The sequence below is a fragment of the Diceros bicornis genome, chromosome 9 (genome assembly GCF_020826845.1).
Source record: "Diceros bicornis minor isolate mBicDic1 chromosome 9, mDicBic1.mat.cur, whole genome shotgun sequence".
NCBI classification, from domain to species: Eukaryota; Metazoa; Chordata; class Mammalia; order Perissodactyla; family Rhinocerotidae; genus Diceros; species Diceros bicornis.
Window position 1 is genome coordinate 67,385,633 of NC_080748.1, and position 72,089 is coordinate 67,457,721.

Sequence of the window (72,089 nt, forward strand, 5' to 3'; positions counted from 1 at the left end):
CATTGTTTCTAGTATTACATATTAACCATGTATCCATGACATTTGGCTCCTTATATTCCTTATTTTGACAAATATGAGGGAATTGTTTATGTTACGGATAAACTTGCAATTTTATAAATACATGGAGGCAATTACAAATGAAGATAATGAACTGTTATAAAAAGCAGGGAAAAATCATAATCCAAAGATTGGCAGTACTTTAAGAACTTGCAAATTATTTAACAAACTGGTAGTAATTTTATTAACATGATATGAAATTTCCTAAAACTGCTAAATATGGAAAAACAAAAATGGATCGTTAAAACTTCCCTGAAAAAAAATCTTGTATATATAGGAGACCATCTTCCTTTTTAGTAAACCTGTCTAATACAAACTGTCACAAACGTCTTACACTAATATTTTCCAATCCTAATTATTAATAGTTACTATTTAATTATTTGTTAGACTATAAATGACTGTAATTCTTGGAAACTGGAAAAGGAGTTATCATTTTCCCCATTTGACAGATTATGAAACTTACAGATTGGCAAATTCAATTACTTTGGAAAGTTCTATATTAAGTATCAGAATAAACTGTTGAATGTGTGTTTGACTTTAATTACCATGTTTAACCACTATGATGTGCTGTCTTTCATTTATATTTACATTTTCTTTAGAAAATGAAACTGGTTTTAAGGAAACCAGTAAATAAACATAGATAGAGCTCAAATGCTTCAAATGATACAGCTTATGAAAAAATGAGTCTCTAATCATGTAAGTCTGCTGTTTTGCTTTTTATTTCGGGGAGATAAAGATCAACAATTCACAGGAGTGTGACTGATTCAAATGTAACACAGAAAAAAGGGAATGATTCTATTGGAAATCCATGATATATTGCATTGTTTTGTAAACAATGAACAATCTCTCTTCCATTAAATACTTTGTAAAAAGTCATATGTAATTAAAACCAAGGAAGAATCTGAGCTTTATCAAACTCAATAAGAGGATTTAAGCTTGATCTTTCCCTCATCTTTCTCCCCGTGGCATTTTTAAATTTCATGGAACCATCTTTTACACAAATGTGTTTTCTAGTATGATAGCTTTCAGATGCGTGGCAGTTTCTGTTGGTGGAGCAAAAAACACTGGACAAAATAAGACGCATGTCACTGCAATTATGAATAACAGCATGCAGATGTATATTTTGAAGACAAAGATTTTACTCCATTGGAATGGAATTTTCCAGAACACATGTAATGAAGGATCATTGCCCTCATTTCTTTGCATTGCTGAGTATGCCTAGTTGAGAGAGTGAATGCCAAGAACTAATGATATTTTGAAGGGCTATTGTGTGTCGTTCGAGCTGCATAGCTTTCACAAAACAAATTTAAATTAAAAAAAAACTTGTTGTACTTTCATTTTGGAAAGTCTACCAGAACCATGATTTTATCAGGTAGATTTGGCTAAAATCAGTTGCAGGGATATATATGTGATACATATTTGTGATATACATGTGTATGTGTGTCACTTGGCATACTTCTCTTTCTCCACCAGAATATATACCTTTTTTGGAAAGTATTGGATTTTCTGTTTTATTGAATGGCCACATAGTAACACCTATGAAACTATGCATACATTTATATTAATTGGATAAACTATAGGAAAAAAAATTTGATACCTTGGGTCTACTTCTTACTTTTTCCAATTTTATTCATTTCCATGAATTTATCAAAAAAAGGAAAATGATTTAAAGTTACTATTAAACGTATTTAAAAATACTTTTTAAAATGATCAGTATCCTAGTTAATTGTAAATAATATTAAAGACTGCTTTCTATAAAATTTGAAAGTAGGTTGAAAGTGGGGGAATGATTAACTTTGAGATTATTCTGATATCAAATTTGCTGTCTATTTCATTCAATAAGATGAGGATCGAGCCATGAGTGGTAGCAAAACAATTTTTCTCTTTGGTTTAACTGTCCATCCTTGTTACCTGATTGGTTTGCTTGCCAGCACTAATTGACAAGGATGGCACTGGAAACATTATGCAAATTCCATCTGGCTGCTCTTTGTAAACTAAATTGATAGCTATATAATATTGTTTAAGTGTGCAATTCCCCCAATGGAAATATGTCATAATTTATTCAGACTTCAGAAGCATAGAAATATTGCACCAAGCATTTTTGCATGGAAAAGGCTCCACATAAGACCTTTCATTTGCTTCTAAAAGCAACACTTTCTATGGTGGTCTAAAAGCAGTTTTGACCAAAATGTTATATTTGGTGTCATCTCATGTGCACGTTTGTTTTGTATTGTCCTGACAACCTTAGTGATGTTTATACAAACCAAAAAAATCCAAATTTTCCAATTCTGTGGAAGGCACTTTAATTCTGCTAGGCATGTTTGCTGGAATATAGCTACGATAAATCAGTGACAATGGCCATAGTGTCTTATTAACAATCTTTCCATGTATAATTGCTGTGATCTCATTTAAAATGCCAATTTTTTCAAGTGGTTTTGTATAATTTTGAAAAGTGTGCTTTATTGTTTTCTAGAATATTCTGTTTACAGAAAATATTTTAAACCAGAATTATAAGATTAGGTAAATCAAGTTAAAGTTTTTAAATTTTCTTCTAGTTTTATATAGCTTTTTCCCCTTATTTTATCTCTAAATATTTTCCTTCCCCATCTTTTCTTTTTTAAGGACCTCTGAAGGGACTAGACAAAATTAGAGCAGGAAGTTAATTTCTTTGCTAATTTTTTTCTACTAATCATACATTGTTTTGCCAATACTCTTGCTTCTACTTTCACTAACTCCGTATATCTTCACTCACACTCTATTTCTATTTTTTCTAAACTCAAATGTTTTTTCTAAACTCAAATGAAATATCACTTCTAGACTTGAAGATTAATGGAAATAATAAGCATAAAACAATAGTAATAATAATATTTATTATATGGGCTAGGTGCACATTTATTGTTTCAAATGCAAAATTTCATTGAGTCCTGACCTCAACCATATGAATTAGGTATCATTATTAACCTCATTAGTACAGATGAATAAACTGATATTTAGTACAGCTAAATAACATGTCCATGGTTATACAGATAGTAATGCAGACACTTGGCTGTAAATCTGTAATGTTAACCAACACTGTCACCTGCACTTATCACCTTATACTATAACACTTTTGTGAATATATTGTCCAGCTGAAATCTTGAGGTTCTGTAGTGGGTGCATAATAAATAACAGGTGAATTAATTATAGATTAAGGAGTTACATATTTTTCCATATATAGCATGCATGTATGTAATGATCTGTTAGACAGAATGGCTCTATCTGTGTAAGGGACTTAGTAAATGCTACTGGTAAAGATGCTATTTGCGTAGCTTGTCTGACACTGAATTTATCACACCTCCATCATGGGCTCATACCCATGTCCAAGACAAAGAATGCTGAAACAAAAATATGAATAAATGCTACAAGAACTTGCAACAAAATTTTAGAAGTTGCATCAGCAGATTTTTCAATACTTATATAACAATGACTTCAATTTTGATGAGGAAAGACATTCACAGCCTTATTTCATTATCAGTAACTTAAAAGAAGTTTCATAGCTACAGGTGCTCTTGAGACAGACATCCCCCCTGGGCTACAAATGCAGGAGCTTTATCATGGCAAATTTCAAAGAATGAGCGAGAGGAGAGCATCACGTTAGAAACAATGTTCTGGAAACTGACAGAACTATTTGGAGAAAAATTTGAGGAAGCTAAGAATTCTGTTAGAGAGAGTTGCTGAAAGTTGAGAGAACTGGCTTTTTTTCTCTTTACAATTATTGTAATCTGTTTCCCTCATACTTGATAATATACAAATTGTAGAACAAATGGGCAATTTTTATTGATAAAAGTGATGCATCTACCACATAGATATCGGAAGAGTTAAAAATTTAAGTTACATACTTTGGACTAAGAGAAGCCAAGAAATAAAATTTGAGACTCAAACAAAAGTTAAAATGTTGACAAATATTTATAGCCCTTACGATTCTTCAAAAACTTATTTTAATTAAAAAAGTATAGAATATTTCTAAACATTTTATGTTCTTTATTTATACAACAAAATTATCTACCTCACAATAGTTTATGTGAGTTGTTTTGAGACCTCTCTAGTTATCTGGCCGATCAACTAATTAGTAATTCTCTAGAGTTTCTCAGTGAAAGGGTTATGTTTCTTCATTGTTCATATGAATTTCTACGATTTAGACTTAGGAGACTTCTATGGCATCAACCAAGACCAACCTTTATTTCCAGACAGTGAAATGTCTAGAGAAAAGCCTTTGAGAATTATTTTTCACTTGTTTTCAGTTTAAATAAGCTAACACAAGATACTTGTATGCAACATAAATTACTTTATTTGAGTTAGAATACATAAAATATTTTACAAGTAAATATCCAAGTAATCTTACAAATGAATTTGGAAACTTTGAAGGTGTTTCAAGAGCATGAGATGAGCAACAACATTCTTTAAATTTGATGCTATTTTTATTTATAGCATTTCTCACATATGGAAGCTAAAGAAAAGGGCAATAAATTGCAAAGATCCTAAATCATGAACCCAGTAAATGGCAGATCCTTGAATCAAACTCATTTTCTGACTCAAGCATCCATCATGTTTCTCAGATGGTTCTCTTTGTTAATCTGCTTTTGTTATTACCTATTTATATAATTCAGGAGAAATCACTTAAAATTGTAGTTTATGCCCATGTAGAAAAGACAAAGTTGCATTTGATGATTTCCTTTTTTTTTTTTTTTTTATGAGGAAGATCAGCCCTGAGCTAACATCTGTGCCAATCCTCCTCTTTTTGCTGAGGAAGACCGGCTCTGAGCTAACATCTATTGCCAATCCTCCTCCTTCCCCCACCCCCCGCCAAAGCCCCAGTAGATAGTTGTATGTTATAGTTGCACATCCTTCTAGTTGCTGTATGTGGGATGCGGCCTCAGCATGGCCGGAGACGCGGTGCGTCAGTGCCCGCCCAGGATCCGAACCCGGGCCGCCAGTAGCGGAGCGCGTGCACTTAACCGCTAAGCCACGGGACCAGCCCCTGATGATTTCTAATGTACTTTCAAACTCTAGAAGAAAATTAAAATGACACTGATTTCTTCATATTTCTCTTTGTTTACAGGAATGAGCAAAACCATATTAAAACCTAAGATTTACCAAATAAGTGGTAGACGTATATTATGTTCATTTATGGGATAAAAAGTCCTAACAAGATCAATGAAATAGACAGTCCAATAGGAAGTAAAGGGACTTTGAGGCACAAAGCAAAACATTTTAGAGCTCAGGAGTACAGTTCTGTTACTAGACTAGAGGATAAGTAATCAGCCGAAAAAAGGAATTCATGTACTTTTCTGTAAAAACATCTTTCTCAGTAAGAGTTTATTTATTCGCTTTCTACACTTAGAATTATTTTTAATATCTCTATCTTAAACACTTTACTAGAGGTAATATTTATAGACTGGTTTTCATTTTAAAAATGCTCTCATGCATTTTGTCTAATTTCATTCTTATTCTAATACTCGGAGTTAAATTGAACAAGGTTCAACCCCATTTGGCAGGTGCTGCATCTGATATGCTGAAAGAGAATGTATGTAAAATATTCACTGCTGTTTAGTGAAAGATCTTTAGGTAAAAAGTATATCTTACAGCTACTGGCAGAATCCTCTCAAAAAATGAAAATGTTACAATATAATTTTTTCTTGTTGAGTGATGGCTCAGTATTTGATGATTATGACTAACAATGCATTTTTACAATTCAAATCAGATATTGTATAGTTAGCTTTGTGCACAGAGTTGAAAATCTTTTCTTAAATGTAATTAAATGGAGCATTAACTTCTATTTTTAATATGTAATACTTTTATAGTAACTATCTTTTAAGTTTTATGTTTATGAATGTTATGCTAATACATTTAAGAGTATAGAATTCTTACACTTATCCATATAAGATGTAATGACTTTGTAGAACAAGACTCGCTGCCTAGGGCTGGAATAAGCTAAATTTAAAACAACAGTCTTGATTTAACAAATTGAACCCTAAACTGGTTAATATAAGTTTAAAAGATGATTAACAAACTCAGGGGGTAGCTGAAATTTAGGAAATAACTGGCTCCATATGGTATTATATTAAGACCTTTGACAGTTTGGTCTGATAGATAATTCTCTTGGTGAAGGAATTATTCATTCATTATTTTCAGTGGAAGGATCATTCACTATTATTTTTCAGTACCGTCATGCTGTCCCTACTTTTCATTTACACCATGTCAGCGAATGATACAGCTAGAGCTTTTTCCTCTCTCATTCTATCAGCCAAAATGTTATCAAATGGAATGAGTAAGAGGCTGGGTAAGGATGCCTGGGGCTTTTCATTTAAGGTCACTGGCAGGGCTGAGTGTTGTTACATTGCCATGTTGTGCTATGCAGGGATTTATTTATAATCTAGAGCATACACATCCACAAACAGCTTAAATCCCTGCTGTGGTCCCAATAAACATTTAACATATTCTGCTCCATTTACAACAGAACTATAATCAGGGCTGTAGATGCTCGATCACCAGTGCTGCATAGTTAAGGGAATATGGAGATATTGACTCTATCACAGGTGAAAAACATAATTAAGGGTGTTTGCAGAAGAGTGATCCCTTGCCACTCTTAATGAAGCAATGATACATTGTACTTAAGCTCTGGAGAAAGGATATCCGTGTTCAAATGTTGGTGCTGCGACTGACTGTTTCAGCTTGGGCATGTCAATAACCTGAGTGTCATGTCTCTCACTTGCAAAAAGAATGATTCCAACAAGATTATTTCTAAAATCCACTCAAATTCTAAAATTCAATAACTCCTTATATCTTCAAATTTAATATTATAAAATGAGTTACTTGTATCTAATTATCCCTTCAATGTTCAATGTACTTTAATAAATACTGCAGAACACCATATGATGAAATTAAAAATACAATTTATCTTCTTTGATCAAGTTTAAGATCAGGAAATACAACCAAAGCTTTTAGTTTCAAATGATCATCTTAATTTCTTCTGCAGCTGTTTTTGGAAGCAGTAAGGCTGAAAATACCATCGTTGTCATTCATTATCATTTATGCATCAAAATTTCTGGTATTCACTTATATACAAAGAAAAAATTAGTAAGTAGATAACCAGGGTTATTATTTTTAAAATGCCAGAAAACATTTGTGGCATCATAGAGAGTTTTAGTATAAATGCCTGTATTTGCTCTTAGGCAGCCTGGCCAAAGAAAGTACCAGGCTCTGTCACTACTGATATAACAAATATGTACAATAGTCTTAAGATCTATAATGTTGCAAGCATATGTGGGATTTGAATAAATAAATGGATGGTAAATAATGGACATTTTAAAATAGGTAACAGTCAATAATTAGCATTGACTCATATAATGCATCTTGATGAATATGTTTATTTTTTTTCATTTTTTCAAGATTTTAATAAACAAAAGATTTGACCCAAATTTCTTTTGCTCATATAAGTATGAATTGAATCTGCTGGAACTAAATGAGCATAGGACTTTAGGACTATATCCTTTGCCAAAGCTCTACAATGTTCCAAATCAATTTATTACCAAAGCAAGGACTAGGAAATTTGAATTACATTTTCATCTCTCCTGTTAACCTTTTGAATGACTTATAATTTTGATTCAATTATATAAGTGGCATAAAAGCTTGAATATGGAAAATTCAGGCTCTCAATTAATTAAACAAATAACTTCAGAAAGTCAGAACACATACAAAATATATTTTTTCTAAGTTATCAATTTTTTGTTCATCTTTCAGAGAACATTTCTGTGGCATTTTCCCGCTCTTATGTGAATTTTGGATTGCATGCAGATTCTTACAGAATGCTAATTGAGCACAAGTTCATTTGGATGTATTTTCACTTCAAAACTCTTCTAAAAACTCATTTCTAGCATTAAAATAGTGAGAAATTTGTAGTCACAGCTGTCAGGGAGTTGGTGATGTCAGAGTTGTGAATTCAAAGGCCTGTTACCGCCATGCAGTAATGTATAGTATAAGTAACTCAAGCAGTCAGGCATCAGAAACTAGGGATGGGTGAGTTCTGTGATAAAAATATTGTCTATGCTCCCCTTAACTCCCCAGCCTCCCTTCACTCTATTTGAGCTGGGTTTCCAAATGCCAGCATTTGCTTCTTTTGCCTGAGGGTCTTCTCTGGCTATGTTCAGCATACACACAGCCAACCAGACGTGCTAAGATTAAGGTTACTAAGGAAAAGCTCTCAACCAATGAATGACGGGAGTCATTCCAGCTCTCTTGTCCTGTGGGAGGGATAACTCTGAGGTACTTGTTTTACACTTGCTGTCAGAATTCACCAGCTAGACTAAGCTCTAATTACCCTCAGCAGTAGCTTGCTTGATAATGCACTGAGGTTGGCTCTCTTCCCTCTTCTGTCTCACTTCCTCATTCCTTGCCAGAGTTTCCTGGATCGCCACTCAAATAAGCTACTTGCATTCGAATATTCCCCTCAGGATACACTTCTAAGAGAACTGAAAAAGAAAATATCTGTATAAATGTGTTCAAATTAAAATAAATAAACAAAAACCTTAAGGGCAAGAAAAAAAATACACATATCTCCTTATTGTCATTTTACAGCACTTCCTACATCTTTACTGAAACACCTTACTCATGACCTACACACATGGTTCAGGTAGCAGTCTTCAATTTCATTCTTTTTTTTTTTTTCTTGTGAGGAAGATCAGCCCTGAGCTAACATCCATGCCAATCCTCCTCTTTTTTGCTGAGGAAGACCGGCTCTGAGCCAACATCCACTGCCAATCCTCCTCCTTTTGTCCCCAAAGCCCCAGTAGATAGCTGCATGTCATAGCTGCACATCCTTCCAGTTGCTGCACATGGGACGCTGCCTCAGCATGACCGGGGAAGCGGCGCGTCTGTGCGCGCCCAGGATCCGAACCTGGGCTGCATACCCAACCGCTAAGCCACAGGGCTGGCCCCTTTAATTTAATTCTTAACTGCAGTCTCAGAAGAGGCTGAAGTAAATCAGCCAAGATGCATTCAAATTGGAGTCATTTTTATGCTAGTATATACCCAATTTCACGTTTTTCCACCTCTATGACTGAATGCCTAGGAATGGAGCAATTAATGAAACTGCTATGAATTTTAGTTTATAAACCCTAAGACCAAAAAATATTTCCTCTAATTATTTTCTATAAATAAAATCAATCTTGATTTTAAGCATTTATCTCCAACAGGAGAATAGAATATTTAATCTGCACCATTATTATTAGTCTCCTTTAGCCATCAGGGCAGAATCTGGTTTCTTGGATGCAAAGTGTCTGAGGATCCCCTCCAGCTGTCAGTTTAATAGTTACTGGTAATATCCCCTTTATTCCAGCCCTGTGTTCCCCTCAGGTCTACTGTTGTTCCATATTTGGATTACCAAACTGTTTGGCAGAGCTCAGAACTCTAGAACCCTCCCATTTATCACAGACACTTTGAGGTTCTGAAGATATTCAGAGAATGGCTGAAAATCAGAGAAGAATCTTAACGAGTTCTGGAGTGTTTCTGGGGAATTTCCTTTCGGTCTGAGGAAATCTCAAACTGTCTCACAGACTTTCTCTTTCTTCTTCCTCTCCCTCCTCTTCTTTTTTCTTTTTTTGTGAGGAAGATCAGCCCTGAGCTAACATCCATGCTAATCCTCCTCATTTGCTGAGGAAGACCGGCTCTGAGCTAACATTTATTGCCAATCCTCCTCCTTTTTTTTTTTTTTTGCCCCCAAAGTCCCAGTAGATAGTTGTTTGTCATAGTTGCACATCCTTCTAGTTGCTGTACGTGGGACACGGCCTCAGCATGGCTGGAGAAGCGGTGTGTCGGTGCGCGCCCGGGATCCGAACCCGGGCCACCAGTAGCGGAGCGCGCACACTCAACTGCTAAGCCACTGGGCTGGCCCTCCTCTTCTTCATCCTCATCCTCCACCCAGCCTCCCTCTCCTCCCATCTCCCATAGCCCTTGCTTCCATCACTATATTCCCTCTCATTTCAGGCTCCCTTCTCCTCAAAAACTTTATAATTAGGAAAAAAAGACAGAAGAGAAAGTACCTTAATGTACTTTTTTTTTGCATTCCATGTGCCCACAAACTTGCCCAAAAGTTAAGAAGCATAGAGCTTGCCAGTAGGTTTACCAACAGATAAAAAAGGATATCAAAGAAGAAAATCTTATTTCACATCTCAATATTCTTCTTCATTGTATAGTTAACGGAACCCAATCTACACTAGAAATTTGCTCTTGAATTTAATACTGTGTAGCACTGGTAACTAAAGTGGAGTTATTATGATAGCATACTGGTATGTTGCAATTAATAATAATAAGAATTGCTATTTCTATTTAGTTTTCATCTTGTCATTTTTATTGTCTTTAAAAAAATCTATATGGTGATATACATTATATACTGGAATGGTATTCTGAGAGAACACGCTCAAATTCTTTCTAGAAAATTTTTACTAGAAAACACTAAGAAGTAAAGCCAAATCTTCAGAAGCCACAAAAGCTTATTTTTTCTACCATATTTTATCTTAGGTCTTAAGAATACTAAACACAAGATCATAAACTGAGCCTCACTACTTACAGGCAGACATCTTTGATATTTCAATTTTCTGTAAGTAGATCTTCAAAATGTACCCTGAACTGTCACCAAGATACCTCAGTTATTCTACGGTGATGAGCAGTTACAGCCAGAACGTAATTATCACCAGAATGTGCTGATGCTTTTGTTCACAATAGTTTTTTTTTATTATTCCTTTTTTTTGGTTAATGTTTTGCTGAGTGCATCCATGGGTTAGTCTTTCAGAAATACATATCCTGAGGCACTGCATGTCTAAAATGTATTTTGTTTTCCCACTAGTTGTTTGTTCAGGCTAAATATAGAATTCTAGGTTCAAAATTCTTTTACCTCTTCACTTTTCTAAAGTAAACTTGACTTTCTTTTCTGTCTTTTTTAATGTCTGGAGTTTTTAAAAAAAAAATATTTCTATCCTTACTGGATGGGATTTTTATTTTTATTTGTTACTTTCATTTTTATCCTTAATAAAAGCATATGATTTAGTTTGGTTTACCTTAAAAGTAGGACCTAAGACAGAAATTGAGATACAGCTAGATTATTTGGATGATGATATTGTGAAGCAAGAGGAAGAAAGCAGAGAGCAGGAGACAGAGCAGGGCAGGCAATATAGAGTGCGTTATTGAGATGGCTGGTATAGCCATTGGGTAGTCAATTCCATCAGGACCTCTGAGAGGAATACAGGCTACCTCTTACAACTGTTCATCTGAAGAACAGGGGGTTGGGATATTTACCTACTGCTCCCACCCAGATTGAGGACTGTCCCTAAGTGTTTTAATTCCCCTGAATTTTCAAGATTCTTTTATATGGACAATAAGAGCTCCTAGAACTTTCAAGAAAATACTGAGGTGGAGAAGAGAAGAGACGTGCATTCTGGAGGTGGGAGGACTTGGTCAGCACACTAACAACTGCAACTGGAATCATAGGTGAAGGTTTGACAAAGAGAACAAAAAAATGTCTTCTTAAGTATTTGGTTGAAAAAGTAACACGAAATGGTTATTGGGGTTTAACTGGCTCCCATTTCAAGTGTTGCTGGGCTCAGGAAAATAGCATTAACAAATACCCGGTTGCTGGCAGCAACACGTATTTGTCCTCTTAGATTCTTCTCCTTATTTACTTTACCCTCATTTTAAATTTTTCATTAATACTTGTGGGCCCATTCTCCAGAATATACCTGAGTCTGACCATTGTAGTCATCATAATCCTAAAGCCCTAGTCAAAGTCAGTATCATTTTTCACCTACACTCCCATAACTGTTTTCCTCAGATCTCCCAGCCTCCACTCTAGCCTCCATGTCCATTCTCCACATAACAGCCAAAGTGATATTTTCAAGGGGTATATTTTTAAAGAAACTCTCTCCTGCTTAAATTTCTCCCATGTCTTCCCACTGTAATCAGAATAAAATCCTATCTAGTCCCTTCCCTGATCTGGCTCTTGCTTACTGCTCCAAATCTAATCTTCCTACACCAGCTAACCCTCATCGACTATGCTGCAGGCACTGGATCTTTCTAAATGTGTCAAGCTCATTCTACCTTTGTCTCCACTACCATTTTTTTGAGACTGTGATTCCTTCAAATATTCCAAGGGTGGCCCCTTTAGGATTCAGGTCTCAATTCAAATGTGCCCTCTGCCGTCAGGCCTATCCTGACTTTTAGGTTCAAAGACCACTCCCATACGGTGTCTATCATATTTTCCTATTTAATATTTTTCCCTGCACGAAACACATCTGATAATAGCTCACTTATAGAAGTGTTTACATAAATTTACAGTGCTCTCTCTCACAGAATACAAAGAACACTCCCTTGTTTATATTTTATTCCAGTGCCTGGCCTCTATTAGGCAATGAATATGTTTTAACTAACTGATAACGTTTATATCAGTTTAAATTCCATGATCAATTACTATGATCATTCACTTGCTTAAAACCCTCAACCACCTTACCCTCCTTCCATTCACTGTTCTTCATACTTACTCGTCTAAAACATTATCCTATAACTCTCCAAGTTGGTATAAGAACTATTGTGCTCTAAGATATTTGGAGAAAAATACCTCCATGTTGACTGGTCTCGGTTTAAATTAATGAGCACTACTGTTGTGTGGACCTTAGTAATGCCTAGAAAAAGTGCTATATTCCTTGACCTTTACCCCCCCCGTCCCCCCACCATCTCCTAGGTGACTGATTGCAATCTTAGACTTCTGCCCTTCAAACACCACATCCTATCTTTCATTGTTGGCCTCACTTCCTTTATTCACTGAAAAAGAGAAATAGTTGAAAGGGAGTCTCCATAAGTTTCTACCACCATTCCTATTATTAAAAGATAAACTGAGGCATATTGAAAATTTTAAGAGTTTATTTGAACAAAAATTGATTCAAATCCAGCAGCATCCAATCTAGCAGATAGAAAGGAGCTCCGAGGAGCTGTACAAAATGAAAGACTTTCATAGGCAGAGGGCAGCAGGAACAAGGAAGTTATGCTAGGCAAGAAGCAGGTTGGTTATTTTAAGGTTACTTTTCCTTTGGGAGATGGCAGGGGTCTATGAGGCAGATGACCTAACTAGTGGTGATCAGGTGATTTTTTTTTTTTTTTGGTGAGGAAGATTAGCCCTGAGCTAACATCTGTTGCCAATCCTCCTCTTTTTGCTGAGGAAGATTGGCCCTAGGCCAACATCCATGCCAATCCTCCTCTATTTCGTATCTGGGATGCCTGCCACAGCATGGCTTGAGAAGCAGTGCATAGGTCCATGCCTGGGATCTGAACCCACGAACCCCAGGCTGCTGAAGCGGGGCGCACGAGCTGACCACTATGCCACCGGGCCAGCCTGAAGTGATTCTTGATTGACTGGTATAAGATTCCATTTCTGAGAGAGCAGAAACTGTAATTAAATTAAGTCTAGGTTTGGTGACATGGGGCTTAGCATAAACAATTCCTTTGGGGGCCTATTGTCTTATTGTTAATACTACACATGTGTCTTATTTGTGGCCATAGACAGTACTTTCTCTCTTGTTGTAAAGATGAGTCACCTCAGCTCCCAGCTAAGGCCAACCTCTCTATGTGGTCACTGGATGCTGTTGTGGAAAAAATTAAGCACAAAATTTCTTGCCAACCCAGAAAACCTCTCCACAAAGGAAGGGAAAGGAGACAGTTTTATTATTGAAAAAGCATTAAACTAGAATGTGATGTACATCAAAAGCAGTTCACTAAAGACAGAAAGAAATCTCACCCTTTTATATAAGCCAAGCAGATAGAAGCCCTTACATACATGTTCTCAAGACAAACTATTCCTCGAGTAAGAGGACTTGGCGGCACCATTGTTACACATAGTGCATCCTAAATTCACTCGGTAGTTGTGACCATCTGTGTTAGCCAGTTGGCTTTATCTAAAGGAAAGATAAACTCCTCATATCTTTATGACAGAAGGTAGTTTTGCAACTTGGAGTGAGGCACCCACTGAAATTAGGCTCCTACCTTCCTTCAGAAAGTGGGAGATAAGGGCTTTATATTCCTTGATGGCTGCATTTCAAAAGGATGCCTCCCAGGTCCTTGAGAAAAACAATCCTGGGCTGTAAAACCAACTAGAGGTTTATTTTGCTTTTAAAATGATTTGCATACATATCAAAGGGCCAGAGAATGAATTACAATTACCTAAAGAAAATGTTCTAAGAAAAGGGAAGGGAGGGGGAGTCTCTTTCCCTCTTTGCACAGGGAAAATTATTATTTTTTATTTAAATTTGTATTTACCCTTTCAGTGCCACCCGTTTCTTTCTTCTGTATCATCAAATATTTCTATTCTTCTGGATTGTTCCCATAAACATGCAAATGTGCTGTAATTTCTCTCACTCAAACAAAAGATAAAAAATAAAAAACAATTCACTATTGACCCCACTTTCTATTCATTTATAGCCCCAGGTATTCTCTTTACACGAGACTCCTTGAAAGAAATTTCTATATAAGCTGTGACCAGTTTCTCTTTGTGAGCTTCCTTGAACCCACTCCACTTACGATGATGTCCATGTTCCTGAATATTCATCTTTCTTTACCTATCAACAGCATTGAAGCTATGAATATATGTGTGTGTATATATATATACACACACATAATCATATTTATACATATAATCTTATTTCACATGATATATATTACACATAATCACATTTCTCTTGTCATTTGAATTTCTCTTCTCATTGGAACTCATTCCTTCACCTGGCTTCCAGTTTGCCACACTGAATTTGTTTTCCTTCTATCTCTTGCCAATATTCTTCAGTAAGCTCTGCTAGATTCCCCTCATCTAAATATTCCAACATCTTAACACTGGAATCTGTTCAGTCCTTGAACTGAGTCTCTTTCTATCTATATTTACGCATTTGGTGATGTCATACAGTTTCATCATTTCCCTGGTTTTAAATGTTATACACATACATACACTAATTATTCACAAATTTCTATTTCTAGCCTAGATCTCTCCTTTAGACAACAGACTCACGAATCCCAATGAATATCAAACAAGCATCAAAAATTCAATACACCCAGAACTGATCTCCCGATATTCCACACACATCTGCTCTCTGCAGTCTTCCACATGTTTGTCAATGGTAGACCTGATCTTCCGATAGCCCAGATTCCAAATCTGAGGCTACTGTAACAGCTCCCCAACATCTCCTCTTCTCCTTTCCCTGCTTTACTCTTCTCCTTCATTTTTATGGCCATATAATATGGTGTACATTTTCGTGTTTATGTTGATTACTTTCAACCTCCTTCGGTGGAAAGTAAGCTTCACGAAAAAATATGTTTTCTTTATCATTATATTCGTATCATCCGGTACAATGAGTGCTCAATAAATATCTGTTGAATTAATGAATAAAAAATGAATAAATATTTTCTACATTAGCTAACTTTTACTTTTAATTGCCTGCGTCGATTCTAGACTATGAGGGAGTAATGAAGAAACATGTTGAGCTACTAAGATGGATATCTGAGGTTAAGAAACCTAATTTAGTTAGTTCAAAAGTCAACTTGTAGAGCATTACCAGTGAAATTCACTCAATTAAAAATGTCCATGCCTGTTCTTGTAATTTTAGCTCTGAGTCAGATTATAACAATAACTGATCAAAAGGAATTTTGATATATAAAATTCAATTTCATCAGTGAACATACACCAAGCTTACTTAGAGATATTTATATCCTCTTTCTAGCAGATCGTTTGCAATATTTCATAAATGATGTGTTCTCACCAGCGTTTTTCTTTTTTTTCCCCCTCTGCTTGCTAACTTCTTTTCTAGTATACCTTCAGGTAATCTTACTGGCTCTGACAATTAATTTTATTTCCCAATTCTACCTTCCTTTGTGATAAAAAGAATTGAGCTTTCCCTGGAGTGAACTGTGAGTGCCGTAGGGAATACATATCCTTCCTGCCGACATGGGTTTACTCTGAGGTACTCTACACTGATTTCACATCATGTAGACACAATTGGGTGATGACTCTAAAAATCTATTTATGTTCTCTGTGCCAAACAAAGGGGGCATAATCTTTGATATCTAAATAGAGAAAAGAATATTTATGAATCAATGTGTTTTTCTTTGGCTTGTACATCAATCATTTGCTTGAGCTCTCTAAAGTCATACTTCTCTTGATTATAAGCACCTAATAGGTATATTTTTAAGTATGTTTTAAAATTCATATCACTCTAAAAAACCTAGTCTTTCATTTTGCAGTGCAATAGTTTTGCTGATGTTATAACAACTATATTAATACGAATGTATCAATCCAATAGTAACAATAAAAATTGAGTTGTGCTTTTGATTAGTTGTATGAGCTGAGTCCAGTAATTTGTATGTATCTGATTTAGCTTTTAAAAGAATATGATGTAATATTACACTAATCTTATTCCCATTTTGCAAATCAATAAACCAAGCTATGGAGAGTAAATACATTGTTGAAACTTAAACCAGAACTAAGTAGAAGAATAGGGGTTTACAATTTGAGTGATCTGACTTCCATTTGCAGTATAGCCAGTGTACCCTACTGCACAGAGCTTGAGGATGGAGGCAAACACCAGGTCACTGGCACAGAGGCACAGTTTGTGCCTTGCAGCTCTAGACACCGCCTTCCTATGGACTGAAATGTGAAAGGTGTGCACTGAAGTTGTGTGGTAATGCAGCCCTAAATACAACCAGAGTGAACAAACTCTCTACTTGTTCTTCCATGTGGTAGATATGATTCGTAAGCCATTATTAACTGGCATAACAGCATTGCTCATAATGCTTATCATTATTCATTAGATGAATATATCATCTAAATAAATTATATACTTTACAAACCTAGATTTACTAACTAGAATTAAGACATTTAGTCAATAAGTTTATGTTTATGGTTGTACCATAATTTATCTATATATTTGCCTTGTCTATGCATATTTTATTTGCCTTGATACAATCCTAGTTTTGAAATAGGTTTGGGGGAAATGCAGCACCCAAAGAGATACAGAGACACTTTTATTGGTGTAATAGATACTCTAGATTCTTACATATTAGAGATTTAAGAAAGGACAGTGGAGCCATTAGGGGAAAAATACTGCAGATGTAAATACAGATTAATGGATTTGTTTCATTGGAAAATATTCTGTTCTATAATTAATAAGCTGTGACAAGGATAAACACCACATAAATTTTACATGTTACTTTGATATATATTAATGGAACAAAAGCCAAATAAGTGTGAGAACCAAAATACCCATAATTAAATAATATAATATTTTCAAACATGAATTGTTCTAAAAGAAGTGATACTCTAGTTAGAAAGTTAATAAAATCTTTTAAAATATAATATTGAAAAATAAGCATAGAAATAAAAATAAATATGGTTTTGAACACTGGAAGCTGGATTTAAAAAATCTGAATTCCATTGTGAATTCAAAAATTAGATTGTGATTCTTTTTGTCTCATTATGCACTACAATCACAATTGTTCCATTGTATATCCTAGAAATAACTCCAATTATGTGGTTATTTGTCTGAGAATTATATACGTTAGCTCCACTTAAATAGAAGATAATACTTGATCAGAAAAACTCACGATTTTTAATTTAAAAATTTGTTTTGAAGTCTACCTCTGTCAGCTTTGAATCCACAGTTTAAAATGGGAACATCCATAAATATGGATTACATAATAAACTATGATCATTTTGAAAAATACGTCCCAGTCTGTGGTGATGTCAGTTACGATATCTCTCTGAAGGATCATGTTGGAAGCCCTCTAGTTTTTTACTAAATTTGTGTAGACAGCTGCAAGCATGCTGAAGATTCTGCCCGGATGAAATCATTCTCCTCTGCAAGATACACAGCCTCTGTATGTTAGTAATAAGTAGGTTTGTATCATAGGGAATTGAGAATCATTAAGTTAACCATTTCTCTGCGAATGACATATGTACTTTTTCTGGCCTCTGGCATAATTCTTTAATTAGTAGACCCATCCTGAAAATAGAATAATCCATTCTTCTGGTTAGAGACTGAAGAGAAAGGAAATGAATAGATTTCATTATATACAATTTTATCCTGGTGCTTAACACATGCTCAAATGCAGTCAATCATTTTGCTGAATGAATAATTAATCATGATAAATAAAAACCGTTCATATTGAATGTAAAATGATCAAGCTTTAATGCACTGATATTTTTAAAATCATCTAAGTTTTAATAAAAGTATAGCCTATATTTTATGTTTCATCATTTTCTCTTTAATGTCTACCATATTTTCTGGTCTTAGAGAGAAGAGGTGCTAGAAATATTTGGTGAATGAATGAATGCACACAAATTCTTATTCAATGCATAATAAATATTATGTTGGAAATGGTATTTCAAAGAAAATATTTAATGGTAATTTAAGTTTAAAATAATAAATACAAGTTTAGCCAATGATGATATTTTCTACATAGATTTTTATAAAGGAACAGTTAAAGTGATCTTAACTTTGAATAATAAAAATTAAATTGTCAACATTGTAATATTTGGTGGCAAACATGTAATGTGATATCTATAAAGTCTTTTCTCAACCATTTTTAACGATTTAATAGAGTGAGATTAGATATAATGCTTAAATGTTTACAAGCATCAGAATGATGAAATGATTGAAAATTTGACAAATACTAATTACATACTGGTGCAAATTCTTTTAAGGGAGTAGAAGCAATGTTGGTATCTCAAGGCAGTCATTAAGTGCTTCACAGTCTCATGAAATTTCTGAACAGATATTATTAAAATGCATGTCACATCACATTCTTTAGAGGAGGAATAATTTTCATTTTTTAAAAAAATAACGTTTTCCTCACTTTGTCTGTATGGATTTTTACAAATATTAACTCAGTCTGATAAAACCAGACTGCCTGGTCTGGTTTTACAAAACAGGCTGCCTATTTTATCTAAATACAACATATAGCTTTGGTGACTTAAACTGAATCTTTATAAGATGTACTCAGATTGATGTGTTACCAGGATATTTTTCCCAGTAAAGAAGATTGACTTTAAAATACAAGTAGAACTTGAAAGTTTTAATTCTAATGTTGTATGACTTTCTTGTTTAGCTTTCAATTTTTCTTTATTTCATACTTATATATACATATATACATATGTGCTTACATATATATAAAATGAGCATGTATATTGATAAAGAAAATACAAACACATATTTTTTCAAATTGATTAGAGCTTCCTTATAATAAAGGATCATGGCTTACTTATTTGCAATCTTTACTGATAGCTCATTGTCATGCAAACAAAATTTTCTGTAATTCTAAGATCTAGTTGATTGTAAGCTATAATATTGATTTAATAACACTACATCATTAAATATATTCGGTGATTTTAAAAACAAGAGTTTGTCAAAATATCTGCATGTCAAAGTAAGAACATATGAATGCAATTGAACCCAGAGATGTTTGATGTTGATGGCTCTTTCTAAATTGTAGTTGCTCAATAATTAACTTGCTGTCTGTGACAAAAACACAGAGGATGTTTTTTCTAATTTTATCCCTGATTAGCTGTGTGACTGTAAGTAAATGATGATCCTTGCTTTTCTAATCCATAAAATAAAAGTACCAATAGGGTTTTATTTTGTATTGATCTTCTTTATTATTATTGTCTTGTTATAGCAGGCCACTCAAATATAAAAATTCTATACCAATTTATCTGCCTGAAAGTACATCTCTATGAGGGAAAAAAGGCAGAAAACAGAATTTTTTTTTTGGATTGAATAAATGACAAAGAAAACAAAAATGATCAATGTGAGAAAAATAAATCATGTGTTCCAAGACTTACAAATTTTTAAAATATTAACATTGATTAAAAAATAAAGTCTAATTTTATGTTTCTAAGAAGAAGCAAAACTAAAACAAAATGTGTTAATATTTTTAATAAAGAAAACAAATGAGCATATACCACATATTCTATATAAATTTAGCATATGCACACCAGGAGATGTCTATCTGAATATTCATGGTAGCCTTGTTTGTAACAGGAAAAAAAAAAAAAGCAATCACCCAAACCTTCATTAACAACAGAATGAATAAACATATTCTGGTGCAGTTAAGTAAGTTACGGAACTCACAGTAAAGTAACATTTACATAACTTTTAAAAACATACAAAATTTAAGAAAGTACTCTTTTGGGAAATATACGTAATACTACTACCAAATGGGAGAAAAATCTGAAAACAAAATCCCTGTGAAATAAGAGATATAGGCCCTTGGGGAGGAGTACTCGCCAAGAAATATTCTACCTTTTAACTCTATTTTTTTACTTACTTAATTGTATCTAGTATGTAGAAGAAATGTAACTTTTGATTTAGTCATAAGGCAAATTATTTTTTCTTGTCATCCTTTAAAGGATTTGCAGAATTAGTGGTAAATTTCTATTTGTAGTAAATATCTCCTCCTTCTCTCCTCTCTCATAGAAATTTTTGTTTGAAAACTTGTCAAGTTCCATGAGTTTTCTGTTTGCTCTTAGATAATAACATTATTGAGGAAATTTTAGGTTGCAACGCGGTCTCAGTATGAAAATTAAATTCTGCATGCTCCAATCTTCAGAAGTAGCTAAGTCTTCCCCTCTTCCTCCTTCTGCTAAGGTCTATTGACGGCAGCCCCCTTGTATCTGGAAAAGGTTTGTGGTCAGTTTGGCTCTCTCTCTGGGCTTAACTCAATCCCAATTTGATATTTGTTTTTGTTTCCCTCCAGAGTAGGATGAAAGTCATTTCTTTTCAGGGGACTAACTACTTCTTACCTGGATGTGTGGCTTCATTGTTTCTAGGTCTCAAAGACTGTATAAAGTGCCACTTTCTTGAGTGGGGAGAACTTTTAAGTGTTTTTATTTATTTTTTTCTTTTTCTTACTTTTGGGGAGACGCCTCTTATTGGAGATTTGTTACTTTAATGCCATAACATGAGTAAAGCATCTTTTCATTTACAATATCCCCTCAGCTTTTGGTTCACAAGTGTCTACCCTATAAGAACTACACTTTGGAGTGACTTACCCTCTAGCACTTCTGTAGTACCAGATTCCTTTAAAAAGGACCCTAAGTAGACACTTCTTCAAGTTCCAAATCTGTTTTCGGGATTCACTTATCCTAGATCTATTTGGAAGGTGCTGTGAGTACTTCCAGTTTCTCTCTCTCTTTCTCTGCATCTGTCTTTTCTCCTACTGAAGCGGCTTGCCTATTCTTCCATTGCCCAATATTTTTCCTAGCATAAGTCCAAAATTAGCCTAGTGTCCCCCAAATACAGGGATCATGTACTAAGTGTTCTTAGCAATTCTTTGAAGGACCTCTCGCTTTAAACACAACTCTCCCACCTTGGAGTAGGAATTAGGAGCACAGCAGGGCTTTCTCCAAAGAAATCCTCTAGAATTTAATTCTCTACATTCTGCCTTCCTTTTGAAGTTCTTGATCTTTCTTGAGAATTCCAAGAATCAGAAGATTAGTTTTCATCAATTTTATCTATAAATTTCACATATAAGGATAATTTTCACACTCACTTTGGTAATTGATATCTATTATGTTCATGCTACATTGAAAAGAGAGGCAAATGGGTATCATTTTAAGATCCTACTGCATGTAACATATTTTGATGTTATATTAGTTTTATACTCCTGTAGTAATAAATTATAACAAATTTAGTGGCTTATAAACAACACTGGGTTATTATTTTACAGTGCTTATAGGTCAAGTCCAACATGGGTCTCAGCTGACTAAAATCAAGGTGTGGGTGGGGCTGAGTTCCTCTCTGGAGGCTCTAAGAGAGAATCCATTTCCTTGCTCATTCAGGTGGTTGAAAGAATCCAGTTCCTCTGGTTGTGGAATTGAGCTCCTTGTGGGCTGTAAACTGCTGGTCCTTCGCAGTCAACAAATGCTGCCTGTGCCCTCTATCTCCCTTCTTCAGTCTGCAAAGCCAGCAAAGGTGGGTTGGATCTCTCCCTTGTTTTGATCTCTCCTCTTTCTTTCTTCTGTTGAATCTCTGACACACTCTCTACCTTCCTTTCCACTCTTAAGGGCCCCTGTGACTACAATGGGCCCACCTGATAATCCAGCATAATCTCCTTAATTTAAGGTTAGCTGATTAGCAAATTTAATCCCATCTGCAACTTTAATTCTTTTTTCCCATGTGATGTTAACATATTCACAGGTGTAATGCTGGGCATTAAGATGTGCACATCTTTGGTGAGCCATTAGTCTAACTATCACAGATGTGTATGGAATATTTCATAAACAATTTCTTTGAAGACGCTAACAACATGACAGGTAAATACAAACATAAACCAAGAGTGTTAATAATATCAGCCAGTCAAGAATTCAAGTAAAAATGCATTTCCTGGAATAGAGGCTCATTTTGCAGAAGTAAAAGGGACAATTCATAATAAGACTTCAATAGTTCAACTTTTAAGTAATGAATCACTTGCCATCTCAGTAATATATAACTGTCCAAACTATAAGGAATTGACAAAAAACCAATTTAGATAGAGAAGTTAACTAAATGTTTCAACCTAGTCAGATCAGACAAACAAAGGTATGAAGACACTGAGAATTTGAAAAGTACAGTATTTGTCTGAGGATGATCTACAACTGAAATATTATTCACTGTCGAGAATCACTTGTGAGTTTGTTAGGGGATTTTCCTAAGATGGTTCAATTGAATTCAAATTGTATGATTAATTAAGGAAAGAGGTTGAAAGAGTGAATTTCCATTGAGGAACATCAAAATTTGGTCCTTGGGAATCAGTTGTTCAACTAATCCAGACTATCCCTTATCACAAATTAAACAACAAAGAGTAGCATTTAAGACAATGTTGTGAATTTACGTCCATTGCTCAAATCCTGGCTCTGGTACTTACCGCCTCTAATTTTTCTCAGGCCACTTAGTTTCCCTTGTCTCAGTTTCCTCACAAATAACCATTGTTGTAAAGATTAAACTAGTTAACACATGTGAACTTCTTGAAAGATTGCTGGGCTTGTGGAAAGCCTTCAGTCAAGTTCAGTAATTAGGTCTAAGCTAATTAGTGGGAGAAAGAGAATAGCACTAGAAATTGAGGGAATTTTTTTCACTCAAATTATATCTGGGTCCCATATCCCACCATTTATTGCTTAGGTGTGTTATAATTATACAATATTTAGGTCTTACTGTATCAGAAATGCTGTGCAATATTCTTTACTCTATGCCGAGTCAAGATTTAGACAGAGTGGGCCTCCATAGGATGGAAGAGAAAACATCGTCTTTTGTCATACTTCTTGAATGAACCCATTCTGAGGGACTAATTCTTTCCCTTCTCTTGGAGAAAATTCAAATAATTTTTCATTATTTTTGTGGTTACTCACCACCACCACAACAAAAATTCCTCAGTCACTTTCAGTCTCACAAAAGATTTATGTAATCAATAATTAAATGATCGGGTGTAATAGTGAAACTAAATTTTATTTAAAGATTTTCCATTTCACTGACTTGGGCCTACTTCAGGCTGGAGATCTAAGAGGCAAAGGAATGTTAGGGACCCTTTTTCTCTTTCCCTACCTGCTTTTTACTTTTCTCCCTTGCTTATTGAGCATGAAGTATGACTTCCCCAGGGAAACAATGAGAGAAGAGGTTAAAAAGGAAGTTTAAAAGGCAGAAACATTTTTACTCACCTGGTTGCATAATGATTTAATTTTGGCCCCCTTGGGGCTTGGAATCTGGGCAGAGATCACTCTCTAGTAGGGTACATTTTAAGTTGCTGAACTTAAAACACGCCTACTCAGAGAATATTGAAATTCTGTTTTCTTGACGGACGTAACGCATTTTCTCAAGCTGACTGTTTATGATTTTCTCGGTGCCTGGGCATCCAGAGATCCACCCTTGTTGTTGGCATCATGTGAATCCTCCAGACAGTGCTTCTAAGCAGCATTTTAAATGGCATCAGCCTAGCTCCCTCTTTGCACAGCACACATCTGGTACGTGAGAAACTATCCAAAATCACACAAATGTGGCTAGCTCCCAGTGAAGTCTTTTCTCTCTCCCAGGTTTGCCATCTCAGGCAGATACAAAAACCTCAGGCTACTCAGACATGATTTGGACATTGTTTACTGTTCCCAAACTCCAGAGGGATTTGTTGGCATGGTGAGAGATGCCCTATCTGCCCAAGGAAAATGACAGGTAACGTCTCATTTTTCCTTCCAAATGTATTTTCTTCTCTCCTCTCTAACTTCAATCCTTTTATACTCTCAGGTGGGAGGTAGGCTGAGGGTAGAAATAATTATGAAAGTAACACCTAAAAATAAATAAATAAAGTTTGATCACTTCTTTCTTAACTCCCTAAAGGATACTTAGTATTTCATTTTAGAATATGGGAATACTTGCCACATATCATTACCTCCATCCTTTGAAGTCTTGGTATGGATTGAAAGTTTGTGTCCCCCCAAAATTCAGACGTTGAAGCCCTAACCACTAATGCAATGGAATTTCAAGCTGGAGTCTTTGGGAGGCACTTAAGATTAAATTTGGTGGTGAGGTTGGGGCCCTCATGATGGGATTAACGGCCTTATAAGAAGAGGAAGAGAGAGAGAGCTCTTTCTCCATCCTCCCCCACCCCACCCAACACTGTGCACGGGCACCAAGGAAAGACGGTGTCAAGTCAGTTTTTTCTCTACCAATACGATGTTCATATGTTTATCATTACCTCATGTGAGACAATCACAAACTCTGAATAAATTGTGAACAACTCATATGTCCTTTCCACGTTAAAAAAAATCTGATATCTTTCAAAATTATTTTTTACTTTTTGGCTTAAGGCTGAGAAGAATGTGAGATAGTCTTTTTAAAATGCTCAAAATTTTTGGCATTGCCATCTTTCTGAATCAACTGATGTGCCTAAACAAATATAGCTGTTTTAGGTGTTTCCTAAGTTAAGACATGATATATTTCTTTTAATATGTATTCTTGCTCTGTATAGTTTGTTTTGTATAATGTAGTCTCAGTACAAAGTGAAAAAAGTCCCCTTTGCAACGGACATGAATTTAACTTGTTAAAATTAAAATGCTTGTCCAGTTTATTATCAAAATGGATGAGTCTTTACAAAGAATGGAAAGAGATTCTCTCTGACGGACTTCCCTCTGTTTCTCCAGTGGAATATGAATGAGGGGATGCTCCCAACGGAGCGCCATTGGAGCGGCTACATCTGAAAGAAGAAATTGACTCCAGAATTTTATTAGATGAAGTAAATCCACGTTAAAATTCGAATTCCCCAATAAATACTCATAACCAAATGGAAGACTTACATAGAAGATGCATTTTTCAGAGACTAAAATATTTCTTATTTCTTTGTATTCTTAGTAATTATTTTCTAATTAGATTTTATGGACTTCACTTTTCTTTTAATGGAGCAGTTTTCCCTAAAGGCCTACATAAATAACGTAAGATTCAAATCTGGAAGTATGTAAACACAAGCAAAATTTTGGTACAGCAAAATCTTAGGAACAAAAATTAATTATAGAAAAAGACGAAAAATATTTTCTTCTTTTGCTATTTATGGTTTTATATGTAATCTCGGTGAGGTTAGTTTAACAATAGGCAGATATTGTGTTTGTAAAATAATCTATCAATGATAATAGCCTTGAAAACATTTTGGAAAATCTGAACATAAATAATGCATCTTTAATTCTTTTTTTCCCCTGAACTTCATTAGTAACTCTGAAAATTAACACTACACTACAAAAACTGAGGAAAGCTAAAAATTTGAAAGCATGCTAAGTCCATGACCTGGGCAACATGAAAGACCAGTGCTAGGTTAGAAGGATTGACAAACGTTATCTGATGGGAAGAACATTTGAGTTTGAACCTGGGCCTAGAAATGAGACTACGCTTACTGTTTTATTTATTTAACTTTTTCTACAAAGGTGTAAGAGAACGTATCAAAAGTAAACTCTGACTCTAAGAAGCAGTGGCCTAGAGCGATAAAAATCGCAATTCTCTTTTCTAAAGTGGTATCAACCTTGTATAAAAGTGAGTTCAAAACTCAGAAACCAATGTGGGTTCTGTTTCTCTCCAATACACTTTGCTGTTTACTCTCTTGGATTTGGTTTTTGTATCTAATGCCACACTTCATTATCAGCATACAGTATGTGCCAGGATACCGTATAATATTATTACTATTATAATTATTATTATTATAATTATTATTATTATTATTTTTGGTGAGGAAGGTTGGCCCTGATCTAACATCCATTGCCAATTTTCCTCTTTTTGCTGAGGAAGATTAGCCCTGAGGTAACATCTGTGCCCTTCCTCCTCTATTTTGCATGTGGGATGCCACCACACATGGCTTGATGAGCAGTGCATAGGTCCACATCTAGGATTCGAACCTGTGAACCCTGGGCTGCCAAAGCAGAGCACGTTAACTTAACCACTATGCCACTGGGCCAGCCCAACCATATGTTATTGAACACGAACCTCAAATTAGACTATCAAATATGAGTTATTAATTTTAAAATGTCTAAGTTGAGGACATTGAGACTAAAAAAACGTTAAAGAAGTTTCCAGTATGGCATATCTAGGATAAACTTGTGTGCCTCTACACCCAAATGTAGCTGCTCTACAATGTATAATTTTCCTTTCAAGGACCACACTGCAAATGCTGCTGTGTACATTGGGTAACCAGGAATATCTTTAGGAACATATTTGATCCACCTGTTATGTCTTCTTTAAAAAGTCTGTGCTTTTTTGTTTTTTTAAGCAGGTACTTTGTAAAAATCACTATTTTTCATTGAGGTTGATGACTTATACTACAAAATATAGTATGTACAATTACATAGTCAGATATAACGATAGTGTTATTCTTACATTATCAACACTTAAAAAGAGTCTATAATGGTACTATAAATCAACTCTAGTTGGAAATCTTCTGCCATCTTCCTAGTGGTCCATTGTCCATTTCATTTCTTTTATATAGTCCATTGTTCCCCCCAGTCTTGTATTATAGTTAATAGATTATTTTCAGTTGTTTTTCAGTCTTTTATCTCCATTGAGACTTTAAAGTATAGGGCCTTCATAAATTTTGTTTTTATAAGTCTAGTTATTTATTGTACTGTTTGCTACCACCTCAAACATACAAATGCAAGAGGTATGATTCTTCTCTAATAAATTATCTTAAACTTTTTTTGATGCTTAATAGCTTCTCTTAATGGAAGAAATCTGCTTCCTAAATTTAGTCCATTCTCATTGTGTCCTGACATGCGGAGAAAAGGCAAGAGAGTTCTTTGGGTTTCTTTTATAAGGACACTAATCCCATTCATGAGAGCACCACGGCTCTCAAAGGCTCCATTTTCTAATACCCCACCTTGGGGGTTAGCATTTCAACATATGAATTTGGGCACAAACATTCAGTCCATAACATCAGACTGGTAGAAAATATGTTGACTGCTATGTGAAAATGATTAATTTTTTTTTGGTGAGGAAGATTGGCCCTGAGCTGACATCTGTGCCAGTCCTCCCTTATTTTTTTATGTGGGTCTCCACTGCAGCATGGCTTGATGTGCAGCGTGTGGGTCAACGCCAGGGATCCAAACCCGCAAACCTGAGGCCGCCAAAGCGGAGCACGCTGAACTTAACCACTATGCCACCAGGCCGGGCCCAGATTAATTTTCTTGTTCTATGGATACTCCTAATTTATTAGAAAATATTTCTTTAAGCAGGAGCAACAAATTGGAAAATTACCCTTTTACTACCTCTCTGTTCTATACTTTAACTCTATTTGGTTAATTTTCTTTGCTTTCCCTTTTCTGTATTTCACCAGTCTTAAATGGCCACAGTAATGTCCTTTCCATCCATATAAATTCTTCTCTGCCATCAAGTTCCAACTCAAATACCTCAATTTTTGGATCAAGCAATTCCTCTGCTCTTCAACTTGAACAGAGCTCTTCGTCTAACAAATGCCAGAGGAATTACTTTCAGACTAATTCATGTGGAACTGATCCTTGGGAAATGTCTTATGTGCACATTTTGCTATTGTTTTATGTTACCTCCCTAACTGTTCTTTAATTTTGTATGTGAGTCCTGTTTCCATAGGAGGACAGTGTGTTCCGTAATAAAAGATATTGGGTTTTGTACTCTTTTGAAAATCAAACAGCAGCTTCCTTTTTTTAATATTTTGTTTTAAATATTTATTGAGTATCTATGCTGTGCTAAGCACTGTTCTTGGTACCTGAAATGTGACACAGAAGAAAGCAACCAAATATTCTGCATAGAGACATTCTAATGTGATCTTTTTCATACTTATCACAGTTAAAATTACATATTTAACTGCATCTTCATTTGTTTAACATGCAGCTCCTCGAATTCTGTGGGATTAGACTCTCTTTAATTTACCACCATAATATCAGTGCCTAGGTTGTATCTCGTATGTATCAATATCTATTGAATAAACAGTGTAATACTAGAAGCTTAATAAACATTTCCTGAGGAAAAAATTTGGGGGAAATGCTAGATATAGAGAAAAAGAAAAAAATAGCAAGTTAAATATATTTTTGAAGTTCAGATCCTTATGAAAAAATTTAGTCTTTGAGAGAAAACACATTTTCTAAATATTGCATATTCTAACAAATTTAAAAATATCATTGTAATCCATTAGAGGCGGGAGGTGCTAGATGAAACCCATCTGGACAAAAAGAAAATACAGTAGTCCAAAAGAGATATGTCAAAGACTTTAGCTGAAATTATGATTCCTATAAACAGAAAGTTAACTGGTAAAAAATATTAACTGGTAAAATACCAGTTACCAATAATACCAATAATAATGGTAAAAAAATAGTTATATATTATTTTGAATAAATTTTTTATAATATTTTCTTGTGATATTTTGCATAAGGCTTTCTTTTAGTGTTTCCTTTATAGGCATAGACCAGTATTCTGGTTATAAAATTGTCTACTAGAGTTATTCAATGTTAAAAAGAAAGCTTCAGATTTTTATTGTATTGTGTGACTAACTTTCAACTTCTTGTCTTATTTATAGAAAGGTGAATAAATTGAATTAAGAATTTAGCTAAAAAGCTTAAATTATTATTTACTTATAAATTGGTCTTAATTAGTTGATTTCCTTTTATCCTCATGCTTAGTAGAAGATGGTATTGCATTTTAGATACAGGTATTGTTGGCCATATAAAATACAGGCCTTATTGGCTTCTACAGTATTTCTTTAAAGGGAGATTTTGTAGTTATTATATTTGTGTTATTCAATAAAATTCAATGAATACATGAAATACTATGTTAAGTAATTTCAGAGATTAAAATATGTGAAAAAACAAGTCCTTCTTTCTATCATATGTACACCACATTTATAGCAATTGTGATAGATTTTGGAATATACTCTATCAAAGGAAAAATGGACGGTTTGGCAGAAAGGATGCCAAAATGTCTCCATGGTTCTGAAAAACATATGAAAGGTAAAGCCTCATGTTCAGGCCTCAGGCTAACTCCTTTTGAGTTTGAGAAGGGTCAAGGAGTACAAGAGAAAGGACATTTCAAACAGGAGAGAAAAGCAAGAACAGCCAGAGGAACAGGGTGCTGTCAAGATTAGCCCCGTCTGGAATGTCAGCGCTGATGGATGTATGACAGACGTGTTTAAAATGCCATGATTCATCGTTTAGTGAGATCTACACAAACACAGATATATGATAATATACTTTATTATTTGCCTTCTTTCAATGAATAAAAAATCTAAATATATCTTTTTATATTAAAAAAAACCTACTCCATATAACAAAAATAAGTATGAAGAAACAAAATAATTACTAGGTTAGATTTAAAAGTAAAATATTTCTGGTTAAACCACTGTAATGGTACTGGATCAGACCAGGTCTAGTTTGCCCTTTAAGGACTAGAATACAGGAAATTGGTTATCCTTTTGTTGGAAAGTTGAAAGTAAGACAGCACATTGAAGCAGCAAGCAGCTACCATCCAAGGTGTTAATAACTAAAGTGGAAAAGTGAGGTTACCCAAAATTAGGAGATTAGATAAAGGGTCCCATTGACCCGATGTCCTGGATTTGGATTACCAAGGAGGCAGAGCTGGCCCACGCTGGGGTCTCTCTGAGGGGGCTCGGCACAGCTGATGCTGGAAGCGCAAAACACACAAATAAACACCCAAAACACTGGAGGTTGGAGAGACGTTGACAGATAACAGAAACGAGAAGAAATAAGGTCCCCTCTTCCCTCTTCTTACCTTCCAATCTCCCACTACTGCTTTCTTTGCATGGACAGAACCCCAGGACACTAACCGTCGAGTAGTCTGAAAACAGGCGCTCAGATTCCAGTCTCAGCATCAAAGAAGAGAGCACACAGGCAGACTTTCAGCTGAGAGGAAACAGGTAAATAACCAGCACAGTCCCACTTTCAGGCATTACACAGCAGTATTGGTTATAGGTTAACGGAATTAGCATTAAGTATGTTAAAAAAAATTTTTTCCCCATAAAAATTTGCAAGTAACATAAGAATATTTTAGTCAAGAAATTTTCACTACCTAACTTGTCAAGCCATAATCGGCCTTAATTTCTTTAAAATGAGAATTTGTGGTAGTCCTTTCTGTTTCTAAAATTCTATTGACAATTTGATTCTCACATGTTTATTAGTAAACTACTTTATATAAGTTTTTGATGTAGGTACATGCATTTTATGGGTAAACAAAAACACACGCAAAACATGGTTTCCAGGAGATAGACGGACACAGTGTTACACACTTGTGTTCTATTCCTGGCTGCAGCAGCAGCAGTAATTTGAAGATAAGGAAACTAACCTCTGTGACAATCAATTGGTTCATCTAAAAAAAATTAACAAAAATAACTACCTTGAAAGTGCATTATAGAATTATATACAATTAATATAAAGGACCTAACACATTCCTGAAACATAGTAAGCATGTAACAAAAGACAGCTGCAAGAGTGATACCGGCAGTGATTTTAAGATTTTGTTGATTTAACTCTGTCTATGACATTTGTAAGGCAGCAAAGCAATATTAAGATCAAATTATTTAACTCTGAAGCCATAATATTGATAAAATTATAAAAGTTTTAATATGTAATCTGTATAATGCAGAAAAATGGCTGGATAAATGTCATTTCAATACATTTTATGTCATGAAGACACTATAAAATAATAAATAAGCTTGCTGTTCAAATGAGTTTTTATGTGATGACTTGCAGGATCCCAGTGACTGCTGATCTATGTCTCCAGACAAATATTTCATAAATTGTCCAATGTCTATTATAATATTTATCATTTAATTACATAATTCTGACTTAAGCAAAACTTATTATTCCAAAATGCTTATCCAGCTCAGTGTCATGAAAATAGGATTCTTAGTTCATCAAATACATTTTGCCAATATTCTAACATCCTTTTATGCACATTTAAAGTGTATTTATTAAAATTCAAATACTGACAAAAATATGTACAGGCCTATCACATATTATTTTGCACATATCTATAAACATTCACTAATTTTATGATTATTCAGGGTAGTTCTTACGTGTTTGATGCTGTGCTACTGGTACATACTTTGAAACATACAACACTAGTTTCCAAAAGATGCACAAAATATATTGGAGCTAAATGCCAGTTGCCCTAAAATATGAAATATTCTGTAACACAAGGATATTTCAAAGAGAAATAAAGAGTACATATCTGTCAATTTGACTCATGGTAGATTTCACAATGGGGAAGCATGAAATACAATCTTAAAAATAAGTATGAATTCACTAAGAAAAGGAAAATGAGTATAATGAAAATGGTTTAGTAGAGAAACTTACAGAGACCAAAATGATGATGGGGTAGTGAAGGAACAGTAATTACTTTAGTATAGTAGAAGCCTATATATTTGCATATGTGGTATGGAAAAAAGGCTGAAAAGAGGTAAGAGTGGATGATAACAATGAAAGATACCTTGTGGAATTACAAGCCATCCGAGTTTTCTTTTCATTGTAACAAAATGGATTTTTTATTTTTTGCTTGAGGAAGATTAGCCCTGAGCTAACATCTGTGCCAATCTTCCTCTATTTTATATGTGAGTCTCCGCCACAGTGTGGCTTGATAAGTGACGTAGGTCCGCACCCAGGATCCGAAGCCCCGAACCTGAGCTGCTGAAGCAAAGCACGTTGGACTTAAGCACTATGCCATGGGGCCGGCCCACAAATGTATTTTATATTCTCCCTTTTGATGGATATTCAAGTTTACTTTTAACTACTCTGTTGTGTTTTTATGTTTTGGCAACACCTTCATCAGTACAACCAACAGTCATATAGGTGTAAGCATACATTTATCATTAAATATTTTTAAAATAAATTTCAGGTGCAAATATTACACACCTTGAAATTGCTTGGTGATGACATTTAATTTATCTTGATAAAATTTTAATGAAATGATCAGACTTTACCAACACTGACAATAAACTCTGCCGTTTAGTGTCAATGGAAAATTACAACAATTTTCAATTCAGGCGGGACCACTTAAATGACCCACATCTTTGAGGAACAAAAGTTTCGGTTACCCCACCAAACAAAGAACAGCAACGAACTGAGGTACTCACGGAGGACAAAGAGAATATGGAACGTGTAGTTAAAGACAGTACTTATAAATACAAGTTTCTACCGTGTGAACGGTAGTACACGGTACAAGTTGTACCGTGTACAACCGTGCAACTACAGTTGCAGAATGATGACTGCAATTATTAAAGAGCATTTCTTCCTTATGAATATGAATACATTCATTATGAATATATTTGTGTGTGTATAGCATGCATTTTTGTTTTCTTCCCTATCTTATCCCCTTATAATCTAACATAAGATGCATTAATAACAGTTAAATTAAATCACAGTATTTAAGTTGCAAGATACTCTATTGTGTGTATGAAATTTATTTTATGTGCTTTCACTCAACTTATAAATATTACCTTATATTAATACTTCTTTTTTTTTGACCAGTATTATTTTTCATTTGTTTTTTTATTAAATAATTGTGGTCTTTCTGATAATAAAAAATAATAAAATAATACATTCAAGGTCAAAAATAATAGTCTGCTGGTACTTATGTAGGCATATTTATGGAATCTTTCTCATTACTGCCAGATATTTATATTTGACCTTTGACCTTTGTCCCAAGTCAGTATGTTAATATATTTGCAGAATAAATTCAGAAGTGTCCTAATTAGGCTATTAAGACAAAAAGAAATTACATTTTGCAACTTGAATTAGTATTCAATTTTTAATTTAATTTTAATTCTCTAGGTTGACGTAAAGTCACAAATTACAGTACAAGTTTATTTCTTTTAAATCCTAGAAATTTATTCATACTATGAGAATATTATTTATATTATCATTATTTAGTTCATAATGTGCAGGTTCCATATTGCACAGGAGCATTTGCCAAGTTAAAATTCATTATTATCATTAAAAGGCAACTTGAGAGGTCAGCTAGTTAATCCATCAGGCCTCAGGAAAAACTGGCAGATAAAAATTAAAAGTTACACTAATTTTTAAAACCCAGAAAAAAAGAATATTAACAACCTTTCTATATAATACTTTATAATATAATAATAATATTGAGTATGATATGATATAATACTTTATAACCCTTCATAAAATAATATAATTCTATATATTAAAAATATGAAACATGCTATTGGAATTAATAAAATGTTCCACACAATGACTACATATAATAAATATTTATTAAGGAACATTTATCCATTTTGTTTATACCAGCATGACCAGGGTAAGCAATCTCATGGTAAATAAAAATCAAAATCATAAAATATCTGTTGTTAACTTTGACAAAATCATCTCTATAATGAAAATTCTGAGATTTATAAAAACTGATTAAAAGAATGCGAATGTTTAACGAATGCATGTGTGTGTGTGTGTGTATATTTGTGAATGAGAGCGCTGAATTCTGTGATTATGCTAACGTGTTTCATAATACCGTATATTGTAATTCTATGTATTTCAATTCAGATCAAAATCTAAATGAGAGGTTTGTGTTGTTTATTTCATATTTTATGAAAGTATTTAAATTTAAATATAAAAATAAGATTTTCAGAAAGAAAGAAGTAATGTTTGAAACCATCAATAAATAGTGGAAAGAACTATAGGGCTAAAGTAATTCAAACCATATTATGTTGGTTTCCTCAAAGAGGTGGACAAATTAATTGACTAGGAAAAAAGAAAATTCTGAAATCAGTACTAATTGTTCATTAGAGAAGAGTAATTAAGGTTTCATATCATAGCACTTGAAATAGATTGTTTCATAAAAGCAGGTCTTCTCTTTCGAAAAAAAAAAGTGAAATCCCCATTTATATCATATACCATCAACAACTACAAACAGAGATTAAAAAATAATTATAACTTGGCTTTTTCTTTTCCCATATTGTTCTTTGTTTCCTGATGTTTCTTACAATTAAGTTGGGTAGAACTTATTGAAAAATTTAAAATAATAGTGGGATTTGTCTTGGTGATGCATTCTGGTTATGGAATGAATGTGTGTTCCCCCAAAATTCATATGTTGAAACTCTCCCCTCCAATGTGATGATATTAGGAGGTGGGGCCTTTAGAAGTAACTTGGAGTAGACGAGGTCATAACAGTGGAGCTCACATGAATGAAATTCATACCCTTATAAGACTTTCAAGAGAGCTTGCTTCCTCTGCTCTGCTCTCTACCATGTGAAGATACAATGATCTGTTCAGTAGTAATTGACAAAATAATCACATGCCTGCTTATGGCATTGGAGGGGTTGGATAAGGAATTAAAAGAGTAAACGTTTTCCCCGTCAAACTATACTGGCTTTTCTAGTTCATAGATACTTAAAGCTATTCTTCTAGACACAATATAAAGGCAACGCAATTAGATTCAAGATTTACTTGTATTACACCGAACAAGTAGAAACTGTACTACATCATTACATTCCTAGGAGGTTGTGATGCCCCTTACAGGGAAAAATAAAATGAGATCCTTCTCTATACAACGAGAATAATGCTGCTGCACTTACCTTCATGCAGGTATTGGAGATAGAAAAGGAGGACATAGAAAGGAAATCCCATTGGTTTTGAGGCATTATAATCTGCAATGTTACTTACGCTTCTTAAAAATAAATACTGGAAGTAGATCAAAATAATATTTAAATAATATGAACAGAAGAGTGCATAGATGATAATTATCATGATATGAGATTATATAATACCTTCTGCTTCATAGTCTATCATTTCTTTCCTCTAAGTACTTTTTCCCCGTTCTTGAGGCCTCTCTATATGTGATAAACTGGATTTTAGTTTTCCTGATGTCAAACAAATTTAATAATACACGTGTTGCTAAATATCAAATGAAAACAAACAAGTAAACTAAAAAAAATAAGAAAGAAAAGAAAAGGAAAAGACCATTAAAATATTACAGAACTGAGATCTAACAAATTTGACGTTTCTGTAAATGCAGGTGAGTTTAATTATTCTACTAAAAAAAGAAAATTTCCAGTTTGTCCAGCAAACTAGTATTTACCTTCATGTTTTATACAAGAAACATACCTAAAATATAATGATTTACAAAAGCTAAAAAGCTTCTCAATGAGCCAAAAATTATAGGCAGATTAAAATAAAAATGAAAGAGGGGACCTGATTTTGATACTAGATGAAATAGCAGTTAGCCCCAAAAATATTTTTTTAAAAGGTAAAGAAGGAAACATTGCTATAGCTATAATTTGCAATGAAGATACAACATTTATTTATATCTATGTAACATTTAACAGAGTGACAACTTTCATTAAGCAGAAACTATTAGAGTTTAAAGCAGATGCTCATAGAGCCTGACACATACAAGGTACAGTAGATTTTTAACACAGTTCTCAGATCTAGACAGATCAAATGGATGGAAACAACTAAGATTTACACAATATAGTCAGTATAAGAATATAGATAATTTGATGTATAGATTGAAAGACAGATGAATGGATAGATAGATTAGATAGATAGATAGATAGATAGATAGATAGATAGATAGATAGACAGACAGACAGAGAGATAGATGCCTAGAGAGTTAGGTATATTTGCAGGGCCACCATGTCAAAGTCACTGTAGTAACTACAGTGATTTACCCTTGAGGTAGAAGTCAGGAAGAGCCTGAGAAGGAAGCTGATCTCTGATCCCTCTAAGACCACTGAAGCCTGTTGTTAGGGAGAAGTGGGAGAGGAACATTGGATGGTGAGAGGAAGCTCTGTAGCCTGCTTCCAGCAGGAGTGCCTGATAAGGAATCTAGGATTCTATTACTACTGAGGGGTAGGAGGCACCCCAGAAGATGCCTAACTCCCTGCCAGGCATAGACACCCCTCCCTTGTTTGCAAGTCCCTCTCCCACCGCAGGCAGATTATTCCTAGGATTGCTTGTCAATGCACCCTCTACTTCCTCATTTGCCATCTCTTACATAACTGTAGATCCTCTTACCTGCCCACCAGGAGTTTCTAGGCACTCTCTCCTTCCCAAAGTACGTCACAGTTTGCTTATTTCATAACTTCTGATAGACTTCTGCTTCCTGAAACATCCCAGTATCTTTAGTGACCTCCTATTTCATGAGAAACACTCATCTTCCTTCACTCTAAAGAAGCGAGAGAAAAGCGACCTTCCTTAATTCTCTCTCTCTCTTTTTCCTTTTCTCTCCCTCCATCTTTTTTGGCAAAATCACCCAAGCTACCTTCTGGCTAACTCTCAGATTTCACATCTTTGAAAGAGTTACACAAACCATTTCATTTTTCTTCTTACTTTTATCAAACACTGAAGTGTTTAGTGAGCGCTGATAACGTAGTTTCAGATATCATTTGAAAACTTTGTTTGCAGCTCTAATAGTTATTCTTTGTACAAAAGCTCCAGCTTTTCAAGAATCAATTATTTTCAAATGTAAGAGAGGAGACTGCTATACTTTTACATTTGGAAACCTTTTTAAGTAACCTTGCAGAACTCAAATTTGTGGAGTTGGACATTAACTGTTAACTGAGCGTACTTAGCTTATGTGAACTCAAACAAAACATCTAAATAATATAAGAAATGTCACAGATTCGTGTCATGGTCTATGTGATGGTAATTTTTAAAGATGTGCTATAGTTATATATTCCATAGAGAAATAGAGGTCCTCCATTTAAATATAGCAATGCTGTCCCATACATTGAAAGTGCCCTGTCATTTCAGGCTTCTATTATATTTTTGTGACAAGTGAAATATAAGCAATAAACAAAAAAGCTGATAGGGTCACACACCTGTAATATTGTTTTCAGTTTGAGACACTTCAGTGTCACAAAGATGACAAATGGAAAGGACTTTGAAGAAAATTTAGAAATATGATTAAGGAGCTATGAAGTTAGATTTAAAATGAGAGATTAAAAGGATGGACACTTAGCTCAATTGTGACAAAGTAGGATGAACCAAGTTATCTGTTTTGAAAAATCTGGAAGTTATAAATGATAAAGATTGCAGTGCTATTTTGCGTGCACATGCACACACACACACACACACACACACACAGTTTTTTCTGGAGTTACTGCCGTAGTTTCTTTGATAAGATTTTAATATAAGAAAATTTCAAAATTAAAAGTATCAAAAATAAATTTTCCATGCAATTATCCATATATTTAACTATATTTTTTAAGTATTGATTTAAAATTCTAAGACAAGAAATATATCTGCATGTTAACTGTCAATATACCTATAGTAAAATTATTTTATTATTAAGTGTGGTGTATTGAGCAGAGTATGAGACTGGGCAAAAGACATCTTGTTCTATAACTTCATATCTGTCATGAACTAGCAATATCTCTTAACCTCTCCCAGCCTTAGTTTCTTCATCTATATAATAAGGATATTGTATTAGATGTCTTAAAATTTTTTCTGGAGTAATATTCAAATTTTTATCAAAATAAAATTTAAACTACTGACTATTGGTGATATTTCTTTGAATTAAAAACAATAACAGAGGGACCAGCCTGGTGGCGTAGTGGTTAAGTTCATGTGCTCTGCTTCGGTGGCCCAGGGTTCACAAGTTCTGATCCCGGAGGTGGACCTACACACTGCTCATCAAGCCATGCTGTGGAGGCATCCCACATATAAAGTAGGGGAAGATGGGCACGGATGTTAGCCTGGGGCCACTCTTTCTCAGCAAAAAGAGGAAGATCAGCAATGGATGTTAGCTCAGGGCTAATCTTCCTCACCAAGAAAAAAAGAAAAGAAAACAAAAAACCAGTAACGGGAGTATACAAAATACTTTAAAAGGTTTTTAAAAAGAACTCTCTAATAATATTTAGTGATTTAGAAAGCAACAAGAAGAGAGGCCAAAAAAGATAGAAGCCTTCTCTCGTTTCCAATTTCTTAATTAAAAGATGCAACAAATAAATGATGCATTCTATTTTAGGTGAAATAGAATTTAAGCTTCTCAATTAATTCTGTAGAGGTAAGTACAGGAGTGTTTTTCATGGCCTCAGAAGCCCAGAAATAGGTGCGGAAAAGACACAAATTTATCAGGTGACATGAGAATTTGGCAGGTGTACCGATCCCTTTGGTGGTGTGTGGAGGAGGATTGCACCACATATGGGCTTTATGAGTACCTTTGAGGAGCACTAACTCAGAAGGAAACTTTCTTTTTGAGTGAAATAAAACTTGCCCTTTGTAGTTGGCCAATATTTGCTTTTCCGGCACTTGTTTAGGGAGAGTAAATAAAGAGCAAAATAATTGTAATTACAAAATAGAAGTTTCAAAGAGCTTATATATTAATTTCCTGAATGACCAGTAGTACTGTTTGCAACACGATTGAGAAACTCCCTGCTGCAAGTAGCTTATATTTTGTTAGGTGAGAGAAAAAAAGCAAACCAATAAACATTTAATATGGTAAGAAATATATATATATATTAACTACTAATAAAAATAATGTATAGAAATAATTTATAGTGTGGTTCTGGGAGAGATGGAGTGTTTTTGTAGACGCAGTGGTCAGAATAATGCCTCTCTCAAGTGGTGACACTGATAATCAGAGTCCTTAGTATAGTAAAAGCGGAAACCAGGAACTTATGTTAAAATATTAGAGAAGATTATTTCAAGCTAAAACGACTTTATGAAACTAGAAATGATAAAGTATCATATTTAAAATGTTAAATATAAGCAAAGAAAAAGAAAATAGTCATTTCTTAGAAATGAATTAAGGCTATGAATATTATATAGATAAAATATCTCACAACAACACAAGAATGTGAAGAAATAGAACCCAAAATTGAAAAGAGATGCATTTGAAGGAACAACCCTAGAGACATACTGTGCAAGTAGGAATTTTAGAATTGATAAAATGAACAGATGCTGGACTAATAAATCTTAATAATTAATGGAAGAAAATGTCTTTTAGCAAAATAAATATTTGAGTGTTAGAGCTGAAATGGATCTCTAAGTTCTTGGCATTTTATGTAAAAAAGGCACTTGCCCAGATGAATTATGTTGACATTTATGAATCAAAAGAAGAAATAGAAAATCTAATACAATTATATATATATACACACACACACATATATAAATATATATATATAAATAAAACAAGAACAACTTAGTTACCTAGAAAAGACAGACTGATAACATTAGCCTTTTCATTTTCAACACTAGAAGCTAGAAGACATTTAAACACCATTTACAGATGATTAAGGGAAAATTGATTGTAAGCTAAGAATTATATGCCCCTCTTTGGAGAAGAACAAAGAAGATAAGTTCAGATGTCTAATGATTCAAATAGTAGGGTTTCTATAACTTGTAGGAAACAGAAAATTATTCAAGGAATATAAGAACAAAATCTCAAAACAAGAGAAGACGAAAGGAAATGTTAAAGTGACTAGTGATGAATCTTTGTGATATTTATAGTCACATCTAAATGCATCATGAGAAGACAATTATGAGTTTTATTATTGATATTAATTTCAGATTCTCGGAATAGAAGGAATAAGAAGTGCAATTCTAAAAATTTTAAAAAACTAAATCTTGGTAGCCTTCTGTTAGGTTTTCTAAATTATTTTTGCAAGACTTAATAGTTCATCAGAAAGAAAAGTGCAGAGTTGGGGTGGTGGTAGTGGAAGGTCAAAACGTCTTGGTGCTACCAAGGTATGTATAAATTAACTTCATTTTATAAAATAATAGAGATAATTACATTTTGTTCCTAGTTATGAGCTCAATAAACAAGTTTTGGTGAATTTGTTTATTTGATTTTTAGAAATATAATGAGTTATATTTATAAGCAATATGTGGTTATATATTTGCTCCAGGAATATTTTTTAACTTAATATCCTTTCCTCTTCATATTCAATTACAGTTTTTGGCTTTTTATTTTTCTGATACATTAGAATTCATTTATATAAAAGCATCTTTGTTTCATTTATCTTTCAAGAAGATTTATTCAATCTAAAATTCTGCAATCAAAATTATTCATTTGATTTATTTTAATTTCTATTTTAATTTATTGAAGGAAAATATATATGTAAATATTAGTATGTAATATAATACTATAATATATAATACAATATCAATAAAGCTCTTTAAGAAACATAATATAATCTTAAAGATTAGTAAATGGTTAAGTTCTTATCTCTTATTAGAGAACTTGTGCTTATGACAATCAATTATGACAAGTTGGAAAATAACTTATTTCTAACAAGTAACTTGAATGTGAACAATTTGGAAGATTTGAGTAGACTTGAATTCAAATGGAATAAACTCTTCTCTTGTGAATTTGTGACTCTCCTTAATTTGCTCTAATTCCAATAGACCTAGTAGCTCCTTTACTGCTGGTTACATTTTTCAACTTATCTGATACATTTCAGTAGAACGTTTGTCTGATGTGAACAGCCTAACTGTTCATCAGCAGTATAACAAGTTGACTACTAGTAATAGAAGAGAGAATTAGAATATTAAAATAATCTTGTTTTGTAAAGTCACTTCCCAAAGTACAAGAGGAGAAAAAAACTTTATTTTTACTGGCTAACGTGTGAGAATTTATATAATGACAGTATCTTTTGTAGGAAAATTTAATATCACCAAGCCACATAATCTTTGTGCTAAGACTGGAAAAGCAAGCACTTAGTATTCTACATATTTGTGTTCTAAAAATCAAATATTTGAATGATTTTATTCTTACTGGTTCAATTTAAGGTTTCATATATAGTTAACTGCATTAAAATACCCATACTACAAAATAACAAACACAAATATCATTTTCTTATATATTTCACTTTAAACAACCTCTTCTCTAGCCTACTCTAGCAATTGTCATCATGGATGGAGGTGTGGAGATGGGGGTGGTTGCTTTTGAATTGTTGAAGTTTGAATATATAGAGACTGAAAAAGTTAGTGTTCACCTTTTCACTACTAAAATAGTAATTTGGAGCAAAATCTATACTCTGAAAATTTCCCCTGATTAAGAAAGAAAAACTATATTTGAATTCCCTTAGCTCCTGTACACTAAGAGAAAGGTGGAGATAACTATATCATAAAGTGTGAACTCTATGCTGAAGTAGAGAGACATAAAATAGAAATGATACAGAAGATATAGAAAGCCTATTCTCTCAGAATTGTGAGCAGAAGAAAAGAGGGCTGAGGAACTGATTGCCCAACTGCCTGGCGTCCTGTACACGAGAGGCTCTGGAGATGATGGGTTGAAGGGAATGCTGAGGACCATGAACTGCACGTGTAGGCCGAAAGACTACCCAAGTAAGTCCTTCTGAGCCAACCTCAATTCTCTTGTGGGTTGACAAGTGCCCAGAGAGATCACTCTGGCCCCATGTAAGGACAAAGGATACCATTTAAGGTGCTACCAATGTACTAGGAATAGGGGTAGTTTGAAGGAGAATTTGCTGTGTTCTGTGACTGAGGATCCTAGAGTAAGCTGCTCAAACTGAGAGACAATGAGAGTCACTGCCAGAAAACAAACATATACACAGAACCACAACGTACTCATGGGGCTAAGTACGTTGTGAAAATACAAAGTGCAAAATACAAAGTACAAAGTGAAAATGTAACACCTCTTGTTGAATTTTTTAAAATTTCAAGATGGTGACAGCAGAGCATTAAACCAAGGTTAGCGGCCTTCTGAGTGTGGGCCTTGTGTGACTGCATAGGTCACACACCCATGAAGCTAGCTCAACATATACACAGAGCCAGTAAGAACCCAGGCAAGACCCAGTCAATACAGCGGATAGGGATACTCTCTGCTGACAACGGGCAATCAACAAGAAGGCAGAGAAAGGATATCCTAGTGGAAGCTAGAGGACATGGAGAATAATACGGACACCTGCAGGTAATCTCAAGGTCGTCTTCTCCTACAACATGGCATAATTTAAAGCTTCTTCCCAAATTTCCAGGTGCCTTGTTAGAAAAGAAGAGATCAGAAAGAGGCAAGAAATCTGAAAGACTAGACATGTATCCTAAAGAAGTTGATTTATCTTAGCTTTTCACTGTATGTTGAATGAGGGCTTGTAAGAAAAGCAATTCAATTATTTAACAAAAAGAAATTATAATTGTTTGGTTACATCTGAGTGTTATTTGTGAAACTTCAATGAAATTGTCTTGTTTTAACAACTAAAGAAAAATTAAAAACTTCGATCAAATTTTAAGTATGACTTACTATTTTTCTAGTTGAAATGGCATCCTTTATTTTTGAAAAAGAAAAAAAATGCTAACTTTCTTTTTCATCAGAATTGCCTTGTTCAAAGCACTTTATCATTAATGTTGCAGAATGTTTACTTGAAATCACCTGTTAAGGTTTCTTTAATGGTTAGATTAAGATGCCTTAGGAAAAATAGAATTAATGATGAAAAAATCCTACATTATTATCTCATTAATTTTTATAAACGTTCACACATTTCTTTTATAAGTGTGCAGAACAAAAAAACCAACTCTGATTTGAATGACTTTTACTATCTTGAAGCAGTAAAAGTACTTAGACATAAAGTCCTTTTCAAAATAAAAAGTCTGAAAATCCCTGGGGAATATTTTAAAATACATGAAATCATTTATAGGCACTGATATTTACAGTAGAAAGTGCACAAAACCATCAACAGAGAAGGAGAAAAACAACACCTTGTTTCAAAGTAATTCATCCTGCACGTGTTGAAGATATGTGCCGAGAATGAGATATTTTCTTATAACAGACAGTTCATTTTCCTTCAGAAATGTTCCGAGTAAAGAGCAATGGTAGAAAAAGCAGCAGTTATCAAGTGAAGAAGGGTTAAATGAGGATTCTTTCCAAAAGCAGAATGCTGGAAGCAGTTATAACATCAAAGAGAGTAGGATTCAGTGTGAGTGATGGTGGTTGGTGGCTGTGATATGACAAGGATAAGGTGGCAACAAATGAAGTTATATGCTGAAATTCACTTTATATTTGACATTGTGATATGTCCTCTTTGTCCCTCACAGAAGAGTTCATATCTGTCTCTCTACTTATTTCTTTAGTCTTTCTGCATTACTACACCCACGACTGTCATTTTTGGCCATTCACTTAGTGACGTTTCCAGCCAAAGTACAAATTCCACTGGAAATCTAAAACTATATTGGATTAACTTTTCTTTTTTATTATTCTCTTAATAAATTCTGAAAGATGAGAATTTTGTTTACCCACCAGGATTATTTTTGGCTCTTAAAATGTGTGTCACGTTAAAATGCTTAAAGGGAAGCACATAAAAGAGCACAGAACATTTGAAAATATCAGTGTATTGTAACAAGACATCTTCAATGTCCTCAATGAGAAATGCTTTATTTTCCAAAATTAAGATAAGTATGATTTTTATTTTAAAAGTAAGTTGAGTTTGTCCATGAATAATGAGTACCTTTCTGGAGTTGCTTTAATATTTAATAATATTGAGGTTATAATTAATGAAACATCATAATTTTAATTAGAAGTATAATAGGGAGAGGTTGTGCAGTATGAAAAGCTAAGGAATATTTCTGTACAGAAAAATACATGTCATGATTTTAAGGAATCAAAACTGCATCTATAGAAAAGTCTGTCAAGCTAATTTTAATGGATATTTAACATTGAAATTTATGTCTTTTACTATTAAGAATATCTGTATTTACTTTAAAAATGATAATAAAATTTAGTTTTCCAAATACAAATTTTAGCTTTCTATGATATTCAGATGAGATTATTGGTGTTCTGTAAAACCATTCTTCTTCTTAGAAGATAAAAGAATTCTTAGAGTTCTTATTTTCTCTTTGAAATGAAAATTTTATTTGCCAAGTTGCTCTCTTTCACTCTCAGAGCATGCTAATGATACATTGTACATTAACAGTGTGTTCAGAGATGTGTGTATGCATCACTTAATTTTAAACATTAAATGAAGTAATCAATGGAAATGAAAATAATAACTTAGAAGTAGGCAGCACAATTTGATTGGATTAGTTAGATGCTAAAATATTATATTAATAAGAAGTTATCAAAATAATATTCTCTATCCATCTTTCCACCTCTCTACATAATTAAATTTCCATCTATCCATCTAAGCATCTATTGATACATCCAACCATCCGCTCATCCATCCTTCTATCATCCATCTCATATTAGAATAATTGGACTTGAATTAAAAAGTAATAAAGATGAAACTGTCAAGGAAACTTTTATTTTTCATTTTCAGTCAGGCGTTCAGAGGTAAATAATTAGCTGATTCCTACAAAATTATTTGAAAAAGCAAATAATTGCAATAAATGATACAAAACAAAGGAATTTGAAGTTCTAAAAAAATGTTGATTGATGAAGAAAAATATAATAAAATCCATTAAAGCAATTGAAAATAGTCATATATCAGTTTTTTAGACATTATCTAAAAATTTTTTTACTAATAATTTTTTTGAAAAATAAATCAGATAAATCTTGGCATTTGATCATTTTCTGCTACTGCCATCTATCCATTACAAAGTCATGCCCAAAAATCTAGACTATAATGTCTAACAGTTTGCTAACATAACATAAATTGTGGTCACGGATGTTATTTAGACGTGTCCAAATATATCATGCCAACAAAGTTTTCTGGCCACAGAAAATTTAGTTTCTTGAAGAACTGAGGCAATTCTTGAGAAAGAACACATTCTAAGTTGAGAAATAATAAGGCAGGTGAATTATAGTTGAGTCTCATAGACATAGTGCTATTGCTGGAAGAAACAGAGATGTCAAGATAGACTGAGATATCTTAATCAATCTGCAGGACCCAGAGAAAAAGAGAAAATGTCCAGTTGAAAGAGAGTGACTCCATCAAGGATCAAGAGGCTTTATAAGAGAACAAGAAATAATAGTACAGCCACTGTGTTGACTGAGTTCACCTATGAGGTGTGTTCATCTCTGAGATATACTCTAATGATTCCAAAATTCCATGTGGAAACTTATAAGTGAATATATTTATTTCCTATATTACCAAATCATAGACGAAAATATTCAAATGAAAGAAATAGAAAATGTAAATCCAAAAGAAAAGGCTAAAATCATAAAGATTTTAGAGAAAATAAAGTCTGCAAGCTTTGTTCATTGGTCAATAACGTAGGGCACTAGGTCTGCATAACTGTGATATTCTTGTCCCTTTGCTTACATGATGGTTACTGTAGCTCCAGGCGTCATATCTTCACACAAGATTCTAAGCAGGACTGAAATGAAGAAGCAGATGCTATGGTTTTGGAGATATCATAGGGGAAAACGTAGAGTCTGTGACAATCCCTTATGAGAGAATCACAATACGAGACATGAGGTTGTAGAAGAAAGCCATGCCGCCTGCAGATGAGAATTATACAGCTTTTGAAAACCTGGTGCACTGCTGGGCTATTTTTATACACACGATCTCTTGACTATAGAACACTCAGTGACCAGGGCTGGCCTTGCCCTTCATGCACTGGGAAGGCAGATGTGGCAGGACCAATGAAAATCCGTCGTCAGATAGAATCGGTACACCTGGATTGAGGACAAACAGAATCAGAGAATAAGTGTAAGCTTCGTGATCAGACACCACAGAGCTCCTTATCCACCGCTGTTTTAACAACTGCCTTCCATTGTGTCCAGTGGCAGTGCACCAATAGCACGGCTGCTACTTTCCCCTACTTCTTACATGCCTGATACACTATGCTTGCTAGTGCATTCACTTCCATCAGTTCACCATCCAAATTCACCTCAGGTAAAAGTTTTTTTATCAATTAGACTGTCAACTTGTTCCAGGGGCTGTTGATACTCCACCTACCATCAAGTATCTCAACATCAGTTAGACAGTCAACGATCCAGCCTCTGACTTTAACTTATTGTTTGCTTCCTTAAACTGATTCTAGCATGAAGCATTACAGTGTATTTTTCCTGGAAGCTGATGCTGAAATAGAGTTTGGGATCTTTTAAGGGAATAACACCTATAAAAAGAAGGGAGAAAGAAGCAGGATTGGGCAGGGGGAGAAGCTGAACAGCAAAGCCTTCCCAACAAAGCCTGAATCCAACAAAGCCTGATGGAAAGTTCTGGGTAAATATTGTATGTCTGAAGTACATTGTTTGGGTGGAAAGGGATGGGCCTTTGCTTCCACACCTTGCTAAATAACCAGATACAAGCTGCCCGGGGAAGGCAGGTCTGAAGGAGTTGACAGCTGGAAGCTGCCTGTCGTCTACAGTCCCTGTAGCTAAGCAGCAAGTCCTTCTTGAACTGGGTTCCATGCAGAGGTTGTTATCACCTCCTACAAACTCCTGCGGGCTAATGTGATGGAGAGTTTCTTCTGGAAACTCTTATCATCTTTTTTTATTCTGTGAGCTTGGGTGTAATGTCATCTCTTTCACATCTGATTTTGGTAATTAGATCACTGTCTTTTTCTTGGTCAGTCTAGCTAAAGTTTTGTCATTGTTATTCATCTCAAAATATTTTCCAATTTTCCTTGTGATTTCTTCTTTGATGCATTGGCTAATTGTGAATTATTTAATTCCCACATTTCCTTCTGTAATGGATTTGTAATCTAATTAAAGTGTGATCAGAAAATGACCACCAAAATGTCATCCATTTAAATATTTTGTATGATTTCAATCCATTTAAAGTGATTGAGGCTTGTTTTATGGAGAATGTTCTATCATGGAGAATGTTCCATATGCACTTGAAAAGAATGTATGTATTATGTTGTTCTAGGGTGGAGTGTTCTGTAGATGTGTGATAGGTCTAGTTGGTTTATAGCGTTGTTCAAGTTTTCTGTTTCCTTTAAGATCTTCTACCTAGTGGTCCTATACATTATTAAAAGTAGGGTATAGAGCTTATACTTTTTGTAATTGTTCTTTTTTTTTTCTTCCTTCAATTCTGGTAATTTTTGCTTCATGTAGTTTGAGCTCTTTTTTTAGGTTGGGTATACGTACAATTGCTATGTCTTCTTGATGGATTGACCCTTCTCTCATTATAAAATCTCCCTCCTGGAACCTAGTAATATTTTTTGTCTTAATGTCTTTTTCTAATATTACTATAGCCATTTTAGCTTTCTTTTGATACCTGTTAGCATGATATAACTTTTCCTATACTTTTTACCTTCAACCAGTCGTGTCTGAATCTAAAGGGTGTCTCTTGTAGACAGCATATAGTTGGATATTCTTTAATCCACTCTACAAATATCTCTTTCGATTGGAGAATTTAATTCTATTGGGTTCATTGTAATCACTGATAAGGTAAGGTTTATGTCTGTCATTTTTATTTTTTTTCTATATGCCTTGTCTTTTTTTGTTCCTCTATTCCTTCATTACAACCTTTTTCATGTTAAATAAGTATTTCCTAGTGTACCATTTTAATTACCCGGTTTCTTTTAACATATTTTTGACTTATTTTCTTAGTTGTTTTCCTGCAGATCATAAATAACAATTTAATTTTAAAAATTTAATTTGGGTTAATACTAACTTATTTTCAGTAGTATACTGCAAAAATTTTGCTTCAGTATAGCTCCCTTCAATCCCCCCTCTTTTGTGCTATTATTGTCACATAAATTACATATTTACGTACTATAAGCCCCTCAAGACAGCTATGTAATTATTGTTTTATGCAGTGGTCTTTTAAATCAGAGGGGAGAAGAAAGGAATTACAAATAAAAATAAATTTATACTCTTTTATTTTTATCTATGTTACTGACTTTCCCAGTGGTCTTTAATTCTTTATTTGAATTCAAGTTACTGTTTGGTGTTCTTTAATTCCAGCCTGAGGGGCAAACTTAACACTTCTTGTGGGACAGATCTGCTAGTGAAGAATTCTCAATTTTTGTTTCCTTGAGAATGTTTTATTTTCTCCTTCATTATTAAAGGACGATTTTGTTGGATATAGAATTCTGGGTTACCAGTCTTTTTTTCTTTCAGCACTTTTAATATGTTGTTCCATTAGCGTCTGGCCTCCATGGTTTTGAATGAGAAGTCCACTGCTAATTTGTAGGACCATTTGTACATGAGGAGTCCCTTATCTCTTGGTACTTTCAAGATTCTCTCCTTAGCTCTGGCTTTCCACAATTTGACTATGCTGTATATAGGTGTAGATCTCATAGAGTTTTTGCTAACTGGAGTTTGTTGACTTCTAGCTTTTGTGAATTAGTTTTTAATCAAATTTTAGGAAGTTTTCAGCCATTATTTTTTAGCCATTATTTATTCAAATATTATTTCTCCTTGTTCCTCTCTCTGCTCTACTCTGGGACTCCCACTACATGTATGTTGGTATGCTCAACTGTGTTGTCATTGGTCACTGAGATTCTGCTAATTTTTTTTCATCATTTTTTTCCTTGTATTCTTTAATCTGGATAATTTTCGTTGACCTATCTTCAAGTTTGCTCATTATTTGTTCTGCCCGTTTAAGTCTGCTTTTGAGCTTATGTATTAAGTTTTTCGTTTTAGTTATAGTACTTTTCAAATCCAGAATTCCTATTTGGTCCTATTCATATTTTCTATCTTTTTTATGAAATATTTTTTTTGGTGATACATCATTCTCATACTTTCCTTTAATTCATTAGACACAATTTCCTTTTTTATTTTGAATGTATTTGTTACATTTGATTCAATGCATTTGTTTAGTAACTGCAACATCTCTTCTCAGGGATAGTTTTGTGACTGCTTTTTTCCCATGTATACAGGCCATACTTCCATATTTCTTTGCATGTCTCATAATTTTCTGTTGAAAACTAGACATTTTAAATAATATAATGAGCAACTCTGGAAATCTGATCCGTCTTCCAGGGTTGTTGTATTTGTTGTTTGTTTTCATTGTGTTGATGCTATTGTTGTTGCTACTGCTGCTGGATTTTTTTTCTTTAATTTCTGGAATAATTCTGTAAAGTCTATATTATTTGTCATGTGTGCCCACTGAAGTTGCTACTGCATTAGCTTAATTGTCAACTAATTCTTGCCCTGAGATTTCCTTAAATGCCTGAATTAATAAGCTTCCCACCTGTTTACAAGTGGTTCTGCATGTATTTTGAAGCACGTCTTAATTTTATGGCAGTTTGCAACTCTGTCTTAGCCTTCACTTCCTGTGTTGCAGATAATCAGCCAGAGATGAGAGATTAGGACCTATTCATTTCCTTCTTTGCCATATTTATGTCTCTGCACATGTGTGTGGCTTTCTAGATATGCAGGAGTATATTGGAGCTTTTCAAAGCCCTCTGTGGACATATAATTCCCAAAACTTCCTTTTAACTTTTTTGGCTAGCTTATTCTTTGATCTAACTATCACAGCCTCAGACAACTTTAAGCTTAAATAATTCTTCTGATTGTTTTTAACCAACAACATGGGTATAGGACTTTTCCCACTGAGAATGTTCCGAGTCAGGTCAAATAAAGACAAGCTCTGTAAGTGGGTTTTTTCCAGGAAGTTTCCAGACATGTCAAATAGAGAAAGTTCACTGGGCATGGGCTTTGAGACACTTTGAACTCAGTCTGCCTCCTCCAGTGGCTGGTTTTCACAATATCTTGCTTTGAGGTTGCTGGATATTAAGGTAGAGGTGGAGCTTGAGGGAGGGGCAGGGGAACAGGGTAAGGTACAATGTCACAAATCCTGCTCTTCTTAAAGAGATCAGCCATTTTTCCCAAATAAATGCTTGATTATTGCAAACCTTTGAGTTAATTTCCAGAGTTAAAAAAAAAAGTTGATTTTTTTCAATTTTTTGAGAATGTTCTTTATTGCCTTTGTGGAAAAGCAGATTTTCAGAGGCTCTTGCTCTGCCATTCCAGAGATGTTTCCCCTTTGCCATGAACTTGGAGTCATATATTCCTTCTTTGCCTTGACTGGCAGCTGAATTTAACATCTGATATGACTGCAGTTTTCAAAGCTCCTATCTGCTAGTATTGCATTACTCATATTGCAGATAGTCCTCTTTGTGTATGTTATGCAGTTAATTTCCCACCTGTTCTCTCAATAAGGACGAATGCCTGCAAGCTATAGTCATTGAGGGACCCTGTGCTGACACAGAGGTTTAATACTTTATGTGATTTTGGAATACTGCGTAAGAATCTTCCTAGTTTTTTCTCTGCTGATGAAAAGTCATAATGTTGTTATTTAAAATTTATAAAGAATAGTGTCCTTTAAAAAATAATTTTTGAATGTTTCTCAATATATTTGAAAAATCATAAAATTGAGTTAATCTGAATTTTCAAAATACTCAAATATTTTTATCAACACTGAGAATTTGAAAATTAACTAATATATTGATCACACATTTTCAAAACAATAAATTTTGCAGATGAAATCTAATTATATTTGCAATGCTCTCTGTTATCAGCTTTTAGATTTTGTTATGCCCTAACCACTAATTAAGTAATTTATATATATGTCTAGTTATTTATATTATGAAATACATAAAAGGTATACAATATATTTGAAGCAACAGTTTTATGAAAATGTATGGACATTTGGAAATAGCAATAAATTATACTAGATATTATAAATTTCTGATATAATTGAAACAATTAAGGGTTATTAACCCCATAATTAGGACATGTGTATTTAATATGAATAAATCAAATATTCATGCTTTTTATATCATTTTAGGATTCTTATGACTGAAATGTTTTAAGTTTCTATAACATGTTAAATCTAATTATGTACCTTCAACATAAAAATTATATACACTTACAACTTTATATTTCTTGACTACAATGCTTTTTTAATTAAAAGTATTACCTTACTGAGGCTGGCCTGGTGGAGTAGCAATTAAGTTTGTGCACTCCTCTTCAGCAGCCTGGGGTTCCCAGGTTTGGATCCTGGGGGCGTACCTATACACCGCTTATCGAGCCATGCTGTGGCAGGCGTCCCACATATAAAGTAGAGGAAGATGGGCATGGATGTTAGCCCAGGGCCAATCTTCCTCAGCAAAAAGAGGAGGATTGGCAACAGATGTTAGCTTAGGGCTAATCTTCCTTGCCAAAAAAAAAAAAAAAAATTACCTTACTATTACATCTATCATCATGTCATGTTTTATTTTTATCACATATTGGCTGCAGCCAAAGTATAATTTAAAAACATAAAAATAGTCAAATCACTTCCCTTTTAATATTCTTTATTGACTTCCCAATTTTAACAACATGGCTTACAAGGACCTTTGCAATCCTCATATTTCAGCCATTCTGAGAAAATATCTAAATAAAATAATAATCCTTTCATTAAGAACTACAAAAAGAACCAACCTCCTATTTCCTCTGTTTTGCATTTCCATGTGCCATGTTTATGGTTTAATGTCTGTGCTCCATGATAGACCATAAACATGATGTCTGGGGCTTTGCCTATTTTATACATTCTCAAATTTTTGGAACCCAACTGTTCCTGCCCTATAGTATGTACTTAGACCTAGTAGTTGAATGAGGACTAACTGACATCACTTTATTTAAATGGATTTTTCTCGTGAAAATTGTTTTCAATTTACTAGTTTCTCTTTCACACTCCATTGCATTCTTGTCATGTAAAGACATTAGTTGCATTCTGTGATGTAGAGCTATAGAATACTATGGCAAGAATATCAATCTTGATTGATTATAAAACAACATCAAGTATTTTTAGAGGAGTTTTTTCAGAAAGAAAAAAGTTTACAATGAAATATAACCAGTCTGAACTGCTCAACATATCAAGTAAAAATATTGTAGCATCATTTTTTTCCCCAGTTAATTGCTTGAGCTTCCACCTGCCTCAATTAACAGGAAATATAACATATCCCTCTCGGGGTACAAGGTATTGAAAATATCTCAAGAATGCTAGGGGCTTATAATGTTCAGAGAAGTGTCAGAATCTGGTTTCTACATCTAAGTGAAGAGAAAACAGAAGTTTTAGAAGGGTGATAAAGCCATCGATTTTGAAAAAGAATGAGGGAATTATAATGTTTTATTTTACTATTTTCACTTTTTGAAATGTGAACATTTTAAAAACACATATAAAAGTAAAGACAATAGCATAGTGAGCATCCATGGATCCATAATTCTGTTTTAACAATCATCAACAGTCTGCCATGTTTATTTCATTCATCTCCCCCTTTTTGGAGGAGGAAGGTGGCTACATCTTTTTGAAAATGAATCCGGGACATCAAATCATTTCACTACTAAATGCCTCACTATCCATCTTAGTAGATAATGACTTTTAGTAATACCATAATACTGGTATCACACTTAATAAAAGTAAAATTAACTTAATATCATTACCGCCTATTCTATTTCAATATTTTTCTGATTGACTAAAAAATGTGTCTTTACAACCAATTTGTTCTAATCAAGATTGAAATGAAATCTCATTAATGTTATTTTATGCTGTTACATTAAAATTATTGGAGATTGATCTAAAATGGCTGTAAAACTGAGTTATACAACCAACTCTCATTGCACCAGCTGGCATCATGGTCTACGAAATGCATCAGTAGTCCACTACCTCACAGGCCAATAACTATGGCCCTTTTGCTTTCTTGGTCATCATTCCTAGTACTCTCACAACTTCCCTTTTGTGTGGTTCAGGCACAAAGAATCTGGTTATATACCCTGTTCCCAATACAATGTGCTACTTACCCTATATTTATTCTTCTTCATGCCTCTGAGTGATGAATCATCTGAGAAAGACTTTGCAAGTGATTCCTAAGTATTTCATACTGTATCTATTAGATTTAGCAGCATAAAAAAAAGACCCTTGAATTTATGGGCTTAAAACGATAAGTATTTCTTTAGCTTATGATTAAGAGGGTTAATCACTTGGGCTGGGCTAAACTGGGCATCTCTCCTTCTGGTTTGACTGGAGTCACTCATGTGTCTGTATCATTTCACTCATCTAGGTTTTTGGACTTTGGCTGGCCATTAGCTGGGGTGATAAGAAAAATAAGCCACGTTGTGCCTTTCGTTATACATACAAGCTTAGGCTTCTTCACCTGGTGACAGTTGAAGAGTTTGCAATGGAGAGAGAGTTCCATTGTGCAAACATTTTTCACCTTTCTGCTTGCATCCTGTTAGCTATTGATCTGTTGGTCAAAACAAGTCACATGACCAAGCCTAGCATCAGTGTGGTAAGGGACGACATAGAGGTAGCTAGGCTAAATACATTGGAGAATAATACTCTGATACTCTGCCACAAATCTGAACCCTTCCAATTACAGTCATGCTTAGCTTAACGACGAGGATACATTACATGAGAAACATTTACATGAGAAATGCATCGTTAGGCAATTTCATCGTTTTGCGAACATCATAGAGTGTACTTACACAAACCTGGATGATATAATCTACTATACACCTAGACTATAAAACAGTACCAGTCTTACGGGACCATCATCATATATGCAGTCCACTGTTGAGCGAAATATCATTATGCTGTGCATGATCTGTTATTTGTTATTTAGGGTATATTTTGGTACCTTCTTCATTAAAGAAAAGGAAAACATCCCATAAATTTAATTCCAGTTAAGCATTCCTCTGTAAAATGACCTGAATAAATGTAACTTTGTTTGAGAAAAATGATATAGTAATGTTATATTCACAACACTAATCATTTATCTGAGCTTATAATTAAGTAACATTGATAAAGCCTCTTGATGGCTTAGCTTGATTTCTTTCAAATAGGAAGAGATTATACCTGTCTACTCTCCATCAAAATGGCATTTTCAATTGCATCACCTCCGCCAGATAACCACAAGACTCAAATCTGACAGGACCGTCTTTCAACACACAATGGTGGAAACTGACAATAAAGCCCCGGGAGACAGATGCATTTTCAATAATGCAGGGATTATTTTTTTTTCTTTAAACCTGCCTTTTTCCCTCCACAGGGAAGAGGTTTAAAGCATTCAGTGAGGGAAAAAAGCTATTTTAGTGTTTTTTAATGGTTATTTCTTCAAACTTGAAAAGTTTCATGTCACTTTAAAGCAAATTATTAAGAGAGGCCGAGCCAGATCAGATTCAAACTTTCCTCTCTCACAGCCAGATCTTCTGAAATTGAAAACACCAGGGTAACAATAGGGGCTGCTGTGTCAGAATAAACTGTTCTGGCTGAAAGGACCGAACTCTCCCATCATCCTGTTGTTACCCGTGTTATTTCAGAGGTGTCACACACAGATTAGATAGAAACACTACAATTAAATTGAAAAGTAATGGCACCTCAGGAAAAATGTCAAGCAAGTATTATTTTTCAACAATCCTTGTTGATTGTTTGTGAGACTCTAATGAGAGGCTTCTAGTGTCGTGTGCTGGAAGACAGTCATGCATGTCATAAGCTGAGCTGAGTGGCGTTATAAGCTTGATCAGGAAATTAAATGTCTTATAAATCATATGACAGGAAAATCACTATGATACACTTTCCATTGGCTATGGGTCATCTCTTTCCCTTTGGCCTCAGTTATTAAAGCCAGTATTTATCTCCCTGCATCTTGTAGGATTATGTGAGTCTATATAAATTTATAAAGAATCTGGAGAGAAATTGGGAGAAGAAAAAAATAGTGAGTTTCATCAATGGTTCGGTTCATATCTCTTGCTGAAGAGATCAGCAGCTCTTTTAAAATGCTGTAAAAATACAATACAGTTATTAGAAAACAAAACCTAAACTATATTTCTACTCTTACATTTACTGCTAGATTTTATTAAAAATAGTATGAAGGATCTCTTTGAAAAGTAAAGTTTAAATGATGTAATCGAGAAAGCATAGAGCTAAAATGTTTGTAGTATATTTGTTTTATTCCTCAAAGTCAGCAGCTTTAATTTATTTTTTTAAAGATAATTTTAGACTTACAAAGGAGTTGCACAAGACTAGTACAGTGACTTCCTGTATGCCCTGCACCCAGATGCTATGTTAACATCTGTCAAAACTAGGACATTAACCTTGGAATAATATTATTAACTAAAGTTCAGAAAAGAGCATGTTGGTGAGGATGTGAAGAAATTGGAACCTTGTGCACTATTGGTGGAGGTTCCTCAAAAAATTAAAAGTAGAGCTACCATATGATCTGGCAATCCCATTTCCAGGTATTTATCCAAAAGAATTGAAAAAACAACTCAAAGAGATATTGGCAATTCTGTGTTCTTTACAGTATTAATCCCAGTAGCCAAGAGGTGAAAAAAACCTAAATGTCCATTGGTAATGGATGAAGAAAATGTGGCATATCCATACACAGAATATTATTCAGTTATAAAAAAGAAGGAAATCCTGTTATATACTACAACATGGATGAACCTTGAGGAAATTATGCTCAGTGAAATAAGGCAGACACAGAAGGTCAAAAACTGCATGATTCCACTTATATGAAGTGTGTAAAGTAGTCAAACTCACGGAAGCAGAAAGTAGAATGGTGGTAGCCAGGGACTGAGGGGAGTGGGAAGTGGGCATTCGCTGTTCAGTGGGGGTAAAGTTTCAGCCATGCATGTTGAAAAAGCCGTAGAGATCTGCTGTGCAAAATTGTGCATGTAGTTAATCTTGTACTCTACACTTAAAATTTTGTTAAGAAGACAGATCTCCTGTTATGTATCTTTTACCACAATTTTAAAAATGCAGTTGATATTTGTACATTTACTTTGTCTCCAGAGAGTCTTCCAAACTCTTTTGTTAGTTCTTATGGCATATTGGTAGGACTATTTTTTTCTTTTAGTATTTTTATATAGACAGTTATGCCATCTGCAAATAGGAACAATTTTATTCTGTCTTAATTGTTGTCTTAGTCCATTTACGTTGCTAAAACAAAAATATTTGTTGGATTGGATGGCTTATAAACAACAAAAATTTATTTTTCACAGTTCTGGAGGCTGGAAGTCCAAGGTCAGTGTGCCAGTGTGGTCCAGTTCTGGTGAAGGTTCTCCTCCAGGTTGCAGACTGATGACTTCTCTCTGTATCCGCACATGGCAGTAGGGATGAAGGACCTTTGTGGGATCTCTTTTATAAGAGCTCTAATCCCGTTCATGAGGGCTCCACTCTCATGACCTAATCACCCTCAACGCTCCACCTCCTAATACTATCATCTTGGGGGTTAAGGTTTCAATAGATGAATTTTCGGGGGACCCAAATATTCAGTTCATAGCTTCCAGTCTGTATGCCATCTATCTCTTAGGTACGGGCTAGGAATTCAAGTACGGTGAAGCGATAAGAGAGGACAATATTTGCCTTTATTCCAATCATAGGGGCAACACATTCATATGTGTTAATATAATATTAGCTCTTTGGTTTCTTGTAGATGCCCTTTATCAAGTGCAGGAAGTTCCCTTCTATTCCTACTTTGCTGAGAGTTTTTAACATGAATGAACATTAAATTCTGTCAAATGCTTTTTCTGCATATTGAGTTGATCAAACTTTTTTCTTAGTTAGTCTATTATTATGGTGAACTACATTAATCGATTTCCAAATAGTGAGAGTCTTGCATTCTTGAGGTAAACCCCTACTTGGTCTTGACAGTTTATTCTTTTTTATATATTGTTGGATTTGATTGCTAATATTCTGTTGAGAATTTTTTCATCTATGTCATCAGTAACATGGTTTAGGTTTTCTTTTCTTGTAATGTCTTCGTCTGTTTTTCATATTACAATAAAGCTGACCTCAAGAATGATTTGGGAAGTGTTTCCTTCTCTTCCATTTTCTGGAAGAAACTGTGTAGAATTGGTATTATTTCTTCCTTATACTCACTAGTAAAATCATCTGAGTCTGAGATTTACTTTTTGTAAAGCTTATAAATAAAAATTCAATTTCTTTAATAGGTATAGGGCTATTTGAGTTATCTATTTTGCAGATTATATCTTTCAAGAAATTTGTAAATTTCATCTGTTTTTGAATTTATGTGCACAGAGTTGTTTGTTTTATTCCCTTATTGTCCTTTTAACATCTGTAAAGACATTAAAGATGTCTATAAAGACTGTGGTGCTATTCCTTCTTTTGTTCTTGGTATTTTTTTTTTCTTTTAGATTAATTTTTAATAATTTAATATGCTGCAGTAGTACTTGAGGTTTAAGAAATAAAATTTTCTCTATGAGAGTTAAACTCCTGGACCAACAAATAATGGATCAGCAAGACTCAGTAACCTCTGGGCGAGAAATACAATTGCATTTAGAGACAAAGAGACAGTTATTACAGTACCATGAAAGGGCTCTTCAGGGAAGAAGTAGTCCTCCTGATTCAACCGTATTTACTCTTTCTTATTCCTAACAGAGAGGTGAATATAGAGGGTGTAGGCCAACAAACTTCAGTCATCTCCAGTCACCAATATCACTTCTGTTTATTCACTCTTCCCCTCTCAGGAGAGTGCTACTTCAGCTGGGTGCTATTTTCTCTTTCACTGTGTGCTTCCACTGTTCCCCTTATGTATCATCTTCCTATTTTAGGCATCACAGAATTTACTCTCCATAAACTTGCTTCCGCGAAGTACAAAAAATTGCCAAAAATAAAGTCTTAACTGTATCTTGTATATTTTTGTGTCACAAACTATATAAGAGACAGAAAAACAGGGATTTTATACTTCAAAGACTTAAATATGTTTAGTTTTTAAATACACACCCTCCCATTTCAACCTGCTGTTAGTTGACATGAGTTTGATTATATTTGTAGCTATTCCTGAATATAAATTAGAGACGAAAATGTTTATATGCTCAAAATTAATCACATTCCTAAGACCAGAAATGTTTATTGACTATGTCAACTTTGCCTTACATCACTTTACTTTTAGGAAAAAGAAATCAGGGCCATTTCAGAGGGCTGCTGAATAGGTTTATACCTATTTTAACCAGATAGGTCTAGACATATGAGTTTTAGCTCAAGCTGTGTTCTATTCCTCCACCTATCACACTATACCACTAATTACTACCTCGTGTGACTAATACATTTTGACATAAAAAATACATTGAACAACTCCCAAATGCAACTAAACAATTCAACGTGTAATGCAAAATTCTAAGATATAAATAAATTTCATATTCCATGAAATTTCTGAGAGGGGAAGTCATAATCATATGTGCATATATCAGATTACTCCCACTCAGTAGTTAAAATTTTATTGCCTAAAGCCCTGTAAAATGATTTTTAAATGCTTATGATATTCAATAAGAATAAAATATTTATATCCTATTATGAGGAAAGTCATGTTTTAATATGAGGTATGAATGTGCTTGTAGTAGTTATGGCTTATTAATTATTAACATTTTTAATATGATATATGAAAAACTTAGTGAATTACTTTTCGATATTCCAAGTGATTTAAAAATTTGTGGTTATATCATTAATAAATTTTGGTATCCAGGTCAGTAAATTGCCTCTCCAAGTTTTACTACTGCTCTAGGCATGGATTTGAATGAATTGATGTCTAATACAACATGGTGTTCATTAACCATATTAAAGAAATTCTATCATATCTTTTATATGAAATATCATAAAAGTAATGCAGAGCTCAGTCTCCCTTTGAAAATAGGCAAATTCTGGCCTTCAGATTTAAAAAGTCTCTACCTTTATACCTCAATTGCTACAAAGCATATATCATTGAAATTACATTTTACATGTTTAGAAATACAGACATGATAACTCTTTTATACATAAAAAAGAAGAAATATTTCTTACATTATTAAATGCATAATTGTTGGTAATAATAGGGCATCAGAAAACTCCAACTGAAATTTATAGTAATCAATCAAATCCATTTAATCAAATCCATATAAATGTAATTTTTGAAATTTCATATTTTAAATGATTTAGTAGAGGTGGTGGTTTCTTCTTTCTCCTCTTGGAAAACATATGATATATCAGGGAGAATGCAAACAGGAATCTAAGTTCTACAGTTAGTTAAAATAGGAAACACCTGAGACTGAATGACAGTTTAAGAGAAGGTAGCATCCATTGCAGGGGAAGTTCATGTGATGTATATGATGGCTCTCACAAATGGCACCAAAGGCTGCAGTGCACAGACAAATATTGCAAAAAACAGTACTCCAGGGTAAGTGACACACTATGAGAAGGAAAAACAGCAATTCTTTCTTTAGAACATAAACAGGGATCAGAGATGTTGCCTGCAGGATCTATTCTATTCTTGTTTTTACTGCTAAAATAATTCACCAATAAACAAAACTCTGTACTAAGAATTCCTGTTAGTCTGGATCATGGTTGGGACCTCTATATCACAAAAACTTTCTGAAAAGAGGTGTTCAAATTAAATGAACACCATTTTAGGATGAATAATGAAGAAAAAGAAACCCGTGTAGAAGCTACACAAATATACTATGAGAAAAATGACAAAAGAAAAGTAGAAGAATAGAAAGAAATAAAAGACCATCACCAGAAAAATTTTACTACAGAGCAAGTGAAGTTAAGATTAAACAGATTGCCATGGACTAATAAAACAAGACCCCAAAGCAGAGTTTCCAAACTCAAAGACCGTGATGAGAAAACAAATGATGAGAATACCATGGAGACTGTGGACTTCATTCTGAGTGACATGGAAGACATTGGATAGTTATTTAACCGAAATAGATGATATAACTTATAATTTAGGGACATTTTCTGGCTGTGATGTTGTGAGCTAGGTGAAAAGGGAGAAAGAATGAAAACAAGGAGAGCAATTAGGAACTATTACAAAGTATGATGGGGACAGGCACAAAAGTGCTAGCAGGGAGAGTGGTAGTTGCTGGGGATTTAAAAGTAAATTAAACTTGGAAAAATCCCGGAACTCATCAATCGCACTCTCTAAATCAGGGATGTATGCAAAGCACATATGAAATATACGCTATGTTTCACGGCAAGAATGGCTATAAAGAAACCTGATGCAAACAAGGGACAGAGGAGTGTAGATTGGCTATTTGAGCAGATGCCTGAAAGAGTCATAGAAGCGTGCTGTGAGAACGTCTGTGGAAAAAGCACCTTAGGTAGCATAAATAGCAAATGGAGTGTTTCTGAGATGTGAGCATGCTTGGCATGTTCAAGAAACAATAAAGCCAGCACAGCTGGAGCAAAGAAAAGATAAAAAGAATGATAAGAATTTGGAAACGGATGTACACTCAAGAGAAAATTTTTGTTCATTTTTTTTCTTTCTTTTGAGAAGGGAGAAATTACGTTGTTTATATGCTGATAGGAATGATTCTGAAGAGAGAGAAAACTGATGACGCAGAAAGAAAGAAGTGAATTTACAAAGCCAAGAATCGCCCCGTAGTTTCAGTGTGATGAATATGGAGTAGAAGTGGAAGGGCTAGCTTGAGGAAAACACCAACGGTATCCCTAGAAAGAAAGACAACATTCATAGGCTCAGATGAGATAACTGGACTGACATGAGGCCGTGGTGGGGGAGTTTTGCTAATGATTGCTTCTGTGAATGAAGAAGGGAGGGCAGGTGTTGAAAATTTGAAGAGAATAGGGAAGATATGAAAGATTAATCTAAGAGTGTGGCTAGTGAACGGTCTAGATTAGTGATTCTCAAACCCAGTGGTGCACTGAAATCGTCTGTAAAGTCTAAGAAACAGAATTTTGCAATTATGTGATTCTGATTTAGTTAGTCTGGAGTGACTCAGTATTACAATTTTAAAAGCTTACCAGGTAATTTTAATGCACAGACAAAGATGAGAATCACTGGCCTAAGGAAGTGTCGTAGGTGTTCTCTGTGTCAACACACTACACGAATGGGCCATTTAAAAGTAAGTGGTCCATATTTTTAAATGAGAGTAGTCAGCATGCTTGTATGTTTTTCTCCATCCTTTTGTTTTTATTGTGTTGGCACAGAATAGGTCAAGAGTGCATTTAACAAGCATTAGGCTTGGCCAGATTTGTATGAAAAAGGAAAAGAGCAACGGATAGTAGACAAAGAAATAATTATAATTAAGACTCATCAGTATCTAAAATGGGAAGGAAGGAAGTGAGGTAATGAGGGGTGTCATGGGCTGAATTTTGTACCCCCTACCAAAATTTTTATATTGAAGTCCTAACCTCCAGTAATTCAGAATGTGACCATATTTGGAGATAGAGTCTTTACAAGGGTGATTAAGTTAAAGTGAGTTATTAGGGTAGGCCCTACTCAAATATGACTGGTGTCTTTATAAGAAGATGAAATTTGGACACAGACACACACAAGGGAAGAGGAGGTGAGGATATAGGCAGAACACGGCCATCTACAAACCAAGGAGAGAGGCCTGGAATAGATCCTTCCCTCACGGCCCTTAGAAGGAACCAACCCTGTTGAAACGTTGATCTTGGATGTCTAGCCTCCAGAACCATGAGAAAATAACTCTCTGTTTTTTAAGCCACTGTCTGTGGTGCCTTTTTATGGCAGTCCTAGCAAACTAATACAAGGGGCATGAGATACACAGAAAAAAATGTAAAATTTCAGATTTCAGTGAAGTCATAGCATTATTAGAGTAGAAGGTAGAAATAAAGTGATATTGTAAATGGGTAGTTGAAATTATGATTATGGAGGAGTTGCTCTTTGGGGAAATGATATGAACTAGGAAAGATGCCAATGGAAAATCAGTGATTGTGATTAAGTAGAAGACAATATCCACAGAAAAGAGATTAAGAGGTAGGATGCCATCATATCGCAAGGATGAATTAAGTGATTATTAAATTAAAGTGATTATAACAGGACTAACTCTTGGAAATAGTGATAGCGAGCCAGGAGCTAAATTCTTTAAGGAAATAGAGTGAGTACTACCTAGTAGTAAATTCTGATATTCAATGAGAAGTGGTCCAGTTGGGATAAATCAGTTGCCACTTGAGAAGTCTGCAAGGGACGCAGTATTTTAGGAGAGATTCTGGTTTCATTTAGGGCAAGAAGGAAGGAAACATTGAAAAAAGTGAAAGGGTATCTGTCAGAAAAGAAAATTTGTTTTGTTTTGTTTTTATGAGGAAGATCAGCCCTGAGCTAACATCCATGCCAATCCTCTTTTTGCTGAGGAAGTCCGGCCCTGAGCTAACATCTATTACCAATCCTCCTCCTTTTTTACTCTTTTTTCTCCCCAAAGCCCCAGTAGATAGTTGTATGTCGTAGTTGCACATCCTGCTAGTTGCTGTATGTGCGATGCCGCCTCAGCATGGCCGGATAAGCGGTGCATCGGCCTGTGCCCGGGATCCGAACCTGGGCCTCCAGTAATGGAGCACGCGCACTTAACCGCTAAGCCATGGGGCTGGCCCTGCATTCCTGGTTTTTAACTGAAAAGAAAGTGAAGTTATTTTTAAAAATATGTCCAACAAAGGAATAGGTTTGTAATTGAGAGAAATGTAGAGTTGCCCTTTTGAAAATAAACTAAGCTCTGCCTTGCCTCTTTCGGTAAACAAGGATAGGGGCCCTCCACTCAGAATATGATTTATAGAGTTCCATGATAAAACATATTATTCAAGGCTCTACTTGAAGTTGAGGTGATTTATTAGACTTGATATAAAACTGTGCTAATGAATCACAGCTAGATAGAGTCCCAGGGTCTTCAAAATTAAGGGTAAATATGACAGAGCTCTAAAATGAAAAGATATATAAATCATTTAATCTTTAATGACAATTTGTGTCCCGGCTATGCCTATATGCTCTGCATTAATTTCTACTCTTTTATTCTGGGAGCAGTATTGCTGAGCTTCTGAGAATCAGTTGCTATCATAACAGGAATGAATGATTGAATGCATGAAGAAATGAATTAACACAGTTACTTTCCAATCCACTATTGCATTTGTAATTATAATACGAGATCTTATGATTATGCAAACATAGGAAATATACACGATACAAGACACAGCTTTCATGGAAGCTTGTTTCCTGAAATTTATGACTGCTTGCTTTCCCCAGCTGTGTAACAACTCCTTATAAATAATGGAAGGATGGTGTAATCTGCCAAACTTTATAATATAAATTATGTGCTAATTGTACTAGTTTTGCTCTGTTTATTGTCTTTAAGGATTTCTGTTTAATAAAAGAAATACAAAACTGTTTAAAATGGATTTAACTGTACCTATTTAACATAATCTATTGTTGGCATGGTCATCAATTTATTACAGATTGTATTTGACCTTGATAAGAATGCCAATGAATTAAAAGACAGTCATGTGAATATAATTTTTTCTAACCCAAAATAAGTAGATACTATAACATTTTTTCAAATTTTTAATTTAAAGGATAATATAACTACCTTATTTGAAAAGCCACGTTATTAATTCACTTTTGTTTCCCTAGTTTCTTTAGAGAAATACACGTAGAACTCGTGCAGTAATATCCAGTAGAATGGTCTAGCAAGTCATTATTCCCATTGTTTTAGAATGTAAAGAATTTAAATTAGTATAGTGAATATTAAAGATTCCTACTGAGAGAAGGAATTTAAGCACAGCAAGCAACACAGTCCAAATGGATAAACCCTGCTCACATTTTCAAACCTGAGCCAGAATCCAAGTAGGGTGTTAGTACCAAATTGTCTAATTCACACTTCTCAATATGATGCCAGACATTCACTTTTCTTAGCCCTTTGTGATAATTATTTGTTCCTGTGTTTTTGTCAGAGGATTAATTAATCTTATGTTTGTCAGTTACTGATTATGCTTCTCTTATATTAAAACTATTTCTGAATGTTTTATAAAACAATGATGACCAAACAATAACAAAAATCTATGGAAAACTAAGTTGGAATGTTTATATTGTATTCTATAATGTTTTACAAATAACTTATATAATTATCTTGTTTTGGAACTCTTATTTTCCCTCCTGATTATCCAGGGTATTGTATAACAAATACCTTTTATAGCAATCCTTTTTATTTTCATACCCTTTACCTCAATCTCCTGCTATACCAGGGCCTGACTGTCAGTGGGCTCATAGTTGGAAAATATATTTTAAATCGATGCACAATTATAAAGGTTTTATACTTAACTCATCTTGTGATACCTACATTTACAGTGGAACCTGGAATCTTATTGCTAGAACTCATCAACTATGGAAATTAGAAAAAAAACTATTTTCTAGATAGGAAATTTTAAAAATTTCCCTCAAATCACACTATGTACTTAGTTGTTAATTTGATGATAACTTGATTAATAAATGTGTCTGATCCCCAAATATCTCATTTTTCCCATTTCAAATAATGGTATAAATAGCTAAATTAAAATATATTTTACATATATATTTTATTATTTATATATCTATATCTATATCTATATCTATATCTATATCTATATCTATATCTATATCTATCTATCATCAATTACCAACAGAACCTACAATACAGTGGATATTTAATGAAAAATACACTCTGGTATTTTGAGAAAATTATTTTACCACTTTCAAGTACCTTTCAGTATTTGTTTATCTACGTGTTTGGTATATATCAACTAGTTTTGAAACTATTTTGAATTGGAAAGGTATATGTAATGTTAAACCATCCCTTTAGAATGGGTGAATGTATCCAGAGAAACTACTCTGTGTGAAGTTTTAAATTCTTATGTTAGTAAAACAGAATAAATGGACCAATGGATCTTTACTCTGACTTAAAGTAGACCTAGAGACAGAAAAGTCATGTAGTCACGTATTTTCAATTTTTACCATAAGCTCAATTAAATAGATTAGCATTATGAGCTACTAAAAAAATTTCTTGGGGAATTAGGCTGTTTAAATGCTTTTATTGTCAATTGAAGAGCAAGTACCATTTTAAATATAGATATCCCTTTAATTCTCTGTCTCTGTTTAAAAGCTATCTTCTTTCATCTTATTCTCCTCTACCTTAGTTTTTCTCACTCTTTCTTTGGATAGGTGTGCAAAGGCACCTAATCTGCAAGATAAAAATTAACAAATGATAATCTTCAAATCTAGCAAATTAACTTATTAAATTTTTATTTTGATAACATACAACATCCTGTCCAACCAAGGTTTCAGTTATGTCAAAGTAAATTTGCAGTACAGCTCGAGACAGAGAGCCGCCTTGAAGTTTAGCTTTCCCAAACCGCCCTCTATCTCTGTGTTGTGTATGGATCCCCCAAACAGCCAAAAGTCCCACTGGGTATTATTCCAGAGTGTACAAGCATGGAGACACAGAGGTAACACTCAGCAATAGGAACACAGTGAGCCACCTGGGCCTGGGACAATAGAGGCCTGTCCTCCTCAGGAGGACAATGGCCCGAATCTAAGAGCAGTTAAGCTGAGTCAGCCAGGAAGCATTCCTGGGCTCCAACCAAGTTGAATGAGAAGTGATCATGGATCACTGCCATCGACTTCCTTGAGAGCCCCTAGTCTGGTCAACACCAGAAAAACAGAGGATTCAGAAGACAGACCATGTAGAACCACATGGCACCACTTAGATCGAAATAAACTTTTCCCAAATCATGCGGTAATATGAGTCCTTGTTTACCTTATCATCAAAAAACCATCAAGCTCCATGGAGAGGAGCTGTGGACAGTGGTGTGGTTGAAACTCTGAGAAACACAACATTTTTAGCTAGAAAGATTAAGTGTTACTTAAAGGGCTTTAAACGTAATTGCACTGATGAACTACACCGAATGAAACTGCTTTCCCGTTGTTGATAACTTTTGAACAAATCTATCATAAACAAAACAAAGTAGCTCCATTTTCTTGCATGTCAGAGCTGTATGTGAATATATTTTATGCTACCACTATATATAGATATGCTGTACTTAACCATACCTTTCAAATAGTGGCAGAATTAGTTTAGATGCTAAAGGTAAACAGTCATGGCAAGCACATTTCATCACTTAGTAAGGATTCAGGTATAGGGAGCTAATTATATGGACACAAGCAGAGACTACATTGCATATACATATATATATCTGAGATGTATATATATATCTCAGAATACTCTGACCAAAATTCATCACCCCCTTCTACACATATCTTAGACCCCTCTATACTTAATGAGTTAGAGTCCATTTGTAAGCTAATGTACATATTTATTTTCTTTATTCATTTGTTGTCCAAATAGTTATTTCAAAATCTTACTCTACTATTTATCTTAACTGTTTTTTGGAAACATATCAATACTTATTTCTTGTTTTTTATTTATTGCCACTACTAAAAATGAATAAACTTAATCTAGACTCACAAGAAAACACAAACATTGTGCAGAAGCATTCAGAAAAAGCATGTTCAATAATGAATAATTTAGACATCTAAGGAAATGTAACCTTTGCTTCTTGTTTGTGAACTTAGACTAATTTGATTTGCAGTTAGGTAATCTGATTTGAAGTTAGGAATGTCCTCCTTGCTGCGGCCTATGAAAACTTTTGAGTTTATGGGATGGTGACGGCAGATAGTAACAGCAACAATAACAATCTTCTCAACCATAAGATACTTTTTCTTTTCATTGCCTTTCCCCAGAGATAAAAGTTTCAAGCACACATATTTACCTGCACATATACATCATGACAGAAAAAATACAGAAATTTAACTTATTATGCCATCTATCTATCCATTTAGCTATCTGTCCAATAAGTAATCAAACAGCACAAAGTAAGGCAGGAAAATGAAAGAATATGGCCCTGTTATTTAAGAAGCTCATAGTTTATTTACAAAGTAAAGATATACGCCCAGAGGAAAAAGTAGAAAATGATGTATGAGATTATAAAATAAAGGACAAATTGTTGGAGTTGCAGGATTTCAAATAAAGGGTAATAAAATAAAACTTCACAGAGGATAAATAAGCGTCATGGATAATTTAGTTTATGTGCGTATCTTGCTTTTTCTTTATAGGTAACTGAAGATTATGTACATATGCTTTTCCCTCCTCACGTTAATGCATCCCTCTTCCTTCTTGCTGGGTGATAATTTCTGCTAAATTACTTGTTACATCTTTATCTGTTTATATTCTTTAAGTGTTTGCTCTTTCAACACAAAGACTGTTAGAGTATAGGAGTTGTAGTAGGAAGGTCAATCCTGTTTCTGTTGATAATCTTTCTGATTACACATAATTTTGTTAATACTCTATGACATATAAATGAAGTCATTATTTTTCCACTAAAAATACATTTAAAGTATTGCTTAAACTTTTGGACAAGTAGTTTCTCTCTATTCTATTTTTATCAAGGATCTTTTATAAAATACTCTGATTAAACAAGTGCTGGGTTCAAACGATTTCATATAATATAAGTTTTCTTAAGCAAAAAAATTTTTAAATATAATTTGGTAAAGGAAATTCTACCTATTTCAGAGTCAATTAAAAATTATAAAATGTGGATCAAGGAAAAGAATCATATCAATTATATATCTTTCCATTGCAGAAAGTTATGTCATAATCTCAATTAGCTGTGAAATTCCATCCATAAGTGTCTCAAAAGTTATATGATTCTTGAGTATATATGCTAATTAGTAGATGATATATTCTAAAAGTAATTAGAGAAAAATAAATACAAAACCAAATATGTATTTAACATCAGTTGAACTAAAAATTATGTTTTGGTTTAAGAATCTTTCTCCTTTACTTTCAAGGGCTAACGCTCTAGAGCATGAACTACATGTTTTAGAATAAGAAATATTCTTTACTCTAACTCTATAATTTATTGACATTTCAATCTTGCTTGCATTTTCCAACTTCTTTATCTATAAAATATGTATAATAATTTCATACCTGAAAATAACTGCAGCCTCACTTTTCATGGTAGTAAATACATCATTCTAGTCATTGTCAAATTCTCTTTTATATTTATGCTTATTTGAAAGTATCTGATGATATTTTAATTGAACTTTGATTAGATAGGTATTTTTAGATTTGATAAAGTGCATAAAAATATGATATTAATTTAAAAGATCATTTTTTTGTAGTCATTTGAGTTGTACGGCCTTATGATTTACGTTTTAGAGGGGTCTGGATTTCTTTACTTGTAAGGACAGAAAGTTATTCCAAATGATTTAGCTGAATTTTGTTTGGGAAACCGTGCAGCCAAAAGCTTATACATTTACCCATTAAGAGAAGTGTTTATACTGAATTATGGAAGTTTTGGAAAACTCAGATTTATTCACCCAGTTCTCGAAAAATTCAAATTGTGACACTCATGGCAATTGACAAGGAATAGTTACACTTAGTTGGGACGTGACATGATATTTAAAAATTTGAGAAGGTTTATTAACCTCAGTTAAGTTAGTGCTAAATATTTTAAGCAACTTAATCATTTATGATCTCAGTTATTTTACATATAAAGCTGTTCATCATGTACAGATTGTGCTGGTTAATTTTATGTGTCAACTTAACTGGGCCATGGGATGCCCAGACAGCTGGGTAAACATTATTTCTGGGTTTGTCTGTGAGGGCATTTCTGAAAGATATTAACATTTGAATTGGTGGACTGAGTTAAGCAGACGGTGCTCCCAGTGTGGTGGGCATCACCTAATCCACTGAGAGCCTAACTAGAACAAAATACCCAAGGAAGATTGAATAACTCTGCCTGATTGCTTGAGCTGGAACATTGATCTTCTGCCCTTGGCAATCCTGGTTCTCAGGCCTTCAGATCCAAACTGGAATCTCTACCATCAGTTCTCTGGCTCTTAGGTCTTCCAACTATACCACTGGCTTCCCTGGGTCTCCAGCTTACAGATGGCAGATTATGGGACTCCTCCATCTCCATAATCATGTGAGACAATACCTTATGATAAATATTATATCCACCTATATATATCCCCTATTGATTCTGTCTCTCTGGAGAAAGTTGACTAACACATAGATGAAGCTTTCATATTAAGTATATCAAAAAGGTTTTTGTTTTTTTTTTTTAAATATAGGCTTATGTGTAATATTTACAAGGGTTTACATAATCAGTCCATGCAGAAGTATTACTAGATTTTTATTTAGCATACCCAAACTTACTACTTGAAATATGTGTAAAATTTTGAAAACAAAAGTTCAAATTATTGTTTTGTGGATTGACAATAATAGCCAAGACTTGGCAAAGTCAGAAGCCATGCTGTGGCTCTACATCATGTTAATGAATCTATTTTTACAATTCATTTCATACATGACAATTAGATTACATTTGCTTTGACACTGAAAAACATTAAGTTAAAGACAATCACTTTCTCATTGGCACCAGGGTGTTCCTTGTGGAAAAATTTTGAAGTAAATAGCCCTTGAATTGTTACCATCTCTAGTTAAATATCCATTCCCCTTAAAGAAACTCGAATATATCACCCCAAAATATTACATAAAAATTGAGATATTGACATAAAAATTATTTTGAGCTGAGGACAATGAACAAGCAGCAAGTAGAGATAAAGCTCCCTCTCTTCTTACTAAAGGCAAGATATAAAGGCTCCTGTTACTGGGGATAGACTCTTGTCAGCCCAGAGTGGGCACCAGAGGAATCTGCAAACAAAGCTTACTCCATTAGTTTTCTCCCATATATTTGCTTTCCCACAGTTTGCTGCCCTTGAAAGCCTGCAACTGCTTTCCTTTGTCTTGTCATTTCTCTACAAATTTATTGTTCTTTGCTGAAGCTGCTATATAAGCTGGAATTCTAAGCCACTACTTTGAGTTACTTTTCGTTTAGGTTTTTCCCTTGTGACATGTGCTGTACACATTAATAAAATGTTTTTCTTTTGTTAACTTGTCTTTTAGTTACAGAGTCCCAGCTGAAAACCTAAAATAGATAGAGGTCAAGTTTTTGTGTATAGAATTAAATTAAGATAAATTTCATTTATATCCATACAAATATCAAATTGATTTAATGTCATTTATTGAAACAACCATGACCTCTGTGTGAAAAAAATAAAATAAAATATCTAACAAAGGGATAGGTATGCAATATTCATTGCTTGGAAGGCAATATATTGTTGAGATGTCAATTAAATTGCCCGTAGATTTGATGTTATACCAATCAAAATTTTAGAAGTGTGTGTGCGTGTGTATTTGCGTGTGTGTGTAAATGGACAAGATACTTTAAATTGTTTATGAAAATGCTGCAAGGGACATAATACATAGTCAAGAGAATCTTGAAAGAGAGTTAAGATTAGAGGATTTACATCTTTGTTGCTAGCATATAGAAAATAGTGATTTTTTAGTGTTGCATTTAAATCCAGTGACCTCACTACATACACTTATTAAATCTAAATTGTTTTTAATGATTAATATGTTTCTAGATACTAAAAAGCATCATCTGTGACTAATAAAAATTTTACTTTTTGTTTTTCAAACTTTAAAACTCTTTTTATTGCTTCAATGCAATTGTTAGGACCTCCAGTACAATGCGAATGATGTTGAGAAAATGCAGATCATTGTTTTGTTCCTCATCTCAAGGGAAAGCTGCTCAAAATTTCACCCTGAATAAGATGTCAGTTGTACTTAAAAAAAAAAAAAAAATCCATGATCAAGTAAGGAAATTCTCTTTTTTCCTCTTTATTCCTATTTTGTTGAGTTTTTCTTGTTTTATGTAGTGAACATGTGTTGAATTTTAGCAAATGCTTTTCTGCATATATTGAGATGATCAAATGATTTTTGCCTTTATTCTAAGTTTGTGCCTTATGTTGGTTGATTTTTAAGTGTAAAACTACTCTTGCATTCCCTGAATAATCTCCACTTACTTATCATATACACTCTTTTTATACATCATTGGATTCCATTTGTTGTTATTTTGGTTAGGATTTCTGTGTCTGTGCTTATGACAGGTACTGGCTTATAATTTTCCTTTATGGTAATGTCCCTGTCAGATATTTTGTAAAAAGATTATGGCACTTTCTTACAAAAAATTGGGAAACATATGTTTTCCCTTTTTTTCTCTTTTATCTGAAATACGTGAAGATTGATGTTTCTTACATCGATATTTGCAGTTTCACTAGTGACACCATTCTGTAGTTAAACGGATGCAAGGTCTTTTTAATTTCAGATGTATTTTTTAAGTTCTAGATATGCATTTAATTCTCTTTGAGATTAACATTCTCCATTGAAATTTACATCTTATCAGTTTTATTCATCTTTTCTTTGCCTTATTTATCATATTAATCACTGTTAATTTAAAAGTCTTGTCAGCTAACTTCAACATCTTGATTAGCTGTGGGTTTTCTTGCATGGTTTGTTTTAGTTTTTCTTGCTTAATTGTCAGTAACAGTTTTTTGCCTCTTCATATATCTAGTAACTATTTTCTCTTACTCTGGACATTGTGTGTCATAGAATTTTAGTGACTTCAGGGAGCCAGGAACCCCCTTCCACGGACAGTTGGGTGAGGGCTGATCACATTAACCATTGAGAATTGAGCTGACACTGTCCTGGTTTGTAGCTTTAATGTTGCTTATGTCTCTGATTCCCATGCATTGATATCTTTCTCTCAACCTCTCTCTCTTTCTCCCCTCAACCCCAAAAGACTGAAAAAGTTCAGTTCTGTCTTTCAGAATTTTTGCGCTTAGTTCTTAGTCTCTGCCCCCATTGTCTATTCAAAATTTGACAAATAAATTGTCAAATGAGGCCAGCCCGTAAGCTTGCAGCACGCTCCTTGCCTCTAGTAGGTTCTCGTCTCTAGCTTGGTGAAATCTTGGGAAATGTTACCCAACCTTTCTGCTTCCAGCAAACTGCACCCCTACCCCCCGC